The 72,089-nt window shown below is 39.6% G+C and overlaps 2 protein-coding genes across 5 annotated transcripts; one reads left to right on the top strand and one right to left on the bottom strand.

Annotated features, from left to right (window-relative positions):
- The first annotated feature begins 29,458 nt into the window (after positions 1–29,458).
- Positions 29,459–30,286, top strand: H1-7 (H1.7 linker histone). The gene has a single exon (XM_005325102.4). The coding sequence runs from the start codon at positions 29,492–29,494 to the stop codon at positions 30,284–30,286; it is 795 nt and encodes a 264-aa protein (XP_005325159.1). The 5' UTR covers positions 29,459–29,491.
- Positions 30,287–32,997: 2,711 nt separating this feature from the next.
- Positions 32,998–47,439, bottom strand: Znf641 (zinc finger protein 641). Of its 4 annotated transcripts, XR_013422942.1 has the most exons (9): positions 47,296–47,439; positions 44,438–44,646; positions 43,819–43,910; positions 42,574–42,703; positions 41,833–41,946; positions 40,223–41,000; positions 38,758–38,844; positions 34,039–36,253; positions 32,998–33,748 (listed from the first exon to the last, which is right to left on the bottom strand). XR_013422942.1 is itself a non-coding variant. In XM_078014776.1 (6 exons), exons 2-6 carry the CDS (start codon positions 44,619–44,621, stop codon positions 40,246–40,248), a joined length of 1,275 nt encoding a protein of 424 aa, XP_077870902.1. In that variant the 5' UTR covers positions 44,622–44,646; positions 47,296–47,439; the 3' UTR covers positions 38,716–40,245. The 4 variants fall into 4 exon arrangements, 1 of the variants encoding a protein (XP_077870902.1); XR_013422940.1 differs by having other exon boundaries at positions 38,758–41,000; XR_013422941.1 differs by lacking the exons at positions 32,998–33,748; positions 34,039–36,253 and adding an exon at positions 37,353–38,501 and having other exon boundaries at positions 38,758–41,000.
- Between the last annotated feature and the right edge of the window lie 24,650 nt (positions 47,440–72,089).

Here is a 72,089-nt window from a genome sequence, read left to right as displayed (position 1 = left end):
GAAGGCCCTCTCTACTCTCACCCTAAATCTTCTCTTTGCAGTCATTTCTGGATTGGTCAGGAGAGGTTGGTCTCTGACTTTAGGACATACCTCTTAACATACACTTCTCTGATCTGTCCTAATTACCTATGGCCAGGTTAAATCCCCTTGTGGCAAAAAAAGACTTTCATCTCATTGCACCTTCCATCACAGAATGTTTTCAATAACAAAAAGTGGAAAACAATCTAGTCATTCAACAAGAGACAAACTGTTAAGTGAAAAATGAAACACCTGTAAGATAGCATTTTATGCAATCATTGATCTATTTATGATGTTTATACCATGGGTACATATTTTCCTGTGATTTTAAGTGAAAAATTCTACATATCATATGAAAAAGCTATGTAAAAATCACATTTAGGTCAATAGTACAATGAAATTGATGGAAGTGAATATTTTCTAATTGTTATTCTTCTTTATACTTTTCTGTAGTTTCAGTTGCATTTATGAATATTATAATTAGTAGAATAAATTAATTGTATTGGAGACATTCAGCACAGATTAATTCTTCTTTTTTTGGTTTTTAAAATTTTTAAAAATTAATCATACATGACAGTGAACGCATTTGGGCGCATTGTACATGAAGGGAGCACAGCTTCTCATTCCTCTGGCTGTACACGATGCAGAGTCACACTGGTCGTGCAAGCATCCGTGTACCTAGGGTAACAACGTCCATCCAACACAGATTACTTCTGACAACACTAAATAAAAATGGCTGATCAATGTATTCATTTCCTAGGGTCACAGTAACAAATTACTGTGGATAGTGTAAAACAACAGAGATTTATTTTCTCAACAGTTCTTGAGACTGAAAGTTCCAAGTCAAGGTGTTGGCAGGATTGGTTCCTTCTAGCACCTCCGAGGGAGAATATCTTTCATGCTTCTCTTATTCTGGAGGCTGCCAGGCGTTATGATTTAGATCTGGAATATCTCCTCAAAATCTCATGTACTCAGAGGTAGCGATTTGGGGAAGTGATTAAATCATGAGGGCTCTGATTTCATCTGTAAATCTATCTACCGACAGCTAAATGGACAACTGGGAGGTAGGACCTGCCTGGAGGAAGCAGGTCACTTAGGGTGCCGGAATGGTTTGTCTTCTCCCTGTGAGGGTCTCTCCCCCGCCCACCTCCTTGAACTCCCTCCCTCCCCTTCCTGGCTGCCACACCATGCTCTTCTGCCATGATGTTTCTGCTTCTGCCTCGGAGTCAGCCATCCATGGAATGAACTTCTAATATCATGAGTAAAAATATTTCCTCCTCCAAGTTGTTCTTTCTTGTCAGATGTTTTGATCATAGAAACAAGACACTCTGGCAACCCTTGATGTTCCTTGGCTTGTCGACACGTTTCTCCTGTGTTTCCATCATCACATGAGGTGCTCGCTGTGCATCTCTTTCTTTCTGTGTTCAAATTTCCAACTTATAAGATCCTAGTTTTGGATTAGGGCCCACCTTCATCTAAGCTTGACTATATTTGCAGAAAACCTATTTCCAAATAAGGTAACATTCACAGAGAGGTGACTGGGAGAATAATCCCTAGATATTAATTTCTTACTCTCTATTTTCCCTTTTTTCTGCAGTCAGTGTTTCCCTGGCTTGAATCCAAATGGAAGCCAGAGGGAAAGAGAGCCCACTGCTCTAGACCACACAGGTCAGCACTCAGAGTACTCAGAGGCTGGAGGATGGATTTGTGAGGGCAAAGGGAAGCTATCCAGCACACTGGGTTGTCATTTAGTGTCATGGATGTTTGCATGTTTGGCTCAGTTCCTCCCTAGTGGTTGACATGGGTCGCCTTCCATTCCTTGCTGTGGGATGCTCCACTTGGCTTCACCCATGGTAAGCACATAAGGAGAGAGAAAAAGCCAGTGAGACAGAAGAAATCTTGACTTTCTACACAGCTTCCTTTAGTTCTTTGAACATCTTTAAAACAGTTGTTTTAAAATATTTGCCTACTGGATCTTCCATAATATCTTTTTCAGAGATAATTTCTGCTGAATAATTCTTTTCCTTTGAACATGTTATACTTTCTTGCTTTTTTTTTTTGTATGCCTTGTGATTTGTTGTTATTGTTGAAAACTGAACATTTGAACCTAATAGTGTGGTAGTAACTTGGGAAATCAGATTCTCCCCCTTCCCTAAGGTTTGTTGCTATTTTGTTATTGTTATAGCCTTTGATATGTTAAGTATTGGACGTTATCTCTATGGCATGCATCAGTCTGAGGTATTAAGATCATCTCCAGGTCTTTTCGAGCCTATTTCTTCCTCTGGTAATGTGTGGTCATTCCAATTTTCTCCACATAAGCAGTTGGTTTTGAATACCATTGTCTTTAATGTCTTTTTCTAAAAGAAGAAAAAGGGAAAATAAGAGGAAAAACAAAGGATTTGCCCTTTAAATCCCTGGTTGCTTCAGCAGGGTGTAGGAGGTAAGACAATTAGCAGCCCACCTTTGTCTGCACCTCTGTGATCAGAAACAGAAATAAGCTATCAAAGCACTCATCCTCTGTATTTGAATGGCAAGATCCTTTTTGGTTTGACCCTGCAAATCTGTGCAAGCTGCTCCAGGAACACATACATGGGCACTTGTTACATGGCCAAACCTGGGGTGGGGGTGTGTAGATAGTTGCTCCTATGCAAAGAACTGAAATTGATCAAAATTTAATCACAATTTATTATTCAGCCTTTCCCTGGAAGCTTAAAACTTTCAACAGACTCCAAAGTTTCAAAAAGTTACATTAGATTGATTCTGCCAGTGCGATTGTTGTCTAGGAGAACAGACAGATTCCTGAAGTTTCCTGTTCTACCATATTCCAGAATGCTCCTTGGCCAATTGCTTTTATTGAATGGGCATTCTATATATTGCTAGTTAATAAATTAATTGACAACAAATGAGAGAAGTGAGAATTCATGGGAACAGAAGATTGTGGCTTGAACATAAACATTTAATTTTTTTCTCTTTCCTAAACCCCTTTAAAACCACAGCAAAGTAATCTTTTTTTAAAGACATAAACCTATGGAATAAAAGAATATAAAAATTGGCATCAAAAATTTTGGTAACAGGCAGAAAGCTATGCAAGGTATCTGATTTTGCAGAACTAAGAAAGACAAATCCTAAGTCAGCAGATAGGTAGGGGCATGGACTGAGAATTGACTGTGCCATACACTAGAAAATCCTCTGGCATTGGTAATGAAGGGCATGAAGTGAAGGCTAAAATAGGAAGCACTGATTGAAAGTTATCTTTAAATCATTAAATCCATTCATCCCTTTCCTTATTGCACACAGCTGTGAAACCATCTCTTACTCACCCTAGTAGAAAATTGAAAGAATTATTCTTTGGAGAGAGTAAACCAAGTGATTTAATCTCAGACACACTAGATCAACTTGAAGGTATTAATGTTATTCTGAAAAGAGAAGGATTAAATAAAACTATGCTTCCTGAATGCTAAAGCTCCCAGATCTCTTCTACTTAACTTTTAGAGTGTTGGAAGCTGGGTCTTCAGCCTCCAGGTAGAAGAACACAAGAATCATACATAAGTAGCCCAAGAAGAAAGACCTAATTACATGTACATCAGAGTTTTCCAGTTAAAGTAACAACCAGATTAATGAATTAAAAACTCAAAGCTAACAACTACTACCAAAGCATTCAGAATTTTAATCTATATTTTAATCTTCCATTCTAAATACAGACAACCAAGTATTAGGGAAATGAAGAAATCTTTTAATATGAAAGATAAAGATTAAGCCAAACTAATGGAGGGGGGAGAAATTTGGAGAAAACCCAATATGCAGAGAGAAGAAAACCAAGCCTCAAAATTAAAACTCACTGAGAGATGAACTACATCCATCAACCCAATATGGAATGCATAAAAATTTAAATAATATTCATAAAAAACAAAAAGTAGCTCTTAGAATTAAGCATGATAACAGAAATGAAAATCTCAATAGAAGAGCTAGGAAATAAAGTTAAAAATAGGTCAACCACTAAAGAGACTATCTCATATGGTAGAAAGCTATTGTCATAATAATTTAAAAATTTTATTAGGACTGAAGGCCATGAATATCCAGGTGGAAAAGTCCCATTAAAAGCTCAATTTAATAAACAAAATAGAAATGCAGTAAAATTCTCCATTGTAAAATTACAGTACACTAACACAAAGAGAAAATTCTATAGGTTTCCGGATAGATAAATAGAGGTACCCCAAAGTAGACAGGGATAATAAGCAATGTAAAAAGAATATGAAATCACAAATGGTTTTGTACTTCTCAAAAGCAATTTAGAGGATTTAGAAAGCATTGCATAAATGCCAAAAAATGTTATTTCCAACCTAAAATACTATAGCACATCAAGTTAACAACCTAGTGTGAAGGAGAATTTTTAGACATCCAAGTTTCCACAGACATATATTTCCCATGTACTTTTTCTCAGAAGAGACTAAGATATAGTATACGCCAAAAAGGGGGAGTGAGAAAAGATGAAAATATGGGATGCAGAAAAGAGTAGATCCAACAAGAGACAGAAGTGAAAGAAATACCCAATGAGAGAGATCCTAGGATGAGAACTGTGCTCCAGGCCAGAGCAGTGCATCTCAAATGTGATACATAGTAAGGCTGTAATCCTCATTCTTGCATATTCCACTAATATAGAAGAAGAAGTGGGGTCCAAGAAATGGACTTTCAAATCTAGAGAAAGCCAAAGGGAATATCTAGGATGGAAGCAAAAGGAAGCCCTAGGATCACAGTCTTGCAGCAGGATCAAGAAGTAACAGGATAGAATGAATGTCTCTAGGAAGAGCCCCACTCTCTACACACACACTGGAATTGGTAGATTAGTTGACGAAAGTGACCTTGGGAAAAACTATAGTGAGAAGTTATTGAAAAAATATGTGAAGAAATAGCAATTAGCTAAAAAAAAGACATGTAAAATTATGAAAAGGCAAAACTATTATTGATTGTAGGATTTTTGGAAAAATGTCATCATGGTAACTTATAATAATCTGGTATTAAAATTCAGACAGACAACAATAATGTGAACAAAGCATATTAATTTAACCAAAAAGTCTATTTTGACTCTTTAGGGAATAAGGAAAAAAGAAAGAGAACAAAAGTATACCAGAACTAAATCTTCTCCTTCATTCCCAGGACCATAGCAGAAAGTCAAAACAATGTCGATAATAAATGAGTGAACCAGATATTTAGAAATTTGTAGATAGGGACATGGGGGCATATAAAAGCCAGAAGGAATGACCAGAAAGGGAATTAAAAGGTGTTGCCTTTAGGGAAGAGAATGTGGAGAGGTGAGGCAGACAGGCATTATATATACAATAAATATTTTAATACTATTTGCTTTTTTATACATAGTGTGTGTACATTACATTAATCAAAATCAAAAGCAATATTTAACACCCTTGGCTTCCAAGAGAGGCCATAATACCTGATGGTGTTTTATATCTAAATTGAACACTGACCTTGAACATCCCCTTGCATACCCACAGTTTATACCACCATCCTGCTCATTTCCCAAAACGTGCAATGAAATCTCATGCACTTAGAATGGGAGTGGGAAACAACAGCCCTTAAGGTAAATCAGACCATTACCTGTTTTTGTATAACCTATAAAGTAAGAATACTTTTTGATATATTTTTGTTTGAAAAAGATCACAAGAATGATGATATTTAAGATATAAAAGCATGTGAAATTTATATTTCATTGTTTCAGTTCATTTGCTTATATTTCATCTATAGATGCAATAGTGGGAGATCTGAGTAGTTGTGACATCGACCATGTGGCCAGGAAAGAAAAGAATATCTGCTGCCAGGCATGGTGGCATATGCTGTAATCCCATCAGCTTGGGAGGCTGGGGCAGGAGGATCATGAGGTCAATGGCAGCCTCAGCAATGGCGAGGCACTAAGCAACTCAGTGAGACCCTGTCTCTAAATAAAATACAAAAAATGGCTGGAGATGTGGCTCAGTGGTGGAGTGCCCCTGGGTTCAATCCCCAGTACCAAAAAAAATAATAATAATAAAAAATAAAAAAAAGAAAATCTGCTATCTGGTCCTTTACAGAAAAGTCTTGTTAACTTGTGACTTAGAAGCTGAGTGTGATAGGATGGGTTTATGTAGGACCATTATTTCTTCTTTTAGAACCCTTCTGAAATTCTATTTAAAAAATGCATGCACCTGTATGTCACCACATGCAATGAATCAGGTTCACTCCGTGTGAATTGGGCTGGCAACTAAAAACCACACAAATACAGAAAATACCTTTTCTTGGGTGCAGTAATGGCTCCTCAGCCTCTGCTCCCAAAGGGGAGGCAAGAGAAAGGCAAGAGAGGCAGGAGAGAGAGAGAGAGAGAGAGAGAGAGAGAGAGAGAGAGAGAGAGAGAGAATGAATATGCCCCAACCCTGGTTTTTATTGGGGAAATAAAATATCTGTTGGATAGAATATTTCATCCAAATAAGGCAAAGGGGTAATATTACAGGAGAACAAGGGGTCCAGCTTCAGGGGGTCGCTTGGTGATGTTTTGTGGCCAGCAGATTGACTGACATCTTGGAAAGCCACACCCATCTCAGGTGCTATGTGGGATCAAAGGCAGAGTGAGAGAAAATGCACACATAGATTGCACAGCCCAATTAGGCAGCAAGGTCAGTTCAGTTTCCTCACACATTCAAATGCACATAGCTCAGGCACACAGCCCATGGCTGGCTCACCACACCTATATGGAAACACACACTCCAAACTATCAGGAAACCACCTCCCATAGCCTTTTCATCAAAGATTTTGTCAAATTTCATCATGGAAATTCCATGGCAGTCCCCATTTTCCATACTTGTGATTTCCAAATCAAGAACTTACAGCCTTTATTTTCTCAGTAGGATCAAGAAAAATTAAAACTCAGAACCTGACTGTAAGAAAATGCCATCTGGGGACGCCCATCTTCTCATTACTGTCAGCAGGAAGAGGGACACTAGGAAGGTGGAAGATGCAGAAAAGATGAAAGTTCAGAAATTAGTAATGCCCTGATTTTCTTCATTACTAGAGACTATCTCCTCTGAGGCAGTACTACCAGCAACTCCAGGAAAATGGAAGCCAAAAATTTTTTTTGTCACTAACTTGAAATCCAGATCTATTTTCCATGAAATTGGTTCTATAAAGAATTTGCTTTTGAGTTCTTTATATATCCTAGAGATTAGTACTCTATCTGTGCGTGTGATAAAGATTTGCACCCAAAATGTTGGCTCTCTATTCACCTCATTGATTGTTTCTTTTGCTGAGAAGAGGCTTTTTAGTTTAAATCCATCTCATGTATTGATTCTTGATTTTAACTCTTGCACTATAGGATTTTTATTAAGGAAGTCAGGGCCTAATCCGACATGATGCAGGTTTGGGCCTACTTTTTCTTCTAATAGGTACAGAGTCTCTGGTTTAATTCCTAAGTCCTTGATCCACCTTGAGTTGAGTTCTATGCATGGTGAGAGATAGGGGTTTAATTTCATTTTGTTGCATATGGATTTCCAGTTTTCCCAGCACCATTTGTTGAAAAGGCTATCTTTTCTCCAATATTTGTTTTTGGTGCTTTTGTCTAATATAAGATAGCTGTAGTTATGCAGGTTTGTCTCTGTGTCCTCTATTCTATACCATTGGTCTACAAAATCTTAACACCAAAAAAAAAAAAAAACCCAAATAACCCAATCAATAAATGAGCCAAGGAATGAACAGACACTTCTCAGAAAGTAATATACAATCAATCAACAAATAAATGAAAAAATGTTCAACATCTCTAGCAATTAGAGAAATGCAAATCAAAACTATTCTAAGATTTCATCTCATGTCAGTCAGAATGACAGCTATTAAGAATACAAACAAAAATAAGTGTCGGCAAGGATGTGGGGGGAAAGGCACACTCATGCATTGCTGGTGGGACTGCAAATAGGTGCAGCCAATATGGAAAGCAGTATGGAGATTCCTTGAAAAACTTGGAATAGAACCACCATTTGACCCAGCTATCCCACTCCTGGGTTTATACCCAAAGGACTTAAAAACAGCATACTACAGGAACACAGCCACATCAATGTTTATGGCAGCACAATTCACAATAGCTAAATCATGGATCCAACCTAGATACCCTTCAGCAGATGAATGGATAAAGAAAATGTGGTATATATACATAACGGAATCTTATTCAGCATTAAAAGAGAATGGCTTTTGCAATTAAATGGATGGGGTTGAAGAATATCATGCTAAGTGAAGTTAGCCAGTCCCAAAAAACCAAATGCCAAATGTTTTGTCTGATATAAGGAGGCTGATTCATAATGGGTTGGATGGGGGAGCATGGGAGGACTAGACAAACTCTAGACAGGGCAAAGGGGAGAGAGGGGAATGGTGGTGGCAAAGGGATAGGAAAGATGGTGGAATGAGATGGACATCATTACCCTGTTATAGTTAAAGCTTCGTCCCAGGGTTTCATAAACTGACTTCCAGACCACTCACGTATAATTGAATCAAGCCTTTATTGAAGCACACCAGTGACGACTGACCAGAACATAAAGCTGTTCCCCTGATCAGCCCTGAACAATTGCAAGGGCACTCCTTATAAGCCTAAAAACTGCAAAAGGGATGTTCGGGGTCTAGCCAATGCAAGCAAGCCAGGTTACAGAAGCAGGACAGTGCAGTCAAGTGGCGGGAAGCCTAACCAATCACAGCCCAATCACCCAAGTTACAGAAACAGAGCCCCTGTTACCCTAGTTACAGAAACAATGCCCCATTAGGTAGTTCCGTGTTCTTAAAGGTTTTTATAGCAAAAGGAAAAGAACATTTTGCCCTGGTCATGACCCTTCTATTTGGCATGGTTGTTTTACAGGATGAAGTCATAAAACAAAATGGAGTCACATTTGCTTCTACTATCACAACCCTAAGTACATGTATGAAGACACTAATGATGTGACTCTACTTTGTGTACAACCAGAGATATGAAAAATTGTCCTCTGTAAAAATTTAAAACAAAAATAAGATGTAAAGGAGATTAAGGAAAAATAAAAAAAAAGAAAAAGAAAAATTGTCCTCTATATGTATAATATGAATTGTAATGCATTCTGCTGTCATATATAACAAATTAGATTTTTTAAAAAGCTGGGGGGAAAAGAATTTGCTTTTGAAGACTTATCTTGCTAGGACTTGAGGACACTAGGACTTAAGTGTGGCTGCAATCTGAACTTGCATCTCATAAAGTGGGATTTAAAAGTTTTGGATAGATGCAGAGGAATAAAGAGGTAAACTGTTCTTTGCTTTGTTAGTCTACTTCAGGCTTACCCTATAGAAATATTGCCCCTTACTTACTTGGCCTTCCTTGTTCCTGGAATCTGGGATACATATAATAAAACTCCTTTTTTTTTAAAGGCAATTCAGGTTATATTTCAGTTTCCTCTAATGTGGACTCAGCTCCACCAAGAATGTCCTGGTTCTGGGCTGGGCACAGTGGTGTATACCTGTAATCCCATGACTCAGGAAGCCAAGGCAGGAGGATAGCAAGTTCAAAGCCAACCTCAGCAATTTAGTGAGGCCCTAAGCAACTTAGTGAGACACAGTCTCAAAATAAAATATAAAAATGGGTTGAGGATGTGGTTCAATGGTTAAGTGTCCCTTGGTTCAATTGCTGGTGCCAAAACCAAAATTTCTGGGTTGAGACTTGAACACCATTCCTTATTGTAGCATTCAGGATTAAGGCTGCTTGTTAAAATGGGTTAATTTTTTTTTACAGATTTGAGAAAAGGAGGAGAAAGAGAAGAGTCCTGTTTTCAGGAGTTGTTAGAAATATTAAAGAAAGGTCCAAAACATTCTAGACTAAAGCCAGAGCTAGGATCCACTGAGATGGGGTACAGAGATTTAGTTGAAGCGATTTCCAATCTCGTTCAACCTTGCTGATTCTATTTCCAGCCCTGGCTTCTATTTAGTTTCATCCACTCCAGACATGACCTTGACTGTGCTGCAATAGTTTATACGTTTAAGCAAAGAGGCAGATCAATATTGGAAGGTATGGAGCTTTAGGAAAGAATCACTAACCTATTTTCTCAAAGCTCAGAGGCATAAAGGAAGTATCAGTCTTCAGAGGACAAAGAAGATAAGACTAGCCCAATCATAAATCCTTTTCTTACTGCTGTTTTATTTTCTGGCAGAAAATTAGCAAAATGGCTTACCAGTATTCCACACACTGAATTTCTATGTACTTATATTTATGAGAAACAAAGACAAAGAGCTCCTTTTCCTTCTTTCTGACTCTGCCCTTCTAAGACTGTCTCCTTCCTTGCTGTTTTGAATATTGTTTGTCCCCTCCAAAACTCCTATTTAAATTTATTCCCCATTATGAGATGTTCAGTTCACAAAGCTTGCTGTTTTATGACATTTAAGAGATGATTATGGGGCTCTGTCCTCATGAGTGGGTTGGTCCATTGATGCAATTAGTGTATTAATGGGATGTTATGGTTTGGATGTGAGGTATCCCTCAAAAGCTTCTGTGTAAATGCAGGCATACACAGAGGTGAAATGACAAGATTATGCGAGCTATAACCTAACTAGTCCATCCTAGCTTAAATGGGCTGATTGGGTGGTAACTATCGTCAGGTAGGGTTTGACTGGAGAAGCTGAGACACTGGGGGGTGTGCCCTGGAAGGATTCATCTTCCCTGATGTCCCTTCCCTCTCTCTGCTTCCTGAGAGGCTTACCATGTCCTGAGAAGCTTTCCTTCTGCCATGATTTGCTGCCTCACCTGAGACCCAGAGCAATGGTCAGCCCATCATAGCCTAAATCTCTGAAACCATGCACCAGAATAAACTTTCTCTCCTCTAATTTGCTCTTCTTGGGTGTTTTTGTCACAGTGACTCAAAGCAGACTAACATCTAGAGAGTGGGTCTGCTATAAAAGGCAGCTTGACTCTATCTCTTGTGCTGTCTCTCACTAGATGATGCCTTGGGACTCTGCCAGAAAGCAGGCCATGATCACATGTGGTCCCCTGATCTTGGACCAGAACCAGGAGCCAAAATAAGCCTCTTCTCTCTATTACTTACCCAGTCTGGAGTATCATGTTACTAGCCATAGAAAACGAACCAAGACACTCCCTAACCATCTGAGTGTCCCATATCACCGTCTTTGTGAGCTTCCAGAACTGTTTCTCCAAGTTTTCTCTTCTGCCATGCCACAAATTCCTCTTTACTCTTTGAATGCTGCTGCTAAGCTGAAGATTAGATATCCCTAGGCAGAACACTAAAAATTTGCTCCTGTAACTCTAGGATATATTCCTTGATGTAGTCCTGGCTTCAATTCCTTAAAGCATAGCTTCCAGAATAGAATCAGAACTAATTCAAAAAGCAGCATAAAATATTTAGGGTCAAAAGACTTTCCTCACTTAGGCTGAACTCCTGATTCCAAGAGGTATGTTTCTGAGTTTCACCAGTAGGTTCTCTTTCTGGCTCCCATTTCTGGCCCTGAAAGCATTATATAGCTCAGATTACAACTGCAGTCAAGGATGAAGCCAATTTCTAAGAAAAGAGATACAGATTTTCAGAAGTACAGCCTTGATCATACAGGAGCTCTGGAGAAATTAAACACCAACCCAGTCTACATGTCAGTTTCTAAATTTCTATTATATATCCTTAATGATCATTCTCTCAGGGAAAAATATCTTTCCCATAATTTCTTCTAAAAGCTTCTATTTGTATTTCTTACTCTTCTAGTTCATCAAGTACAATTCAAGGACATTTGGAGAACTGAAAGAAACCAACTTCAAAAGCCTTGAAGCCAATGCCCTTCCTTATGCCTTCTGGTAAAAAAGAAATTTACTTGTGTTTTACCATAGTCTTGAGGTAAATGCTAGTATCTTCATTTAATACAAGAATACTTATAGAAGTAATTTGATTACGTTAGATTTAATAATAATCTAGGACTTGAACCAGTCTTTTCTAAGGCCAAAGTCTTTGCTCTTCCATCTCCCCTGCTGTTGGAATTGCTCAATTAGGAATTCCATTTCTAATGGATGCAGGAAGAGAAGAATGAAACCTTCTACCTCCATCATTCCAGAGGCTAATTTAGATCTGACAGTAAACACTGGAAGAAGGAGGAGGGGAGGTGAAATTTGATGGATACAAGTCTTGGGCTGGATTGTAGGATACAGTTGAATATGTCCACTTCACTGATGTATCCATTCGTGGGTCCCAGGCTCCATCTTATTGGAGAATCAGTTATTCATCCCTTCCTGAGGCTCATAGGAAGGGTAAGCTGTCTGCATGGCCAAGCTACCAATGGATTCCTGAGGGAAAGACGACTTCAATTTGTCTAGGTTGAAAAGCCAAATTCTGGCATCATGTTTCCCTGGCACTACCTCCCAACATTTATTTACCCTCAGAGGTGTAAGAAGCTGATATCCATGCTTCTTTCACTGGCCTGGAGGTAAACCATGGGAGGGAGAGCCATACAACTAGTTTCATTGCTGTTGCTGTGTAGTTGAGAAGGAACCTGTATCTCTCAATTATTTCTTTTATTAAATGAGGGAGCTGGCCAAGATATACTATGATGAGTCAAGCAATGAGTAAGTACAGACTCATAGAAACTCTGAGCCACAGCATATATTCCTCTCTCTCAAATATCAGTGTTACTGCAGTTTGAGACCAAACACTTGACTGAAGGTTCCAACAAATCGGGTTCGGTCACTCATCCCTCACTGTTGAGAGCCATAGCCAAAGGGCCCCAGCGTTTCCAGCTGCCAGCAAACTTCCAGCTGCCAGCTGATGATTGGCTCACAGCACCCGAGCAAACTTCTAGCTGCCAACTGATTGGCTCCTCTGCGGTGGTGATGCTCATTGGGCTGTTTCCCAGCCCTTTCAGACCAGGGAGCTGTTCATTGGGGGACTTTTTTTGGCTCCGCCCATGCAACCCAGCCAATGGGCCTCAAGAGCAGGAGGAGTGGGGGGGGAGGTAGAGAGGCTTGTGGGAAGCCGTGGTGGCAGTTGGGCTCTGAGGGTTTTCCTGAAGAGCTGTGTGGTGAGGTGTGTGTGTGTTTTCTAAAAATAAAGTTTGTTTCTTTTGACAAGTGGCTCCTGAATTGTGCCCAGCCAGACTGCGGCACCCCACACCAACCCCTAATAAACAGAAAAATTAATAGTAAAAAGCAAGAAAGGAATTTTAATTGATAGAGCTATATTGGGAAGAAAAATAGGATCAAGTATCTCAGTCCTGATGTGGGAGTACCAACATGAGCTTTAGGTTTAAATAGAGAAAGAACTGGGGCAGGAGGTGAGAGGTATCAATAATTAAATATTCTTGGATAAACTGAAGTCTGATTCTCATTTCTGATTCTATGAGGTGGCTCTGGAGAACTCCTTATCACTTCAGGGGCATCCATTTGTTGCTTGGATATCTATCTATCAGACCTGTGATTCCTGGCAGTGGGTAATTCAGTTTCTCGTGAGATGATTCTTTCTATTTTGGGTTGTAGGAAGGGAAGTCTCATGCTGTGGTGACCCATCTGCAAGGCTTTGCTACTCCTGGAAGGTATAAGGCCAATTCTGGAAATTTCCAGGTGCCATTTCTGTGATCTGGAATAGGAAGGACATTGTAAAAGATGGCAGTTAACATCCCTGCAAATATTGGAAATACCTTAACCTATTATCTTGATGTCTTCAGTCTTGAAGGAAGATGAGATAGGTTAGGTAAACTTAGGGCTAATAAACCTTGTATTACCAGTTTTTAGAGAAACACTCATTAAATTATTAACATGTTTGTGTGCAAGGTTAGCAAGAATCCCACCAAAGGTTTAGGGGAAAGAGGACAGATACAAAATGAAAGCAGAGATGTCAAAACTTTATCCTTCTCTTAGCTACCCATCAGGAATCAGCAGACCCAAATAAAGAGCCACCGCTTTTAGCAAAAGCAGCATCTAATTCTCTGTTATACCAGTACCACAGTGGAGGATCACTTTACTCCCAGAGCCTTTTTTTTTTACTATATTAAATTCAACAAACACCGTACACCTATTGGCTTTTTTGTGTCAAGGACTATACTGAGCCATTCCAAATATTTGGGCTTTCCAGTTGGCGCTCTTGGGGAAAGAAACAAACAAACTGAGAGTGGAAAACCAGCCAGATTCTGAAACCCTCCGCAGTTTCAAGGACAGAGAATGAAGGAAAGAGTAGGGTCAGTTCTTCAGGACAGAGAATTTTAGGAAGCAACCGAATTCTACCTAAGATTGTAGCTTCTCACTCATTTCTGGTCTATATCTCATTAATAAAGTGCACAATAGCTTTTTCCCTGAGAGGGAATGGTGGCCATACCATTTATAGGCGGAGGTGCCTCTCAGGCTCCAGAACCCAGGAGGCCTTGAAACTACATTTCCCAGAAGGCATGGCTCAGCGTCTGTCCTCAAAACGCCCTTCCGAGAATTGTGCGCCTCCTTTGGGGGTTAGCGCGAGTCACGCCAGTCTGGGTCTTAGGATCCAACACACCCACCCTGGTTTTAATGTGCGGTGAAGGGTTGATCAACGAAATAGAAACTTTCTGCTTTACCCTCGGGCCTCTCGGTGTTCCTCCAGCACCTCTTGCAGTAGCCCTGGCCCTGCGTGGTCCCTGTGGACCGGTTCGATTGCCTGCGTCCTCTCAGCCTTAGGGCAAGAAGGGGTCCAAGTCAGGAAAGGGGCTTTGGCGAAAAGTATGGAAATTAATCGGAAAGTTTTCTTAATTTGAAGTATCTGGGGAGAAAATTGCTAGAGGGCGTGAGGCGAGCGGGGGAGTTTTTTTAGCGGATGGTAGGGCACAGGTGCGGTTGAGGACCTGGAAAGCCTGCCCCGTTGCCATGGCAACCATCCGAGGACTAAATCTCGGTGTAGTCAATACCCTAGGACACAGAGGCACGATAATAAAATAAAAGGCTGCCTTGCTCTCAGACTGTGTGTTGTGTTGTGTTCTATGGGAACAAAATGAAAGGACGCTCTTGAGAAGACAGATGAGAGAGCCAAGGAAAGCCGCCCAGAGAAAGTGATGGGATTAAGTCCAGAAGTGTCCTAGATTTGAAGGGAAAACTTCAATACTTGTTAACTGCATACAGAATCAAAGGCCGTGTAGATTGAAGAGATAAACATTAAAAAATTCAAAGAAAATGTACAAAAATGTTATGATCTAAGGTGGGAAAACAAGTCACTTTGAAACTAAGAAGTTATGAACAACATTGATATCATGACCTTTGGAAACTTACCCCAAACAAAAGATACCATAAATCAGTTTCAAAGACAAAAACACAAGGAGAAAATATCTGTATCATGCGTGAGAGCTAAGTGTTAACATCTAAATATCTAAAGATACCAGGAAACACCAGCTAAAGATATCAGGAAACACTCCTGTAGGCAGGGTTAAGGTCTGTTGCTTTTTGCAACAAGAATCTACTGGAGCTAAACTATAATTGGCAAAACAGCAACAGGTCCTCATGTTAACTGGGAAAGGGGATGTTTGGTCATTTTTGTCATTTGTCCAGTGTTCCTCTCTATGCTCAGATATGATTTCAGAGTGTTTATCATGTAGTTTTGCAATAATTCCAAACATTAGCTTCTTATATGATGTTTTTGTTTTAGAGCATATTCCACTATCCCTTTAAGATTATGACATATTATCATATTTCATATGTGGGAACTTGGAATGGATTCTCCTTTCCCTTAGGAACATTATATCAAAGCTTTTCAGAGTCCCTATAGGTAAGTTTCTGTCTTCAACTACTGTACTTCAAAATATGTATAAATTCAAGTTTGATTGCCACTTTGAGAACTTAGGTTGCACCAGGCTACACTCCTCTGCTGCTTCTCTGAAGACCCAATATAGGCTGTGAAAGTCTGCAATCTGTCAGCAGCATTGCAGAAAGCCAGGAGCTCAAACTGAAACAGGTTGATACCATATTAGTCTTGAAGCTTTGAAATCTCACCTGCCAACACCAGCCTCCATGCTCTACCGCCAGGGGACCTCATGTTATGTCATGGATCTTGGCCATACTGGTCAAATAGCTTCTCCCAAGAATGACTTGTATACAAATATGCCTCAAACTTTAATTAAACTTTACTTTCACAGAGGCCTGATTCCATACTTACTGAGCAATTTGGCTTCAATAATTTTCGGAACTCCCTTGCTCTATGGCTAATGTACTTTGTCAACTGATTGTATTCCTAGTGAGATTTGGTCACATCATTCTCCTTCTCTTTGTGCATTGCCACTCTCTGCATGGCAATAAGCCACAGAAGTTATGAAGTTATATTTTGGTCATCTCCTTATTTCCACCACACAACAATGTTCGTATTTTTGTCTTACTTCATCACAGTCACAGAATAACCTTGTCTGATGTTGGTGATTTGTGAAATGGTTTATATAAAGTAGGACACAATTTGTCTTAGGTACTAGTTATAGGCTAGTTACCCTCTGAGCTAGTTTCATCTGTCATTTTTCTTTCTCATCAAATATATAAAGAACAACAAACAACCTGGTAAAAAATTAGGGAAGGGTAGCAACAACAATTGACAAAAAGGAAAGAAATGAATAGTTGTGTGTTAGTCCATTTATCATAATTACAATGAAATATCTAAAGCAAGGTAACTTTATAAAGAAAGGTTTAGTTAGCTCACGTTTCTGGAGGTTCATACAAATGGAAACCCCTTCTACTCAGAAATGAAAACAATAAAATTTGATTTACTAGTATTTTGTTGAGGGTTTCTGCATCTGTATGGGATGTTGGCCTGTAGTTTTCCTATTTGTTAGGTACATATATATTTACAATTGTAATATACCATTTGCAAATAGATTCTTTTAACATGACCTTTTTGTCTCTTTTTACAGCTTTTGAAATACAATCTGTTTTGTCTGACTTAAATATAACTACCTGTTTTTTTTTTTTTTTGTGGTTTCCATTTGGGTGGGACTCTTTTTTCGTCCTTTCCCTTTTATCCTACGTGTGTCTTTAAAGTTGAGATAAGTCTCTTGTAGGCAGCACATAGTTGGGTCTTCATAAAATCGATTCTATTGTTTTATGTCTTTTGACTGGAGAATTTAATCCATTTATATTCAAAGTAATTAATGATAAGTATTGACTTACTATTGCCATTTTGGTAATTGTTTTCTGGAAAATTGTAGACTTTTTTGTTTCTCTCTTCTCTTGCATCTTTCTTTGTGGCTTCTGTGGTGGTTTTATTTGAATCCTTTCTTCATTTCTTTTGTGCATCTACAAGGATTTCTGCTTTGTGATTACCATGAGGCTTACATAAAATACTTTACATTGATAACAGGGTATTGTAAGCTGATACTTGCACAAACTCTACACTTTTACCCTCCCCCCAATTTGTTTTTGTTTACATGTTTTGTGTCTTATGGTTTTGTTGCTGCGTTAGTCAGTTTTCTATTGCTATAACAAAATAACAGATGCTGTGTACTTTATTAAGATAGCCAGTCATTCTTGCATTTCTGGATATTCATGGGCATGGTGCCTGCATATGCTTAGTTCCAGTGAGGGTCTTCTGGCTACATCACAGCATGGTAGATGATATCACGATAGGAGCATGAGTGAGAGAGAGAGAGAGAGAGAGATCTCATGTTGGTATAGGTAACTAGAGAGATTCAAGCTAACTTTTTATAAAAAAGAAAATCATTGTCATGGGAACTACATGGATCTCTCAAGAACCATATTAATACCTTCTAAAGACAGCACCCCCTAGTGACCTAACCACCTTCCACTAGGCCCCACCTCTTAAATATTCCATCACTTTGGAATGAGATGGACATGATCACCCTAAGTACATGTATGAAGACACGAATGGTGTGAATATACAACCAGAGATATGAAAAAAGTGTGCTCTATGAATTGTAATGCATTCTGCTGTTATATATAACAAATTTTAAAAGTAAAAAAAAACTACAAAAGTCAACAATATAAAAATAATTAATTAAAAAAAGAAAGATTCCACCACCTTAACCTGTCATACTGGGATCCAACTTCCAGCACATGATCCTTGGAGGGATATACTCAAACTGTATCCAAACTGTAACATCCCTCAACAAATTATCCTTAGCTGTAGTTGTGTTTTAATAGTTTTGTCATTTGATCTTCAAAATAGAGAAAATTGATTTTCACACCACCATCATTAGTGTCTTAGTCAGCTTCTCTGCTGTTGTGATCAAAAGACCTGACAAGAACACTCTGAGAAGAGGAAACGTTTATTTGGCATTCATGGTTTCAGAGGTCTCAGTCCATTAGATCTCCAACTCCATAGTTCTGTGCCTAAGGTGAAGCAGAATATCACGGCAGAAGAGTATGGTGGAGAAAAGCAGCTCAGGACATGGCAATCAGGAAGCAGAAAAAGAGCTTCCCTTACTGGGAACAAAATATAAATCCCCAAAGCACACCCCCAGTTACCCATCTCTTCCAACTGCATCCTACCTGCCTACAGTTACAGCCCAGTTAATTCATATCAGTGAATAATGCACTTATTAGGTTAAGGCTCCCATAACCCAATCATTTTACCACTAAAATCTCTAGCATTGACTCACACATAAACTTTTTGGGGACACCTCATAGCTAAACCATAACAATAGTATAAGAATATTTTAAGTCTGACTATTCACTTATTTTAGCAGTGAGTTTTATATTTTAATATATTTTCATGTTGCTACTTAATGATCCTTCAAATTGAAAGGTGCTTTGGGAATTTTTATAAAGCAGGTCTAATGGTGATAAATCCCCTCAGCTTTTGTCAAAGAGTTTTTTTTAAAATCTCCCCATTATTTTTGGAAGACAGAATTGCTGGGTATAGTTATTAGTTAGCAGTTATTTTCTTGTAGCTTTTTAAACATATCATTCCATTCCCTTTTGGCCTGCAGGGTTTCTTTTGAACAATCTACAGATAGTTTCATGGTAGTCTCTTGTACCCAGCAATTTATTTTCCCTTGAAACTTTCAATATTCTTTGTCTTTTAATTTTTCATAGTTTGGTTATAATATGTCTTATTGTGTGTATCTTTAGTTGCATTCTATTAAAAATCCAATGGGTTTCTGGGCTCTGGATTTTTATTTCCTTCCCCAGACTTGGAATGTTTTCTGCTGTTTTTTTGTTTAAATATGTTTTCTGTCCTTTCTCTGTTTCTTCTTTTCTTGGTACAGTGATTATATATATATATATATATATATAAATTTGGCTTGATAGTGACTTGTAAGTCCCTTAGGCTTTCTTCACTCTTTTTCATTTTGCTTTTCAATAATTATTTCTCTTGCTTGGTGTAGTCTAATGTTGAATCTATTGAATATTTTAGTTCATTTGTTGTATTCCTCAGCTTGAAGATTTCTATTTGGCAATGTCTTATATTTTCTTGAAATTCTTACTTTGTTTATACATTGCTCTCTTTATGTCAGTGAGCATTCTTTATGAGTACCCTTTTGAATTTCCTATCAAGTAAATCACATATCTTCATTTCATTAGGCTGGCTTCTGCAGATTTGTCTTGTTCTTTTAGTTGGAACATATGCCCATTTTTCTTAAATTTCCTTGATGTTCTGTATTGGATTTTGTGCACTAAATAAAAGAACCATCTCTCCAATTGTTGGTAGCCTGGTCTTGTGTAGGAGATGTGTTTCCCCAATCAGCCCAGCTAGAGATTCTAGTTACCTACAAACTTTTTGTGTTTATGTAACCTGTTGTCTTTGTTCTTAGTGGCCTCCAAGAAATTAGAGTGTCAAATTGTGCTATTACCTTGAGAGAGGTGGGACAGAAGCCAGTCCTTTGGATTGCAGCTGGAGAGGTTGAGGTGTTAGATATGTGCACCAGTTCCTTTTTTCCATACAGAGAATCTGAGTTTATTTCCCACTCCTCCTGCTCTACACCAAGGACAGGGTCTGAGGATGGTATTTGTAGTCTTAAAGTGTTTACTTTGTACCTGGGAAGAAAGATGATGAATGTTTGCAATTTTAAAAGTTACCTTTTTGTTTTCTATGGTCTAGGATACTTAGAGTACAGGGCTCCATCAATTCCCAGACCTACATGATTCAGGAACTAATCTCAGGTGAAGGTATAAAATCTGGAATGCTCTATATATGCAGAAACTACTTCCAGGGATGGTCTGCAAATCTAGATTTATTGCTGGATCAAGCCAGAGAAGAAGGTGGGGTAGGCCCCTTCTCTTGTTAAGCAAGCAGAAGTCTCTAATTCTTCTAGCAAGGATAGACTTCTGGTCTGAAGTTTTTGCTAATGCCAGCCAGGGAGGAAGGTGCATGAAATGATAGTATTCTCTATTAGGCATGAGATATTCCCCCTCCTTCCAATGAGAGATTGTGGGATTTTAACCTCTAGAACAAGTTAAGGAAGAAGGCACAGGAAATGCTGTTCCTCCTGGCAAAGAACTCCAACCCCTTTCCATGTAGATATTGCAGGGCTGGAATTATCACTAGAGTAAGCCAGGGAAGAAGGCACAGGGCATGTGAAAGAAGTTTAGTTTTGATTTGCTACACGTGCTTCCGAATACTTGCTTGTTTGAGGCCAGAATCACAGGGAACTGTGGAAAAGCACGCAGCCAAAGGCCAAACTCTTTTCAGGGGAAAGTTGGAAGCTGGACTGATTCTGGGGGCTATAGCTATTGGGAGTGCTTCTCTTTGTGCTTTGGGCTTGAAGGAAATCTTCCAATGAATGTCCTGTTTCTGTCATTTCTTGAGGTTGGCCATTTAAGAGCCAAGGTCTCTGGCAGAGACAGTAAGAGTTGAGCTTTATATGTGTGATACAAGCTCCTTATACCTCAGAAAGAAGCTGGGTATTGGGATTTTTTTTTCTAATTATAAAGTGTTGTGTTAAAGGTGGTTTTATTAAGGAAGTGTATCTTTTGTTTTTCCTGCCCATTTTTGATGGTGGGATCATTTTTTTTTTCAGTCATCCAGTGTTAGTCTTTCAAGTGGATACTGGCTTTCTCTGGAGAGAACATATCTGTGTGTAGGTGCTGGCTTGAAGTGTTCGTGGGAGAAGAGATGGCCAGAAGCCTGCAGTTCCTCCATTGTGTTGACATCACTCTTGGTCTTGTAATTTTTAGGAAGCTATTTAATTCTTCTTTTTCTCAAGTTTCCTTATGTATAAAGTAGGTTTACTAATACCTATGAGACATCACTGGAAGGATTATTATAATAACCCATGAAATCTCCCTGAAAATATGCCCAATCAGAGCAGCAATTAAAGTCTGACTTGGGAAATACCTTATTCTCAACTAGAACAGTGCCTATCAGCAAATACTAGGCTCAATAGATATTGGTTAAGTAAATGAATGTAAAACACATAAATTTATTAAGTGTTCAAAAATTTGGTTCAGTGTTATACACTGAACCCTACAGTAGGCCTAACTTTGAGACATGTAAATCCTTCTCTACCTCTTCTTCACCATGTGGGCCTCCTTAGACTCATTTTTGGGGGTTAAAACCTAACATCTTCTTCTTTAATCACTAAATGAACCAATCATTAGAGATTCACTCTTTAGCTGGTCTTATGACATATGACAACTCTCTGTTGTGCAAAAACTGTACTGCATTTAGTCAGTAAAAGACATCATGGTTATCCAGCGGTACTGTTGGAAAATTCACTCCAATTCCTTTTCTTTTCTTTAAAGAGTAAAGGTGTATTATTAAATTATTATTAACTGATGTTGAGATATGCATTAGGTACCAAGCCCAGTGACAACCCTGCCAGGTTGATATTAGCAGCTCAGTTTTATAGAGTGACTTGTCTGAAGTTGCATAGGTAATACATAAGACATTTCTTCATCATATATTTACTATATTCCTGGCACTAGAGTAAACATTTAACACACATTATCTCATCTAATGTCACAACAACTTTAGGGGTATCGATTAGTTACACATGTCCTCCAACTTTTCATCTTTAAAGATCTTCTGAATGATAGACAGTGTTCTTGTGACCAAGCATCAGTTGAAGCCAAGGTCAAGGAACACCTATGTCTTAGTCTATTTTGTGTTACCATAACAGAACACTGAAGACTGAGTAATTTATAAAGAAAAAATATTTGGTTTTTCTGGCTCATGGTTTTAGAGGCTGGAAAGTCCAAGATCACCAGGCTGCATCTGGTGAGGCCTTCTTGCTCCACCATCACATGGCAAAAGGCAGAAAGACAAGACAGAACAAGTTAGCAACAAGGGCCAAATTCACTTTTTTTTAATAAGCCCACTCGTGTGATAACTAACCTACTCCTGCAATAATGTCACTGATCCATTTATCCACAGCCAAACAAAGAAGCAAATAAAGAGGCAATCTCAGGAAATGACTAATGTAGTCATTGAGTGGTAAGATATAATCTATTTAGAATAGAAGGAATTCCAGAAAATTAGCTATAGAGTTTCGAGGGGAGTGGTTAAGGAGAGTGTGGTTTCAAAGCACAAGGAACAGAAGAGGGAACCGGGAAAAGGTTAAAATCAAGGTCAGCTGGGATTCTCAAGGTAAATCAAGTAATCATATTAAAACTTCTACCAATAATACCAACCTTGTCACTCCCTATCCATTATACAACCTATGTGGATCTGGCTGTTAATGTTTTGCTGATAATTAAGATTTCATTTTGTTTGTAAAAAGGTATTTGTATTTAGTTCATAAAAATAACAGCCACCTGTCAAAGCACCAGTCCTTTACATAGTAGTTTCCCAAGAAGATATGAGGTCCTTGTCTCAATAATTTTTTCCATATCATCTGGCAGTGGTATTATACAAAGACACTATGTTTTTTGTGGCCTTATTATTATTTAATATTATTATTATTATAATATCTGTACATTAATCAAAAGAAGATGGTCTACTTGATCAATGGCTAGAATTGAAATTTTCTGACAGTGGGATGCCTGTATTCAGAGTTCTCACCAAGCACTTTTGGGTTGGTAAGCAACCAAAGTAGACCATCTATGGTCTGATTCAAAGAAGAGCCAATGAGAAATTTCATAAACAGTCCCTAATTAGGACCTAGTTAAAGGGTTGAAATTAGTGATGCGGTGTTCAGAATTCTCTGGGGTAGAGTCCTCTCAATCTGTGAATAATGAGACGGAAAACAACTCGTAAGAGTTCAAAGACATGAAGTGATATTACCTATCATTAGTAATCTACTAGTGTTTTAAAATCTCGGGGCAAAGGAAATCAAAGTGAAGGTCCTTGCCCATGACTAGTTTATAATAGCTTAACACAGTTTTCCTGTTTAGTGTAGCAAATGGTCATTTCAGATATATGATATGTAGTATGCTCAATTTCTTCCTTAAAAATGTGACTCATCTCTCATCTCCTCTTACTCAGGATGGTGTAAGCATTATTTTACACAGAAAAGCATTCCCAGTTACTCTGGAGGATGAAACAGGAGGATTGCAAGTTCAAGGTCAGTCAGCCTGACTGTAAAGGTCAGATCCTCTGTAAAATAAATAAATTAATTAATTTAATTAAATTTTAAAAAATTAGCATGGATTTGCTTCACTACCTAACCTCAAAATGGGTCCCACTATTAATGTTAATAATGTCAGGCAATGTTCTAATGGGCAAACAGAGTGTTATTTATCCTAAAAGTGAGAAGAAAATCAAATCTACCCATAGAGAAATGTTTAAAAATATTAAAATATACATACAATTAATAGACATTAACATTAACATACAATTAATAGACATAAAAGGGACAACAGCGTGTTTGTATAAATTGAACTTCATTTTTCTGAACTCCATTTCCACTTCTCATTCTTATTTCATTTCTGGGCGTTAGATGTGATATCAGAGGCATTAGAAATATTATCCTACAGAAAGAAGCCCTGGTTGAGCCAATTATGGTTTATGCAGCATAAGTTTCCACACCTTACATCAGCACTGAGACTACAGGAAGCTTCTGAGATTCATATCAAATAAAATTTGTTTGTTTCTTGCTGAAACATCCACTCAAGGTGGCAACCATGGTTATCTTTTGCTAATCAGTAGAAAAGACAACTTTGGCTACTTAAAAATAAAAAGCACAGTTTCTTAGTAAAGAATTCTGTACAAGGCAAAATCTTTCCAGACATGGGACACAAGGAGGGAAAATAGTATGAGTTTAGGGATGCTGATGCCTGTCTAACTCCTGTAGGCCAACTTGCTCATTTTGAGGATACCTAGGCTTGAAGAGGCAAAATGATTTGTCCAGAATCACTCCTGTAGGGAACACCCAGTTTAGCAAAGGTATTTCTTAACCATAGCATAAAACTGTTCTATGCCTCCTTATATCAAAGAAAAATGTGAAGCTGGTGGCCAGCCTGATGGTGGAGAGGTGTGTTTTTGGCCAGCTTCACTTGAGAATAAGCTCAGTCACTATCCTCAGCCAAATTTCCCTCTCTGTAAGATGAAATATTAATCCTTATTTGTTACAGTTTTGCATGTAAGAATTGCATATAAAGTAAGTCATATGCCAGACAAGTAGTTCTCAAAATGTGGACCCCCAGAATAGCAGCGGCAACAGAATCGCCTGGGAATTCCTTAAAATTCTTCAGCCTCACCCTAAACCTACTAAATCTGAAACTCCTTGGTAGGGCCAGCAATCTGTTTTGTTTTGTTTTCACAAACCTTTCAAGTACTTTTGATGCACAAAGTTTTAAGAGTTAGGTCACACTGTGGTAAAAATAAAAATTGAAATTCCCCCCCCCCCAGGACATTTATATTTACAAGCATCTTGGAATGTCTATCATTTACACATTTAAAAGGCATAAACTAGCAGTAACATTGGGAGTTCATTTTAATAAAAACCTGCTCATGGGCAGAAGCAGGAAAGAGAAAACCTAAGTGCTCAAGACCACCCTGTAGGCGAACCAAACAGAACCTGCAATAGGAATCGTCACCAGATCAGGCAGGAAAAATCTTTGCTTAGCAAATTCCCCTCAACTCCAAGAGTATCCTCAGGCATCCATTTGGCCAAGCATGTTCCAATCCCCAGCCTCTCAGAAGTAGCTCTCTGGTCTTATCTTAGTGTACGCACTTTGCCTGTTGACTATTATTTGCCTTCTTTTGTTCTGCTTCTTCCTTGGGAAAGATGTTCTATGGGGTAAGCACAGTGGTCTTTTATTATCAACTTCCTGGGTTCTGAGCAGCCACCTCCCCTCTGACTCTGGAAAAAGGGCAGATTGCTGTGTGGGCAGGGCCAGGGAACAGCTCTCATTGCCAACCTGTGCTCCCCTCCACCCTCAACACAAGGAGACTCCTGGGAGGGGAGCTTGAGATCCCCCTCCTCCTTGAGTTGTAGCTCTGCTCTAATTATTGGGTTTTGTGGCTGTTAGACCTCTGGCTTCTTGGGCATCAAGACCTACCCTGTGTTACCCTCCTGTGTGGACCTTCCCGGAGTGTGAAGGTGTGCCTCATTTCTTCTCCACCTTCTCTTAAAAAGAGACTCCCCAGTCCTATGACCCTCACTTTAATTTGGGACTCTGCTGACCTCCTGGGTGCCCCACCACCTCTCAGAAAGGCCTTCTGCCCACTTGAAGCGGAGATCTTCCTGTTGTGAGTCCTGGTTCTGGAGGTGGGAAAGGATGGGAAAGATTTGAAAGTTTCGAAAATGATTGCTTTCAGAAGAACTGGGGAAGGAGGTTTTCTGATGACAAATGATTCCAGGAATGGAAAAGGCATTTTAGGTAAAATGAACCAGAGGAAGATAGAAAAAGCCAGGGAAATACTGCTCCCTCCACATTTTCTTTGAGAAAATTTCCTTCTTTTAAGCGTTTAAAAGCTCCTACTTTTTTGTGACTAAAGGAGGAGCAATCTTTCCTTGAAGACAACTTATTTGGGGGTTCTTATCCTCCCCTCAATTTTCTATTTCTTCTTCCTTAATTTCTTCAGAGCAAATTTAAGGCCTTTGTTCCTTTAGGAATGCTCACATTTTGTTTTCTTTGCAGCACTTTGTATATTTCTTTTCCACATGCTATGCAATCCACTTATATTAATAAGTTTGAAAAATAGGACACAAATATTATTTTAAAAGAAAAATAACTGTTAAAGTTCAGGAACTGCAGACAGGGAAGAATTAGTTTACCATAATATGGCTTTTTTAAAATATACTTTTGTTTTATTTATTTATTTATTTATTTTTAAGTGGTGCTAAGGCTCCAACCTAGCACCTCACACATGCTAGGCAAAAGCTCTACCACTGAGCCACAACCCCAGCCCCTACCATAGTATATCTTAATCCATTTTCTCTTGATATAACAAAATATCCAATTCTGAATAATTTATAAAGAATGGATTTGTTTATTTTGTCTCGAAGTTCTGAACTCTGGGAAGTTCAAGAACATGGCACTGCTGAGGGGCTCATGGTGGAAAGTGAAAGAGTAAGCTGCTACATGTGAAAGAGAGAGAAAACCTGCTGTCTTGATTAATTAATTAATCCAACACTCAGGAAGAGTAAGAATTCACTCATGTGAAAAAGGCATTAATCCATTCATGAGGGTTTTGTCCCTGAGACATGAACACCTTTTAAAGTCTTCCCCCAACTCTGAATACCATTACATTAACAATCAAACTTCAACATGAGTCTTTAGGGAGCAAATCACATTCAAACCAGCACATATTCTTTTAATATTGTAGGATTCCGGGTGCCTTCTTCAACCTTATCAAACTACAGCCACTGGTGTTATTATTGACATATTAAAAGAGACTTGGTACTTGTATCTTAAGGATTTTAAAGAAAACTGGCTCATGGAGAAAGGACTCATTTAGGAAAGAAACATATGAAGATGACTATATATAAGCAACTAGTGAATTTAAAGAAAGTAGCAGTTGTATCTAAAAGCGTGTAAACTGCCAAAATAATAATTTTCAACAAAAGGCAAACTTGTAGTCTGGTCCTTGTTTTCTGGAAAATCCTATTTTAAGATTCTAAAACATTAGATGAAGAGGATTTTACCCTCTTCTAGATAATTGCAGCCTTTATATACTAAACCCCAAATCCAGGGTTTTTCTGTTAAAAAAATAACTTTAAAAAATAGTTTTCAAAAAATAAATGTAAACAGCAATTTTTATTTATTGTTTTGATGGTTGAAGGAAGCAACATATAAGAAAGTGGGAGAGAGAAATATTTCCTAATCATCCAATAAGAGAAATTGGAAAGAAGAATTTTACATAGTGAACTTTGGGTTGATTTAAGTTGGAGTTATCTGTCACCAGCCAGTCATGGACTGTGTGCATGAACTATGTGCATTTGAACGTATGAGGGGACTGGACTGATGTTACTGTCTGATTGGGCTATGCAATGTAAGTGTGCCTTTTCTCTCACTCTGCCTTTGATCCTACACAGCACCTGAGATGGGTGTGGCTTTCCAAGATGTAAGTCAATCTGCTGACCACAAGACATCACCAAGCAAGACTCCACTCTTTGAAATCCAATTCCTTGCCTTATTTGGGTGGAATTTTCTCGAATGTCTTTTCCTCAGTAAAGAGAAGGTTTTGGGTGTGCTCACTCTCTCTTGCTTCTTCCAGCACTGGAGCTGACCATTGGGGTCACTGAGCCAAGCCATCCTGCCTTAGAAACTTATGTTAGAAACTTATGTTTATGTGCCATGTGGTTTCTTCGTCATTTTCTTAGTTACTGATACAACCAGCTGCTTTGAACCCAGCTCATATTGCCAGCCTGGTCAGCTGGTGATAGTTATCATTTAAGGTACTGGACCATTGCATCTTCTATTTTAGAAGAGCAATCTGAGGGACAGAGCTGCCTAAGGTGGTGATGAGAGTGAGAGTTGAAATATGTGGGATTTTTTTCAGGTCTTGCCATCATTTTACAAAAAGAGGTCAGATCCAAAGATATAAGGAATTTATCAATGTCATTTGGCTGCTAAAGAGCTAGGATAAATATCCAAGTTTTCCACCTCCATGTCCAAGTTTTTTTTTTCTTTTTTAAAAAATATACACACAGGGCTGGGGATGTGGCTCAAGCGGTAGCGCGCTCACCTGGCATGCATGGCGCCCGGGTTCCATCCTTAGCACCACATACAAACAAAGATGCTGTGTCTGCCGAAAACTAAAAAAAATAAATAAATATTTAAAAAATATATATACATATACATACAACAAGGGAGGAGAGGGAAGAATAGAAGTTCATTGGACTAGACAAAGGGGAATAAAGTTAAAGGAGAGGATGAGAATAGGAAAGACAGTGGAATGCATCAGACAGAACTCTCCTATGTACTAGATGAATACGCCACCAGTGAAATGCCACATCATGTACAACCACAAGAACGGGATCCTGATTAGAATAAGTTATACTCCATGTATGTATGACATGTCAAAACCCAACTAATGTATATCTAAAAAATAAATAAACAATAAATAAAAATATTATGCTACATATTACCCTGAAATAACAAATTAACTTTCAGAAAAAATCTATATAAAATTGCAAAAGTTAACTGTGAAGATTATGGTAATTGAGGAGCAGTGAATCATTTGACTAAAAGAGTTTGGGAAATTTTCAGTTCAAGCTCAGCTTAGCAGAAACTTGAACAAACAACAGGGCTTCTCTGGGCAGAAAAAAGGGCAGGGGTAACCTAAGAAGAAGGATGAGAGGCAGAAAAGTATAAAGTATTGTTCATTAGACCAGTAATCTCAGTTGACTTGAAATCTGGATTATTCCATTTCAACTGAATGAGGCATCAGGCATTTAAGCTTCCCTGATGCGGGAATCAAGTGTTCATTGTAGAAAGACTACAGTGTTGTGGGGGTTTTGTTTATTTTTGTTTTTATTTTACTTCAAGCTTTTGTGCAGATTTCTTGGAAGAGTCAGCGAGCCATGATTGTAGAATTTAAATGGTGGACCTAAAAGTGTGATTTCTAGGCCAAATTGTGGATCACCACATTTATTCTTTACAGTCACTGAATTGCTTTTTTTTGGATGTGGGTAGATGGTGTTCAGTGCCTCAGAAATACAAATGGACTTCAGAAAGCAGTGGAGAGCAATAAGAATGAACCCAGAGACTATATGGGGACTGTTTAGGGGTAGACAGATGCTATTAAGATGTGGGTTGGTTTGGACCTAGAAGAAAATGGTGTCTGGTTGTGGGTGTTTTTTCGTTTGAACCCAGGGGCGCTTTACCACATCCCCAGCTCTTTTTTAAAAAATACTTTATTTAGAGAAAGGGTCTCACTAAGTTGCTGAGGGCTTCACTAAACTGCTGAAGCTGGCTTTGAACATGTGATCCTCCTGCTTCAGCCTCCCAAACCGCTGGCATTACAGGAGTGCACCTCTCTGGTAGGTCATTGTTAAAAGGCTCCTACCTGGGTGGGATGTGCCAGCCTTCTGATTAGGACCTGAAAAGCTGGGCCCGGCCTGCCTTTGTGACGTGGTCCACCCAGCCCCAGCCCGTAGGTCATGGCTTGGCAGATGTGGATCAAAGCCTGCTCAAAGCCAGCGGCCCCGCGGAGGGGCAAGCGGGGCCATGGCCGAGGCGGCCCAGCCCAGTGGAGAGTCCCAAGGCTCCGAAGTTAAAGCTCAGCAGCCCAAGGAAAGGGTCACATCTGGACCTGTGAGGCGGGGCCCGCGCTCCGTGCTCAAAGTGTCCCAGCTGCTGCTCCGGGCCATCACGTCGCACAAGGGGCTGACTCTGGCTGTTCTCAAGAAGGAGCTCGGAAACGCTGGCTACGAAGTGCGCAGGAAGATTGGCCGCCCCTCCGGAGAAGCCTCCAATTCTGAGGTTAAGGGCACGCTCCTGCGGGTCAGCGGCAGCGACGCCGCCGGCTACTTCAGGGTCTGGAAGATTCCGAAGCCCAAGAGAAAGTTGGGGCGCCCTAGGATGGAGGAGTACGGCCGTTCCCCCAGGAGGATCCCAGCCGGGTCCCGGAACCCGCGGAGGCGCCCCACGCGTCGCAAACAGGCGAGGAAAACCAAGGAAGCCTGGAGACCCAGGAGGGTCACCGCGAAAGCGAGAAGGGGGAGGCAAACGACCCAGGAGCCGGTGCGTGCCAGATCCAAGGAAGAAGCGGGGGTCAAGGTGATGGACGAGGGGAGAGGACGGACCCTGAAGGAGGACATCAGGCCTAGGTCACGAGAAGAGAAGAGGCCAAGCTCTAAGGTCAGAGTAGAGAGGCAGCAGGAATCCGAGAAACCGGGAAAACGGACCATCCAGAAGCCAACCGCGGTTAAAACCGACCGTACTTTTACCGGGCAGGGGAAGACGGGCATGAAGACCTGTAGTAAATCCGAAGGCCTTCGGGTTGTAACCGGGAATCCTTAATGTAGGGACGCCCTCATTTCCTACAGGCTCTAATGCCTTTCCCCATAGGCTCCAAGGAGAGCACCTCGCACTCTTAATGAACCTATTTACAAGACCTTCCCGCCTCTTTGTGTCTGTTTGCTCTTAGCCGCACCTGGAAGGGTGGATGTTAAGGTGAGACCTCTAGTGGGCACGTGAGATAGAGAGAAATTAGACTCTGACCTGTTGCAGGACCCAGAGAAGTCTCTTTTAGAAGGAAAGAAAAGAGGTAGAGGAAAGCCACCAGCTTAAAGGGGTTAGTTAGGAGTGCTGAGTTAATGATACACAACACTAGCAAATCCAAAATGAGTTTGGGGAAGGAGGGCATGTTGCCAGAAGTGTAGACAACCTTGATCCAAAGTGTTCTTACCTGAAAAAGTATTTTAAGACAAAATCCCTTCTGCCAAAATCGATTGCAATGAGTTTGTAGTTGTTGCCCTGAATTGATATCCTATTTGAATTTGAAAGTATGTCTTACATGTGAATCCTCAATTAAATGAGATGGTATGTGAAAGCATCCTGCATAGGGCTTGGCACAGGGCAGGGTGCTCATGGCTGAAGATTTAATATGTTTATAAGTAATTCCTGATGAGATTGTAATGTGCTATAGCCGAAAACTACACTGAATCAGTACTTAGTGAGACCAGGATTCTAGTCACAGTTCTCCCATTCAGACCTTAACTGCATTATTACATAAGCATTTGTGTGGTTTTACACCCCTCTGCAAAATGTTGGGATTGTGCTAGAATGATTTGAGGTGATTTAAAGTGTCAGTAAAATGATAAAGGGAACTTGATCATCATTATATATGCTTTGCTTGACAAAATTCAACAATAAGAGAGGTATCAAGTGGGCAAGTGCTAACTGCTAGAGAAGAAACCATTAAGATTTATAGAATGCATATCAGAAGTACAGGAGATAGGCAAGGCTAGATAGTGAATATCTAGTCCTTTTGCTTTTCATAAACTACATAGATGTTTTGAGCACTATGTACCAAGTGTGGAGCAAATGTATGATTTCTTTTAGTTCTAAGGCAGGGGTAAAGAATAGCAGGGGAGTAATTCTCATGTCATAAGCTGTGATAGGTCACAGAAGTGGTTTCTAGGGAAGTAAAACATACTGATTTAGGGGAAAGGACTAGCTGTTTCCAACTGAAGCCAAAGCAGTAGGGAAAATGAACACTCCTGAGAAGTGCTTCCTTTTTATTCTTGAAAAGAGGTGGGTGAGATATTTGAACCACCTAGAAGTTTTCCCCAGGATAATGTAGTATCTTCTATAAGGGGTGATGTGTGTTTCAAACAAAAAAGTGATGCTACTCTTAGCCCTCTCAAACCCTTGAGAATCACAGCCTTAAGCCTGTGCAAAGCCAAATAACAGCAAACTGCTTGAAATGTATCTCATCTAGAGATGTTCTGAACCTGGAAATTTCTGGATGCTCAAATTAAGGTTACTATGCACTTGACTGTCTATGAGTGGCAGAATGAAGCAAACAGAATCAGAAAATGAAGAGCCATCTGGGAAGAGGCAGTGAGAAAATCAAACATTGTCTATTGAACACAATTAGAACAAAGTTAATCAATGCCCTTATAGTAGGATGAATTGCCCCCTTTGAGTCCAGGGATGTTTTTACCTAAAGAACAAGGTGGTCTACAATTAGCTTTTCCTATTAAGATGAATGGGAGTGACACTGGAAACACCTTGTTTTCTAGATTTTCTAGGAATCATCACATTTGTCTTTGTATTATGTCTTCGTATTATTTGTATTATGGTTTCTTCATTTAAGCAGACTTCCATTCATTTAGTAGAACTTATCAATTAATGAAAATAGTTACCTTATATAGGAACAGAGCTCCCAGACCCTGATCTTATGTTGCTAACAATGGTCATTTTAGTTTATTTTTCATTGACCAACTCTAGAATGGCTATATTCCAACAAAATATGAAAAAACACCTTACCTCAATAGCAAGCTATCCAGATTATCTAGATCCTGATGAGAGCTGGGTACTCTGTGAATGAATCCCTAGAATAGCTAATTCTATTCCTAGTGTTCAGTCATGAATCCAAGATTCTGGAACCAGTGCTGAGAATACTAAAATGGATAAAACATATTCCCCACTTTTCTTTGGGCTTATATTTGAATGGAGTATTTGGATGTTTTAATTAGAGCAAATGTAATGTCCCTGACTGCAATTCTCTGTTTTCCTTTAACCTCAACTGCCTAGTGCTGTACCAAATAACTGTTGGACTTCAGAGTTGTAACAAACCTTAGATACTCTTAAGCATCAGATATTCAACGGTTGTTCAAAAACAGTTAACAGAAATATATATGCCCTTTAAAAATACCAAAAAATCCAAGTTAACTCATAAGAAAAGTGCAAATTAATAAGATAGAGTTTTTAATCATATGGACAAAAATCTGAATGTTTGAGAATAGAGTCCATTGGTGACTGGAAAAACATTCATATTCATTACTGGTGGAAGTACAAATTGTTGCAACCCCTAATGGAAGGAAATGTCTACTGCACTACAAATGCAAATGGAATTTATCTTTTATGTGTTTATACTCTTGTGGAATGACTTATGTCCAGGGTATTTAGTGCAGCATTGCATTTAAAAAAAGAACAAAAGTATAATTAGGAGATAGGTTCTCCTAATTAGCAAAGCTTCCATATAGTGAAATAACATGTAGCTCTAAAAAGGCAAGTATTCTTTATTATGATAAGCTCCTCAAGATACAATTAGTGAAAAAGAAAAAGTTCAAGACACTTGAGTATATACTAACTTTTGAGCAAAATAAAGGGAAATCTAAATATCTCTTTGTAGACGCATAAAGAAACTATGGGAGAATATGCTGGTAAACCTAAGTGGCTCTCTATCATGAGGGGAAGGTGATAGGAATTGTAGGGAATAGATTTAAATGAGATTCTTTACTATCTTTTCTGTGTTTGTTTTCAGAAACATATAAATTGTAATTTGTTAAAAATTAAGGTAGAAATTTTCTTATAATTGTCAATTATATCTTTTTCATTTATAAGATGCTTTGTTCTACTGTATGCTTTAGTTCATCTCATTTTTCTAAGATAGGTCTTAGGTGAAAAAGTGAATGTTTTAGAAAGTGTAAAGCTTAGAAAATTGACTCTTAACTGCAAATCCAGCATTATCTCAAGTTCCAGACGTTGAATGGGGCTTCACCATCCATTCATTAGCTCCACAAGCCATCTTTTTGAATGTAGATAAAGGTCAGAAGTTCAGAATTTATTTCTACATGTTGCAGAGATTTCATGGAGATGGGGAAGATATCTCAGATTTTCAACCTGTTTTATAGAACATGCAAACATCGCCATTTATCAGTGGTCTTCAAACTATAGATTTCTTCTCTTCTTCTCTGGGGAACTTCTTACATGACAAGGGCATCTGGTCATGTTCAGCCCAAACCTATATACCTAGTAAGGACAGGAATACAGAGTTAGGATATTAACATAGAAGCACTGTGTCAAGAACGGACACAAACTGACCCCCTAAACCAGAGAATTAAAAAATTGAAGAGGGAGAGGGTGTTAACACCAGGGCTTGAATGAGAGTGAGAGAGCAGGTTGCGGGGGGTAGATAGAAGGAAGTCAGGATTTCAGTAGTCCTGGTTGAGAAAACATCCCCCCCACCACCACCCAATGAAGGAACAATCACAGCTGCTGTGTTTTCTCCTTTCCCTTTTCTCAGTTCCCTTCCCTCTTACCCTTTTTAGTGATGGAAAAGATCAGGAAGTATTACTCCAAGTGGCTGGGGGGAAAGAGTGAACACCAGAAAATAAGAAAATATGTGAAGCCCCAGGCAGCAAAACAGCTTGGTAGGTGTAAGGAAAGCTGCAGAGGCATCTGAGGCTCAGCACCCACTAAGCAACAGGCTTGAAGCTCTTTACAGCCACTCCCATGGAGGAAGAGCTGTGCCTTTGGATTATGCTCATGCCCGGAAAGGAGGTCTTTGTTTGCCCGCCCCAGAGGATTGGTCAGTGAGTTAATGACCACACCCCACCCCGCCCCATCACCACAAGCCTTTCCTAGATTTCTCCCATAACCATTTCCTACCTAACCTCTCTGTACCTCAGCTGAGTGCATCTGGATGACCGTGTTCTGTCCTAACCCCATCGGTGACCGCCTCATCTGGCTCTGGAAAATACCCAGTTATTTCGAATTTACCTAAGGGGGTAAATTTGCAGTCTTCAACACAGCTACCTCAGTCTCCGCGCGGCAGCACTCCCTGTGAGCCGACCACTTGCTCAATCCCAGGGCGTGTCTCAGGTTGGGTCACCGTCAGTAACTGAGTGGGGAGCGATATTTTTGGGGACCTGACGCCAGGGAAGAGGCGGCGCGGGCCAGCCTGTTGCATCTTGAAGCTGTTTCCATAGGGCGACAGGGGCTAGTGCGGGACTCTCCTGATACCTCGCCTCTCTCACTCCCACAATGCTCCCACCAATCGCCCCCTCCCCCAGTCTTTTTTTTTGGCTCCGGAAAGAAGAGTGGGGAATGGAGGGAAAATTGGAGAGGACTAAGAGGAAATCGGTGATCCAGCCTCACCTCCTTATTCAACTGCCAGGAACCATACAGAGCATATTATAGATCCCCAAGGGTACATACTAAACTTGTAGGAAGTTCAGCCTTTGGAGACAGCTAACAGACTAGCAGGCACAGCCCTAGTTGGGCATACCCTGAACCTCCCCTGAAGAGGGAGCTGCGAGTGCAGGTGAGACTTGGCAGGAAAGCTTGGCTGAATAACTCGCTGAGGACAGGGGCAGGGTCTCCAGGTCTGGAACCACTAGAGCCTGGTGCATAGTAAGCACACAAAACGCTGCTTGTAGAATTAAGACAGTTTGATTCTCAGGAGCTATAGGAGACAAGTAGGAAGTAAAATAAACTAGCAAAAACCAGAAAGTGACTGGAAGCTACTTCAAGGGTTGAAGAGTCACTGGTCAAAGGAATAAGGGCCTCCATCTGTCAGTCCTAGACAGCGAGTTTGGGTGTGGTTTATGGCAGGAATGGGAATGTGTATGGGAGAGAAAGACTGGTAAGGTGGCAGCTCAGTTGCTCTAGATAAGAATAGGGAAAGGGAGTGGAAAGTCTGAGTGTGATCCCTGCTTAGTAGGTTTAACACTGATAGAAAATAAATTGGCAGGGACTACTTATTAGAAGGACCGTTGATGGATGAGCAGTGAGCCCATGATGAAATGAAACTAGAGAAGAGAGAAGCCTGAAGCTGGAAAGATGGGAGTTGGGGCAAACAAATACCCTTGGGAAGGTGCAGCATTGCTCAGGCAAAACAGAACAAAAATCAAACCAAAGAAAGCTGAGAAGTGAGAAGGAAGAGTGGAAGAGTGCTGCCTGTTGGGAGAAGGGAAATGGCAGACAACAAAAAGAGGGAGAGCCTGAAGCCTGCAGTTAAAGAAAGCTGAAGCTCTCTCTAACCTTCTATCTTAGAGAGCCTCATAGGTAGGTTTGCAATTGTCAATTCAGTCTGTTTTCATGGGTGTGTCTGGGAGAGGAACTGGAGCAGGTAGCAGGGCCAGGGCCTACAAGATAGAGCCTTTTCCACAGTCTGAATTGCATAGAATTTTCAAAGCAGGAGAATGCATTTTAGGTACCGTGGCTTAACTGATTACAATCTCTACGTAGTAAATAGAGTCTAGGATTGAACCTCACTTGTGTCACATCTCTTTACAGAAGTCTAGTTCCCCTGTGTGCCCTGGGAACTATCTAATGTTCCCGATGCTCTTGCCTATGAGGTACACCAAATCATGGTTAGAAATCCTTTGTGTGGCTCTTATTGGTCCCTAATCCAATTGTGAGTTTGGAAAACCTGGGTCTTTACATGCTTAGCATCACAAGTCTCACTGTCTTGTGCTTACCTTTGTGCTGAATGCTTGATTCACCTGCCTCCAGGGCTACTTGTTAGAAGGCCTAGGGAAAAGATCAGATGACTAACAATGGAGGACTGTTTACTTGACTGTCCATTTCTCAGTTTTATGTTGGATTTTCTTTCTTTGAGTTGTTTATTCCCTCTATCCTGAGGTTTCTGGACTCAAGTTACACTGTGCTCCCAGTTTGGTGGTTGATAGTTGAGTTAGGTAGTTGTCCCTTTAGTTCCTGGAATTGGTGAATAACCCCAGTTCTTCAACTGAGGTAAGCATGGGGAAGACCCTAGAACTAAAGGGAACTTAATTGAGGACTAGCCTAGTGAGGTTGACAACAGGAGTGTGAAGATGGTGAAGTACAACTGCTTGACATGGAATTTGAATCCCCTAGCTAAAACTTAGCTTATAGTCTGGAGGGCATGCTAAAAAAAACTGATTGTTGGGCTATAACCCCAGAGTTTCTGATTTAGGGATCTGAAAATTTGCAGCTGGTCTAAAGACCACATTTTAAGAACCATGGTCTGGTATACCATACAAAGAATAGAGGGAAATTTTGCCAGCTAAGGCCCTCCAAGGGATCTAAGGGAGATTTTACTTTTCTTTTATTGTTCAGCCCTACTCACCCCACCCCAACCCCATTCAATGCACCTATCTGAAAAGAGTTGGAAGAGACCTGACTTCTAACTCTCCTGGTTCTGAGTCAGGATTGACCTTGCCATGCTGTAAACAGCAAACAGTGGTTTGGTTTTATCCCCAATTATTAGCCCATTTAGCTCCCCTGAAGGCATAACATTTCTCTAACAAGGGAAAAGCATTTCTTTCCACAATTAAAGTTAGAGCTTAAAATATAAATAGCTTCAGGAAAAGCTAGCCCTTTGGGTTACATTCTCCTATGCAAGGGATCCTTTATTCCTTGGGGGTGCAAAGGGAAGGATACCTGAATTAGGGCATAGTCACCACAGATGGAAAACTGTGACAGGATCCTAAAGATACACTTCCCTGTTTTACATTTTGCCCAGAGAGAAGTCACAGACACTTTTTATTTCAAGGGAACCCGGTAGCCATGTGGCAGATGAGAATTAGGTGGAAGATGAATGTTTGAGGCTGATTCCCTGTGGGAAAAATAATTCAAATCTATTCACTCATTGAATGGCTGTTGCTTGTTTTATTTTTTGTCCAAGGGAGGTGATGTTGGACCGAGGTAGAGAAGACAATAGTACACCAGAGATGACCCAAAGGATCGCCCCTTCTGTGGAAGGCCCTTAGACTCCATGATGCCTTTCAGCTGCACCTACATTTTGGGGGCTTCACTTTCTATCCCTACAATTACTAAAACAGATAAAAGGCTGGAGGTTAACATGTAGATATTAAGATGTCTGACCTGATAGTAAGGAATACCACTTACCACAAGGGCTTAAGACCAGGTTTGTGAGGAGTTGGATTTGCTAGCATGTCAGATATTTCTTGAAAACAGAATAGAACTAAGCAATATTCTTATAGTCATTAAAGACCAGATTCTGTCCTCATACCCTGATGCTTCTAGTATCTTAGTCCTTAAAATATTTAGTGACCTTTGCCTTGTAATTCTTGACACAAATATAGAATAACCATATTGAGTCATGATAAATCCCTTTCTTTGACCACAGTTTAGGGATTCCACGGGTGGGCTCTGAATCTGCTAAATGTATATGCAAAACTATGTAAACTGTAATATGTCTATTTTTTCACAAAAGTGGGCATCTGGTTTTTACCAGATATCAAACATATCTGTGATCCAAAATAGGTTCTATTATAGAAAGCTTTATATTTGTATTAAATATTTGTATTTAAAGTATGAGAGAAAAAGAAATGGTATAGTCCAGTTTTAACACTGGAACCTAATATTTTCTTATTTTCTTGGGCATCTCCTAATACTGATTTTAAAATGCTTCTGTCCCTGAGGACCTAGGGTAAGGCCTGCTTACAGAGGGCTGGTTGGCCATTTTACTTTATTCCTAAGAACAGAAGCAAGAGAAGTGCATTCCAGGCAAAGATGGAAGGGTGCTCTCAGTAGCAAAAGAGAGATGGAGCTGAGCTACTCTTGTTTGTAGTCTTAAGAAGCCCAGTCAGCAAAATGACCCTATTTTCAATTCCACTTGAGCCCAGGACTCTGAAGAGCTGTGATTCATCCAGTTTTTCCTAAGCAAGATGGAGCAATCACTAAATTAGATTCTTGCAGCTCACTTCCTCTTGTGTTTCTGGTTAATTCCATCAACTGTGGTTAAGAAATAATTGTCTTAGGGAGAATCCAGAATCTAAGAATTAAAGAAAAAATATCACAATTTCACCCTCTTTGCTTTTCTTCCTTCCTAACTCAAACTGCTCTAACAAGATAAATTATAAGATTGGCATTAACACAATCATTAATAATGAGAAACAATGACCACCTTATCAACTAACAGATGTTAGAATATTTATACAAATCCTAGTGTGGATACCTTAGAATTCTAAGATTCACAGTATGGACACTTTTCCAGAATTGGAAGAAAAACCAGCCAGAAAGCTCATTACCCTGCATCAGCTGAAAAGTTAAGCCACAGCCTTTTCCCATAAAGTTCTGTTTCTGGGAGAATGAGATCCTCAAGGTAACTCTTCCCCCTTGATGAGGAAATCAAAGTCAAGATTAATAACAACAACTTGCAAACACTGTGATTCCTGTCCTAATTTTCCAGCACTCATAAAAGACAAGACAAAAACCCCACTCAGCACAAACCTTCTAAATGTGCCTTGCCTGAAATCAACAAGAAACAGCTCTCTGCTCTGAAGACTTCTTTCTGTCTTCTCCTGGGTAAAAACAATTTGCAACTCAGAGATTCAGACCTAGACATACAAACCCACAAATGTCTTGATCTCAGTGATACTGGGGAAAACTTTGTACACAACTTAATCCATCATTGAACCCTTTCCACTAGGGCTCCCTTTATCACGCAGATTACTTTCTATCTTGAAACAAAACAAAACAAAAATCCCCATACAATCCCCACTACCCTCATCCCCAGAACACAACCCCTAGAAAACCTAGCTTGTACAATTTGCACTTAGCATGCTCTCTTCAAGGATCCTGCACACATGTACACAGAGACACACATAAAGACACAGTCAATGGGAGAGGGGATCTGTTTGAGGGAATAGTTTTTTCTTCTGTGTGGGCCTGGATTACTTCGGGAGGTAACATCCATCTTTTAGCATTATAGCGTGATCTCTCAGCTGGAATATGTATGTGCAAGATGAAGGAAATAGGAATAGGAGGTGGAAAAGTCCTTTGTTTTTTCAGCAGGTGGCATTGAGAGGTGTAGATGTGTATATGGATGACTAAGGTAAGGGTGACAGACCCACACAGGAATAACATCTGGCCCCCTGGCTTTCACAGGGATAAAAAAGGGGACTCTGGGTGCCTGATCACAATCTCATTCCTGTTTCCTCATTACTTTCAAATTCATTGTTTACCAGAGTACATTTCATGGAGTCACCAGTTCTGTGGGATATGAAATAAAGAGGATATTGAGGTCAAGTAAGTTTAGGAAACACTGCATTAACAACAGTTTACTGCAGAAGCTTTCAGACCCTTTAATATGCAAAATAGTCTCTCTCTACATATATTCACAAATATATGTGTATATATAGAGAAAGAATATAATTAATACACAAGGGTGATACTCAAAAATATTTAACAAGTGGTATCGTACATTCTCCAACCAATGAGAATGGACCTCAGCCATAACTGCTGGTACCACTGTACCTTTGAGAATGGGCTCAGGCTGAATATCAGCCCACATTGTATGCATTGTTTCCCAAAATTTTGCCCAAAGAACCCTGTTTTCATGTGTTCTCACAGAACTGGTGAGAAATACTCTGGCCAATGCTGGAGCATCATTTCTCTAGGGACAGGGCCAGGGCTCATGATTCTGGCCATTGGGGTGCAGGATAGAGGCAGCCCTGGCAGTGACTACTGGTAGCACCGGCTGATAGACCTGACCATAACTGCAGCAGAGACAGATTTCAAAAGACAGATGTCCCTCGGTCCCAGCTACTTCGGGGACTTTGCCCCTGATGGGTCAGCAGATGCCTGTCCAGGTGATGTTTGCGGCCAAAGCTCTTCTCACACCGAGGGCACTGGAAGGGCTTCTCCCCGGTATGGGTCAGCCAGTGTCTCACTAGGTGGTGCCTTCGGCCAAAGCTCTTCCCACATTCAGTGCACACATGGCATTTTGGCACTGGTGGGGCACGCTGCCGTTTCCTAGCCCCAGGACTCTCTCCAACCTCTTGACCCTTGCAGGACTTGCCATCTGCATGCACTCTCTGGTGGCTGGCCAGATGGGAATTGCATCGGAAATTCTTGCCACACTCAGAACACCTGCTGGGCTTGTCATGTAGGTGGGTTTTCTGGTGCCTGATTAGGTGGTGTCTTCGTCCAAAGCTTTTCTCACACTTGAGGCAGCTATAGGGCCTCTCTCCAGTGTGTGTTTGCTGGTGCCTGGCAAGGTGGGAGCCCCACACAAACTGTTTCCCACATTGGGGGCATGTATGGGGTCTTAAGAGAGAATCCATCTCTGTGCCACATAGAAGATTTGAGAAGCTATCTTCCTGAAGAAAAGGTGGTCCTAGGAGCATTCCTCTGGAGCTCCTGGACATGGAATCCCAGTTCTCATCCTGCTCTGGATTCCAGAGAACAGTATCTTCAGACACACTAGATAACATTCTGGGAGGTTCTGCTTCTAGTTCAGGGGTATCCCCCTCATGTTCACTTCCATCTCCTGTGGAGAAGGAAAAAGAACAACCCCAAAAAGGGAGTCACAAGATAGTACCCTAGGACCTAAGCATGATGTATGATGCCAAACCTCACCCCAGGAGGGTTGAGAGGACATATTCTAATATATAAGATAGGGTGATAGGTGTAGAGGTTCTAAAAGCCTAGGCTTAAGGAGTAGATCAGCCAAGTTTTAATCTCAGCTATCCATTTAAATTCTTAAAGCCTTCATTTCCTCTTCTGCAAAACAGGAGTAAAACACCTCTCTCCCAAGGTTATTATATAATAGCATAATATCAGCACATAGTAAACACTTAGAAAGTGGTATATGCTATTGTCATTACTTATTAGCATTATTTATCAACTACTATTTATTACTACTAATCAACATCTTCTAACCTAAATATGGATAGAGAGAATGAAGGAATGTGTTGCAATCATCAGTGTCAGCAATACTAGAGAGACATGGAAGTCATTCCTGAAATGGATAGGAGATTCAACAACAACAACATCAATAGTAACAGTAACAAACATTTACTGTGTGCTTATTACTTTCTTGGCCTTGTTATATTGTTCTAATATGTTAACATATTTAATACTCAAAATAATTTAGATAGGAAGAAACCAAGAAGAAGTCAACTATTTTTCCAAGGTTCCATGGACATTGTCCAGAATTCAAATCCTCAAAGTTTGATGCTGGACTGTCTTATAAACTTTTCTGTTACACTGATTTGCTTTTGAAGAAAAAGATCTCCAAACCTTTAAATGAGAGTAATATACAATAATGACACCCCAAGAATGGTGAAGGCAGCGGCTGAAAATCCTTTCTAGGTCCTCACCTGTATATGTGACCCTCAGGATATCCCTCTCCTCTAAGTCCTGGGGGTCAGGGACCCATTGTTCTTCTCCTCCTTCTAGTTGAGAAAGCATGTCAAGTTTAGGAATTGGAAATCCTGCCCATGGGAAAGAAAAATAGAGATGTAAGTTAGTTCAACAGTTATCCTATATTTGTGAAAAAACCTGTTTCCTAGATGATTTCTTGGAACTCTAAGAAAAAGCAGGCCAGATTCAAGCCTCTCTCTTGACTCCTACCATTTCTGTTAAGTCCCTCTTCTTTATCCTAGGAAAACACATTTTCTTTTCCAATTTAGTCTGTTATTTTCTACTCAAATCCTTCCAGCCCAAGTTCCCTTTCTGATCATAACTTCACTTTAGTCCTACTATAACTTCAGAACTTTACTTTAGTCCTACTGCAAACTGCCCCCACTCCACCCCATTCCCAGTCATGTCCTTGGAAACTGTCTTCCCCTAGATGGTTCCCAGGATTCTGAGGACCCAGTTCCAAATGTCTCTCTCTCTGCTTTGTAAGAACCACCCAATCCCAACCAAGAAGAACCTCAAGTTCTTTACTGCACAATTCAGCATTATTAAGTATTTTTTTAAAGTGATCCCTCACTTCCATTCTCTTGGGGTTAGCCCTGAGGTTCTTTCTTTGGCAGAAGCCTAGAAAGAGTCCTGAAGCAGATGGCTTTTTCTTCTCAGGGTATGATCTTTTAGTAGGTAGGGAAGATCATGCTTACTCAGAGAGACCACTATTCCACAGTTTTCTTGCATGACATATTCTCCATAAAAGTCTGTTTGAGAGGGGTCCAGGCTCCGCCACTCTTCCTGAGAGAAGCACAGTGACACATCCTTGATGGTTACCAGGCCCTGAACAAAATATAGCATCTCGGTCAGTAGCTGTCCCTTAAGGAAAATGTGATCTCAGTATAAAAGGCTGATTTAGTAGAGAAGAGAGAGCAAGAGAATACCTAGGAAAAGAATTGCCTAGAGATCCCTGGGTAGGATATATGGTTTTGGTAAAGGGGAAGTGAGGAGAGGAATAAAGGTTAATGGTTAAGGAGTGAGTGAGGGTAATGTCACCAGAGAAGTTTCCCAAATAGGATCATGAGAAGTTGAGGTATCACAAACTCCTCACTCCCTCTGTCTTAATGTCTACTCAATCTCTTATCACTTGCTTTACTCTTTTTATTACAGAAATTCTGTACCATCTTCTCCTTCCTCCGTAATACCCCCCCTTTTTATGGCAACACAAAATGATAAAAATTAAACATTCTTGTTTCCCATCATGCTATACCTTTACCATTTCAGGCAGCACAGTATGATAGTTAGGCCCAGAATATGGAGCCAAATGACTCTTAGTTTTGTTACTTATACTAGCAGTATGACCTTATAAAAATACCTTAATTTCTCATTTAAAATGGGATGATTGATTTATTCTCAGAATCAAATGAGATCACACAAAGCACCCAGAGAAGAGCACAGATGATAAGCACTCTGGGAGTGTAGTAAAAACTACTACTATTATCTTTCCTTGGCTCCTCTATTGCTTTCTGAATCTATACCTATTTTCTTATCTAGCTTTGACCCTCTTTACATATTTCTTTTCTTCTTTTCCCTAAGTGCTTCATTATCTACCCAATCCTGTCTATATTCTTCCAAGCTTTACTTAGGTCTTCTCTTCCTAATATTTCCATATTTATTAATTGAATAAAGCTAATTAACTATTCTTAAAAATTCCCCTGTGGATAATAACATACCCATCCATTTAAAAACCCTATCTTTAAGAAATCACCTCTCCTTGTTGTGCCTCCATTTAATTTTCCAAGGGTATAATGTGCCCCTTGGAAAAGGATAGACTCTGTTCAGTTATAATATTAACATACAATTAGTATTCATCTGAACTAAAAAAATCAATGGGATAATATTAAAACTATAAAACTGTTTGATGAGACCTTGAGAGAGGCCAACTTTATACATCCCACCTGTGATCCAGCTGCAAGAAGGGCAGCTGCCATCTCCCAATCTCCAGTGCTCCCCTCTTGAGGAATTGCAGGAACCCAGGGAGTAGATTGAGCTGGTAAGGGGAGAGAGGAACCATTAGAGATGAATTATCCCTCATTTTCCAATAAGTACTTCATTTTAGAGGAGCATAATGGTCTCATCTTCTCTAATATCTATGACCATTGATAAAATTAAAATGCATAAACATAGATGAAGAATCCTTCACTCAAAATGTTCTGTAAGGGCATTAGATAGCTTTTGAATTTGTATTATTTGAATGAAATTTTCATTTAGTGAAGTATTATATTACTTGGTGTGTTCTCTAATGGAAATCAGTGTTGCACTTTCTTCATCTCCCACATTCAATACCACCAATTACATACTTGCATGTGGAAGGAATAATTGTGCAAGCGACAGGAAAAGCCTAATCACATGGTTGAAGAATTCATGAGTCCTGAAAGCAGGGCAAGGAAGAAAGGACTGGTGCTGGTACTGGGTATGCTGTTTAGTCCATGATAATTTGGGGATTTTAAACTCTACTCTTTGAACAGAAATTAGGAGACTACACATTGGGTTTCCCACACTGCTGTGGGCTCTCACCCTTCTCCTGAAATGACTGTGGCTCCTCTTCAAGATCACAGCATAGGTTCTCCAGTGGCCCTGGTGCTGTTCTCCATGGCCCCTCTTCCTGGCTTCCCCTTTCCATCTGGGGCTCTGTTCCATCCAGCTGTACATTCATTGACTCCCATCCTGTCCCCAGGGCTGCTGTCTGTTCTGAAAGCATTTTTGCTCCAAGCCCAACTTGTGACCTGGAACAGATCAATATTAGCTATGCCTAAGGAAGTTGTGGGGAACAGCTCCAGGGATTAATGATGAGACTGGATAAAAGGAGCTTAATGGAAGATGAACGTCAAAACTTGATGTGTTCCAATCAACTGAGTCTGAGCTGAGCATCTTGGAGGAACTAAGAAACTGGCAGGTACTGAATAGCAAAGTCACTAACTGTTATTTGGGGGCCTCATGGAAATACCAAAATATCTCTGAAGCCTGAAAGAAGAATATATTTAAAAAGAACAATCCCAGAAATTCATAAGTTATTCATTTTATTTCAACAACTGAAAGTATAGGAGAGTAGGCAATTTGGAAACATGCAGGAAGGAATGTACACAGATCTGTTCTCAACAAAGATGAACGCAATCACACATAAAATTTTCTGCCATAAGTCACATTCTCATCAATTATTTCAGAATGACATCATTACTTCACATAGAAGTCCCAAACAAGTGGTGTATGTGCATTGTGAGTTCACACATCTTTTTTGAGGCTTAACCAAACAGCACCTTACTAAGACACATGATATGTTACTCTCATGTAGTAAATAAGGTAGAAAGACCAATAACTTGGAAAGCAGGTTTAAGATTCCAAAACTACCCTACTAGGTAAGAGAAATTGTTGATCAATAAGAGGCTGAAGTTTAATCAGAAAGGGTAAAAAATAACAGTAAGTTTGTTGAGGCATAGAAAAAGAGGAAGCAGTGCTTCTACAATGATCTTAGGGTGAATTAATAGCCCTGTGATTTGAGACACAGGGACAAACCTGTTTGTTTGGAAGGCACCAGTCATATCTTATTAGAAAAATAAATTCAATTTTAAAAAAGGGTATGAAGAAGCCAGTATGTATTCAATGGAACAAATTAAAGTACAGAAAAGGATAGGAAACAGTCATTGGAAAAGGCAGAACCTAGTTTTCTCTTTTTTGGAGAAGGCTGATGAATGGAGCTACTAATGCATAAAAAGAGAGGTGTTTTCTATCCCTATATGAATGGAACAGAAGAAGTGGGTTTTGATTACAAAAGAATATTTAGGTTAGATTTTTTTCTTAATTAACAATCTTGTGCACAAGACCAGGTTGTGTACTCTTCCATTCCTTAATCATCTTAAGAACAGGACAGGCTCTATTTGGGAAATAGTCTATTAGAAGACTTCACTTTAAGCCTTTCTGTTCTTGTGTTTCCTTTCTGCTTGGTAACATATTTTTGTGATACTTATTCAGTATAGAAGTAGTAAGAGGCAGAGAAAGACTTCCAAGAACAGATCAGAACCTTGGTAGATATTCTGGCTCATGCATAGCCATTCAATAACATTTGCAAGAACCAGAAGGCCAGGTTAGGTATCAACAGATGTCAAGTCATTTTTCTTTTTTCATTTTTTGCCTATTTGTCTTTAACAAAAGAGGTAGGTGGGAACCTTAAATTCAATGCAAAGGAAGAACAGATTCCCCTTTCATCTCAGAGGTCCAAAGATGGCTCGGGGCTGCATGGGAACAGAATCCTGGACAGATTCCCAGTTTAGGAGGTTTCCTTTTCAGAAACTTCCCATAAGGAAAATTCCCAATAAAGAGAAACTTCCATTTTAGTTTTCTTGTATGAATTCCTGTCCCTGTCTTTTCTTCGCTTTCATCAAAGTACCAGTTTTCCCTCTTCACTCTAAGCCTTCCTGTTCTTGTGCTCCTTCAGCAAATCCTCCTCCTAGGGTTCTGCTTCTAGCTAAATATCTGGACACCTGTCTCAAATCCTTTCCTCCTCTCCTCCAGAAGAAAAGTCTCTTGATGAGAAGCTTCTTTCTGCAGAGTATACTGGACCAATTATGAGTCTCTTGATATCACTGACAGAAAACCTATGGAAGAGCTGGCAAAAATCTCAGCAAAGGAAGGGGTGGGTACCTGTCCCTAGCTTACATTTCCTAAGATGTTCAAGGCAGAACCAGCACCTGGGCTGTGAAGGGGCAGCCTTAACTTGGTTTCTCCTGGTTCCAGATAATCCCATGCCTATTGGAGTCTGAGTTCTGGGGCTTTAATTTTCCCTTTTCCTGATATAGCTGGATGACAAGGTATCTGTAGAAAGAAGTTTTTGCACCCACTGCTGTTGTACAGAAAAAGGGCCATGTTATCAAAAAGAGTGGCCCAAGGGCACTGGGACGAGTTGCGCCTGTGACTGTCAAGAAAACCTTGGCCCCTGCAACGGGTGGGGCATGGGCGGGATGGGAGCCTGTTCGGGAGTAAGGTTGCTTCTTTCCTCCTTCTTGTCACACTGCCCCTGGAGAGGGTCAGATTTCAGAGAATCCGAGCAAGGCAGAATCGGAGCGGGGGAAAGTGAGGTCAGAAAACAGGTTTCCTCTGAGCAGGGGCTTGAGCAAGTGAAGAGAAAGGGTGCCTTGGGGTAACCGGTAGGCGAGTGACAGCGACAGGAGCCTGCAGGGGCCTGACAGCGACGATGGGAACTGCGAGACGGGGCGAGGGGCGGGCACAGAATGTCAGCGGTGTCCCTCGGGAAAGACAGCGACCGGGAGGCCGCATCGTTCCTCCTCCCCGCCCCCATGGGTGACCGTGCCCCCCGGCCCCCGGGGAAGCCAGGCGACCCTCCCTCCAGCCGCGGCGCCCTCCGTCCCGGCCCCACTCACCCCGGGTCGGCTTGGCCCGCAGCCCGGTGCCTCCCTCCCGGGCGCCGCCTGCCCCTCCCCTCCGCCCTCTGCTAGCGTTTTCGGAGCCGGCGGCCGGCCCAGCCAGCGACAGGCGGCGACAGCGGCCCGGCGGGCGCGGGCGGGGCGGGCACAGGAAATCCCCGCCCGCTTCCGGGGCTCGGCGGCGGCGGCGGCGGCGGCGCGGGGGGCGGGGCCGCGGCTCCCGAGACCCGAACGGGCCGAGCCGGGACCTCGGCGTCCGCGGCCCGGGGTGGGGGTGGGGGTGCCGCCGGCCCCGGTGTCTGGCCCGCGGGGCGCGGGATCCGTGCCTGGGTGGCCGCCGGCCCGCGCGGTTCCGCCACGGACCATCTTCGGTCCTGGCCACTGAGCTTCCCACGGGGTTCTCGGCACCTGGCTCCATTGATTACCTTGAATTTATAACCTCCCGTTACGGGCTGGAGCCGGCGCTGTGAGAGCCATTCCTCAAGCCCCGTCTAGAATTTGACAAGAAACCTACAGCCTCTAGGTGTCCAGACCGTGAGGGGTGAATGCTGGAGAGGGCCCTGGAGAGTCATTAGTTCTCAGTGAGGGGTGGGCAGTTCCTTCAGGTGGACTTCACCACGATGGTGCACTCTGAAGCAGGCCCATGGCTGCATTGTCCCCCTAGCCACATGTGGCATCTGAGCTCTGGAAATGTGGCTCGTCTGGATGGAGATGTACTGTAAGGTTAACATGCACACCAAAGGCGACTTGATTTTAAAACAAGAAAAAAAGAGCTCACAAAGTGATATTTCACCTACTTTTAACTTTTTAAATGTGACAACTGAAAAGTTTCTTTTTAATTTTTTTTTCAGAAAAAAAAAATCCAGGCAGCCCTTTGAATTATGTCATTATAATGTGGCCACTAAACGTTTCTAAATGACAAATGTGACTTGTACTAAATCTCTTAGATAGTGTTAACTTGAACTATTTAGATGGCTTGATAGGAAAAGATGAGAAAGGCCTGAAAAACAGAATATGATACATTACTGTTAGAATCTGTTTGCAACCAGTAAGTCACATTCACGTTCATTATTTCATTAGTTATTATTTCATTATCACAATAGTTTTGTTGTTATGGGCTGATTTGAAAATTAGCCCAGACTTATCCCATTTTGTTCAGACACCTCATCCTGTGTGAAATTTCCCCCCTTCCCCATGAGCCCACTCTCATAGAACTTGCATAGTCTGTGGGACTAATGCAAGGTTGTTTTTCTGATAATGTAATTTCTGAGAGTATGACCATATGATTCTTTTTTTGTAACTTTTCCACCTTATGAAATGTATCTTTTGATTATAATCGCCTCTCCTGCCACCCTTCTTTGTGGTTTTAGTCCTTGTAAGCTTGTTCCTATCCCTGGGTTGTGATGGGGGTTAAAGAACTGCTTGGTCTCTGCACTCTTGACCCCGGGGAATAAGTCCTTTGTCTTTGCTTCAAAAAGCCCCAGAGTTTTATTTTGGGATTTTGGAAATAGCATCTTAACACTGTAAAATTTTACATCCTATTTAAAATAAGTAACTCACTAAGGTCATGTATGACAATCATTCCTTTAATACATATTTATTTTCTGCCATATGCCAGATGTTGTAAGAAAATGAGGCAAATCAAAGAAAGGATTCAGTCTGTGGAAGCACATGCCACCAAATGTTTGCAATAAAATAAAATAGATGTTAAAACAGAGCAGTATACTCCACACTAAGAGTATATGGGTAATGGGTGAGGAGTTAGTAGGATGATGGACAGTACAAAGATAGATAATATATGGCAAAGAAAAGTGATAATATATGGGAGGGAGGTCAGGAAAGGTCTCAGAAATCACAGAGGAGTGGGGAGGGCTCTATAATGAGAAAGAGGAGAAAGTGCTAGACATTTAGTTGAGAAAAGAAACAGAGCATATTCTAGGAGCAGATCATGAGATGTGTGGGGGTAATAGTAGAGCCAGAATTTGTATTCCAGGTCCTAGAACTAAGTCCAGAGGTTCTTTTCAATTATGCTACTACTGGTGATAGATATAAGATGTGTAATCAGGGTAGGCTAACAATGCTGTATCAGTTGCTTAACTCCATAAAGGCTTGTATTATATAAGTCACAGTGTGTTGCTGGTTGGTTGGGGCCAGTAGGTGGAGGATCTTTTCTTGCATTCACAAAAGGATCCAGCTCCTTTCATCTAGTGGCTCCACATCCCCATGGCCTTAGAATAATACCATCTGTGGGCTTCAGATAAGGGAAGAGAGTGTAGCTGAACCAATGGCAGTATTAATGACACACATAATTTCACCACTTTCTCTTAATCAGAATTCATGTGTCTGGTCATATGGCGCCACCTATCTGTAGGGTAGTTGGGAAGTAAAATGTGTGTGCCTAGTAGAAAAGGAAATGGGGTTTGATGAACACTTCGGCATTGCCTCTGTCACACAATTTTATATTGAACATAACCCAACACTTAAATTGACTTTACCTGAAAAGAATATTTGGAAAGAGCTGGTAAAGATTATTTTAGCCCAGATTTTCCTCTCCTCTTTGGGAAACTAACTAGTGTAAGATAGTATCTTAAACTAGAAAAACAAAATAAAACAGGAGGCAAATAGGCTTTGGCCTGATGAAGAGTTAGTGGGTCATTAATATTTAATAAATATCTACTTTATGCAAGATAATTGTGTTAAACATCACAGGGAATAAATGTAAAATATCCTTATATTTTGCTTTGGTGTGTTGTCTTCTTAACCATCAAGCAACATACTCTGTGAAGCATAGATATTATTTCTGCATATATTCAGGAGCATTAAGTGAGCAAGGAGGCAAAATAGAAAATTGAGCCCTGGTCTGACTTCTAATCTAGTACATCTGTTGCAGAGTGTTACCTTACCTTTCACAGTAACTTCTTTGTATAGAAGTCCACATCCCTATGCAATATTGCATAGCGGGGTGATTAAACATGCAAATAAAAGCAGGCTAATGATTCTATCTTTTGCAGATTTTCTGGTGGAAGAGTTTCAGGGTCAGCTTTGAAGGTGAAATGTAGGAAAGCTATCCTACATAACATCAGAAAGCAGAAATAGACATGCTTTGGCATGAAGAATTCACAGATGTGGAGTATTAGTCTAGAATAGGGAAGAAATGAAATGCAGTAGATAAAGTAGCATATGAAGGTTTTTTTCTTTTCCTTGTTAGGTGAGAAGAGCCTCTAGTTTTGTATTTATAAGGAAGTAATTTACTTGATAGTATTAATCATATCATTACAAGGAAACTTGGTGGTTCTGGGCTGCCCTGTTGATGAAGTTCTGCTTACAACAAAATGGAATGAGTTGGGCCCACAGCTGAATTCTAATATGTGGAATATAGGCTTTCTTTGGACAATAACAGTATTCTTTCTGGACATCAGAGAGAGGTCTCAGACCTCCAGGGTTCCAAGTTCTCTATTAGACTTCTAAATATCTTAAGAGACAGCCTTTTATATATCAGGCTTGGTTCCATTGTTTCTAAACTCTTGTTCTTCGGTGGTTTAGATAAGAAAGCACAAGGCAGGTGTTTGCCTATTTAGTTATCAAAGTTCTTTTATTTGGCAGTTGATTGTAATGAATTATAGTCTAGCTTATAAACTTTGTCAGTTCAGCCATAATGAAACCAGGCCCCCGATAGCTAGTTAGAACCTAACCATCATTTATGATGCTGCTTTTTCTCCAAAGTTTTGAAGCTTCTCATCAAAGATGAATTTTCTACCAACAGGGTAGTAAAAACAGTTGCTTCCTCTATGATCACAATTATGAAGGAGAAAGGGAAGGCTGAGGTAAGTCTTGGGTTAGGACTCCTGATGAGGAAGGGTAAGAGCTCTCTCCAGTCATTAGCATATAATTATAGTTGATATTTGTAAGATACTTTACACTTCACAGAATGCTTTTGTGTACATGTGATCATCATAACTCAGCAAGATAAATTATTTTTATGCCTAATTTACTGTCAAAAAACTGATGGCTGAGATATTTAAAATTCTAGACCCCCCACATTTTATTTCTGTAATTCTAGGCAGGTTTACCTATAAAAATTTCAGTTTCCTGTACAGTGAATGTCATTATACCTAGATCTTAGAGTAGAAGTGCAGGATAAAAGAGATGATGAAAATGGTTAATACATAGGAAAAATTCAACAAGTGATAAGACCTAGGAATTAAAGTTGGATAATGGGTGAGGAGTTAGTAGGATGATGAACAGTACAAAGATAGAATGAAAAGATAAAATTTATTTCTGAGTCCCAGAAGATTGATCGGAATAGAGTTAGCTGGAGGGGTGGAGGATAGAGGGGTATGCTTAAATTGGAGATATGGAGGGGTAGCATTTGTTGATAATAATTAAGTACAGAGTATGACTATGAGAGTAAGTGGCTGAGGTGGTAGGCAAGATCATTCAAGACAGGAGAAAATCCAGAAACTAAAAAGCTAGGGTGCTATAGTGTCCTTCAAAAGTTCATGGAATGGATAATCCCCAAATGTATATATTAATGGTATTTAGGGGTGAGGCCTTTGGGAGATAATCAGAATTAGATGAGCTCATGAAAATAAAGTCCCCATGATTGCAATAGTAGCTTTATAAGGAGAGGAATAGCAACCTAAACTAGCATGTTTGCTCTGTCTCACCATGTGATACCCCTGCCATATTATTTTGCATCAAGAACACCTTTACCAGATGCTGAGCAGGTGCCAGTGCCAGGCTCTTGGACTTGCCATCTTTCGGGACCTTGAGCTGGATAAATTTGTAGTCTTTATAAATTACCCAGTCTAGGGTATTTCATTAAAACAACAGAAAAATGGACTAAGATGGGAATTTGGTACCAAGAATGGAATTGTGCTAGAAAAAGATTGTATTGTTGTGAACAGAATGCTAAGAGAAATTCCAGTGAGGACTCAAAATAGACTAGGGGAATATCTGAATTGTATTAGAGATAAGTTGTTACCTGAGTCCTAGACCAGAGACCTGACTCTGGAGATCCCAATGGTAGGTGGCATACAGACATGAGCAGTGGGAACATGAGGTTGGGGGATAGTTCTGTGGGTTGGGTCTACTGTACTTACCTCTCCCCCCCAAAACATGCTTTGTTTTCAAAATGCAATCTGTGTGAGGCCATGCTAGTACTGCCCGAATGTAGGATATACATTCCCACAGAAACAATCTGGTTTTTACAGGAGAAATCAGGACCAAAGGGCTCCTCACAGCAGATAAGAAGAACGCAAGTTATCCTGAAAGGGTGCAGGGGTGAGGCGCTTTTGAGATCTTTATACAGATCAGATTCCAGGACTGAGAAGACAGGACAATTAAAAGCAAAGCCCCCAAGCCATAAAATCTGTAAGAATAAGTTCAAATTAGAACTGGTCAGCACAGACTGGGGTGACTCAGAGTTGCCTTGGGTCTTTAAGGTGTCATTATAATAGCAAAATCTCTCCTCCATGGGGTAAGACCATGAGCAGTGGGGACTTGACAACAATCCTGCTGCAAGTCACCAGTCAAGAGGTAGACCTGGGTGGAACTCTCTGGAAACTTTCCTGGTATCCCCAATAAACTTTAGGGCAGGAGGATTGTGCCATCCCTCTCCTCTCTGAGAGGACCCTCTCTTTCTCTTGAGTGTCCTCTTTCTTTCTTTTCTACCCCTCCTAGTAAAATCAAGCCTGCTACTCTGAGTGACTTGTCTGAAATCTTTCAGGCAGGTCCCAAGAGCCAGTGACTGAGGATATCCATGATCACTTCAGTTCTGTAGATCCTCTTGCTCTGCAACACCAACAAATCTTGTCCAGCTATTTACCATCAAAACCAAAAGGAAAAGTAATGGCGAAAAGCAGGGTGGGCGGGGGGGAGCTTTAACCAATGAAGTATATTGGGAAGGCAAGTGAGAATAAGTATCTCAGCTCAGTCTTCAGGGTACTGACATGAACTTTAGCTTTTAAACAGAGGAATAATTTGGGGCTTGGGGCAAGAGATATGCGTAATTAAATCTTCCTGGTCAAACAGTGGTCTGGTTGATCATTATCTTGGTTTTGATTCTACTAGTCAGCTCCCCAGAAATCCTTATCACTTGGGAGGGCAATTTCCACTTGTTGTTTGGGATATTATCTATCAGACCTGTAGTCCTAGAAGAGGCCAATTCAGTTCTCATGAGATGATGGCTCCTGATTTTTGTTTTTGTTTTGGAGGGGGGCAGTCTCATTTTAGGGTGATCTGTCTACAAGGTTTTATGTTCCTGGAAGTATAGGGCAATGACTGAAGACATCCAAGAGCCACCCCAGGGGTCTGAAATAGGATGCTGTAAAAGCGAGCAGTTGTATGTCCCTTCAAATCTTGAAAATACCTTAGTTACTCTTATCTTGGTGTCCTCAGTCTTGAAGGTGAACAAGATAGGTTAGGTAAACGTAAGGCTAGTAACCCTTGTATTAGCATGCGTACATGCGGGGCTGAGCAGGAATCTGACCCAAAGTTTAAAGTAAGGAAGGAGGCAAATATAAAATGAAGGCAGAGATGTCAGGTCTTTATCCTACTTTTAGTTACCTATTGGGCATCTGCAAGCACAATTGAATAGTGAATGCTTTTAATAAAAGCAGCTTCTAATTCTCTGTTATATACCTAAATGGTTTTAACCAGAATGTTGATGAAAATGACCATAAAGGCCAATGTGACAAGGTCTCAAGTGGAACAGAGGAAGAAAGCGTTGGAAACTAGAATAAAAACAATCTTTGTTACAAAGTGACAAAGAACTTGGCTGCATGTGTTCATGACCTAGTACTGTATGAAATGCAGAACTCAAGAGAGATGAACTAGGATATCTGACAAAAGAAATTTTTAAGCAGCAAAGAATTCAGGATGCTGCATGGCTTATTTTAAAAGTGTACAGTGAAATGAGAGATCAGAGGGATCACTCACAGACAGAATTTATAATTAAAAGGGAAGTAGGGCAGAAAGAGTTGGAAAATTCTCAACCTGGCTATGTGGTAGACAATGAGAGAGTATTTTCAGGAGAGGAAATCAAGGATGTAGCTGAGCAACCAATTGCTAAAGAGATTAGTATGGATAGAAAGGATCGTTAAGAAAATGGGAGAAAGAATCTGAAGGCATTCAGATTGTGAAGGCTGTACCTTCCATCACAGATCCAGGAGCTCTAGGAGGGCAGAATGGCTTGAGGGGATTGACCTCCATGGGCTTACTACCCAAGACCACTCCAAGTCTCTGTTTCTCACCTTTCCTCCTCACTCTAGCTGTGGCTCAAGTGTGACTCAACCTGCTACTCTGGAGGATACAAACCATGAACCTTGGTGGCATCTATGTGATATTAATTCTGCAAGCACACAGAATTAGCTGTAGGGGGTGTGGCTTCCTCTTACCTGGATTTCAAAGGCTAACATGAATGGTCTGGGAACCTAGGCAGAGACATAAATTTTAAGTTTATACCTTACTTAGTCTTAGGCATCTTGTTGTTGCAACAGAAAACAGACTTTTTTTGCTCATGACTTCTTTTCTAAGGAACCAGGAATAGTGTTCAAAATATTTAACTACCAGTTCTAGCATGGGCATGGATTCATCAAACAGATGTAGCCTGTAGCACTGGTGTAGGGGTCCTGGAGACAACATGTTGTACAAGGCAATTCCCTTTGGTTTGGGTTTCTGAATGTGGAGTTAATCCTAATAGAAAGACTAGAGCATTGGGGAATGACACTTAAGTGTCATGAAGCTATGAAAGTATTTCAGTATTTTAGCAAGTAATGAAATTGTACTTGTGCATATTTATATGCTATAGATGAATTGTCCACATGAATGTTGAAGTCACCAGGAATGATAATGGGGTTATGGAGAGTGGGATAGTAAGCCAGTTGATGGAATCTCTAGTGAAAGGAGAATGATCAGGAATATGGTAGGTGACAATAACAAGGAGGGGTAATGTGTGAAATGGTTTGAATGGCATGTACTTCAACGTAGCTAAACATTTAGGAAGAAGGAGAGAAATGGTACTTAATGTGGCAATAAGAAGCAAAGTGAACATGTTCTCTACTTCTAACCTTAAGTGGTATAAAGCAGTAGCTTTATTCACCGCCCCCAACTCACACATCATGTTTTTTGTTTTGTTTTGTTGTTTTGTGGTACTAGGGATTGAATCCAGGGCTTCATGCATGGTGGGCAAGTGCTTTACCCCTTGGCTATGCCCAAGCTCTTAATTATGATTTTTAAAGTCTGTGTTCATGGTACAAAAGTAAGTTTTTCTCCAATACTTATTCCACAATCACTTAATTCTTTTTTTTTAGTACTTTCTTCCATTTGATTTGTATAACTTTCAGAGATAGTTTACCAGAACAGTCACATACAATTATATAATACTTTTACACAAATGATAACATAGACTACACTCCATTTTGAAATTTTTCTTTTTTTACTTATCTATCTCAAAGATAATTCCATATTATTATTATAAAATTGCACAATTTATTCATTTATTTGTAGTGCTAGGGACAAAACTCAGGACCTCGAAATTTACCACTGAGCTACAACACCAGCCCAGCTAGAGTTGCCTGATTTTAAAAGGATGTCTATTAGTCTATTATACGGAAGTATTATAACTTCTTAATTTTTTTTCTTTAGAGATGGCTGTATCCAACATTCCAGCATTTCTGCATTCAACAAATACCTATGGAACGTCTATTATGGACCAGGAGTTCTTGTAGGTGCTTAGGAAGACATTAGCAAAAGAATAGAGCTTCTGCTTGCATAGAAAAATGTAACAATCATTTTTGAACATGGCTTCTTTTCTAAACTTTCAAGAATATGTCAGATAAATTCCTAAAGAATAAATATACTTGATCACAGCGTGTGTGTGTGTGTGTGTGTGTGTGTGTGTGTGTGTGTGTGTTGGGATTGAACCCAGGGTCTCACACTTACTAAACACACACTCTATCACCATATTACACAACCCCAGATCCATTTATTTATTTATTCATTGGTACCATGGATAGAACTCAGGGGCACTTGATCACTGAGCCATATCCCCAGCCCTATTTTGTATTTTTTTTATAGACAGGGCCTCATTGAGTTGCCTAATGCCTCACTTTTGCTGCAAGGCTAGCTTTGAACTCACAATCCTCCTGCCTCAGCCTCCGGAGCCTCTGGAATTACAGGCATGTGCCACGAGGCCAGCCAGATCCTTTTTTAATGCTTAATTTTTATTTATTTATTATTTGTTTATTTATTGCAGTGCTAGGGATTGAATTTAGATCCTCATCTATGGTGGGCAAGAGTTCTACTACTGAGCTATTATCCCACCCCAAACACAGCATTTTTGATGGAGGTTGCCAGATTTTTTTTTATAGAAACTCCTCTTTATGGTTTGAATGTGTCCTCCAAAAGTTCATGCATTAGATAATCCCCAAATTCAAATATTAATTGTGTTTAGGGGTGAGGCCCTTGGGAGGGACGGTAATGAAAGCTGTGATATGAATTAGAAGGTCATCATCTTTTTACAGCAGGGATAATATTCAGTTAGCATTCATGCCAGATGAGAAATCCAGTGTTCATTTTTATCTGTTTGAAACCAAATTTGATTGGCCTGTACTTATGCCCTGAGTCCTGTACTCATGCCCTAAGTCCAGGTTGGAAAAATGATGGTTTAAACTGTTAGTAGAGGAAAGATCATGATGTCCAGGATATATGTGAAGATAGAGCCAATGGAATTTGCTTATGTATTGAATATTACTAGGAAAAAAGGGAAAAAGAGGAAATCAAAGATTATTCTTAGGTTTTAGATTGTTATGGTGCAGTTAACTTAAATCATGAGTTCAATTTGGAAATGTTGAGCTTAAGATACCAATTAGACATCCAAGTAGTGTCAGCTCATTAAACCTATAGGTTTGGAGAGATCCTGGCTAGGGATATAAATTTAGGATTAATGGGAACAGAGGCAATATTTAATGTCAAGGATTGGATAGGATAACCAGTAAAAGGAGGTAAATAGAGTAGAGAAGAAGTACTGGGAAAATTTAGGTAGAATTGGCTAATGGTATTAGGTGAGTGTTTCTCAGATGAAAGAGTTCAAGTGAAGTTATAGCTCTTGGGGATTTAAGTTTATAGATGGTAGTTTTAAGACCCTTCATAATTTCCTTCCTATCCCTAATAAGTAGGGGAACTCATTTGGAGATCATGTTTCAGACCCTCTTTACATAGTTTTACTCTAGTTGCAAAACTGCTGTTGATTTAAAAACTTAGAAGATGGAAAGATCTCCCATGTTCTGGGAAAAGCAGAATTAATTTTGCCAAAATGGTCATACTACCAAAAGCATTATACAGATTTAATGGAATATTAATGTTCAGTCATGAAATTCATTTGGAAAAATAAGAGGCCCAGAGTAGCCAAAGCAATCCTCAGCAAGAAAATTAAAGCAAGAGGCATCCCAATACCAGACCTTAAACTATACTACAGAGCTATAGTAACAAAAATGGTATGATATTGGTGCCAAAACAGAAATGTAGACCAATGGTACAGAATAGAGGACACAAAGACAAACCCACATAAATACAGTTATCTCATATTAGACAAAGGCACCATAAACATACATTGGAGAAAAGATAGCCTCTTCAACAAATGGTGCTGGCAAAACTGAAAATTCATATGTAATAAAATTAAATTAGACTCTACCACTCATCCTGCACAAAACTCAATTCAAAGTGGATCAAGGACCTAGGTATTAAACCAGAGACCCTTTCTTACTAGGAGAAAATGTAGGCCCAATCTACATCATGTTGGCTTAAGAAATGAATTTCTCAATAAGACTTCTAAAGTGCAAGAAGTAAAATCAAGAATCAATAAATGGGATTGTATCAAAACAGAAAGCTTCTTCTCAGCAAAAGAACAATCAAGAACATGAAGAAAGAGCCTACAAAATGGAAGAAAAAATCTTTTCCACCTGCACCTCAGATAGAGCATTAATCTCCAGGATATATAAAGAACTCAAAAAACTAACACACACACACACACACACACACACACACACACACACACACACACACAAAGCCCAATCAATAAATGGGCAAAGGAACTGAAGAGACACTTCACAGAAGAGGAAATATAAATGGTCAACAAATATATGAAAAAAATATTCAATATCACTAGCAATTAGAGAAATACAAATTAAAATTACACTGAGATTTCATCTTACTCTAGTCAGAATGATAATTATCAAGAATACAAGAAATAATAAATGTTGACAAGGATGTGGAATAAAAGATACACTCATAATTGCTGGTAGGACTGCAAATTGGTGCCACCCTTCTGGAAAGTATTATGGAGATTCCTCAGAAAACTTGGAATGGAACCACCATTTGTCCCAGTTATCCTACTCCTCAGCATATACCCAAAGGACTTAAAATTAGCATACTAGAGTGACACAGCCACATCAGTGTTCATAGCAGCTCAATTCACAATAGCTAAGCTATGGAACCAACTTTGGTGCCCTTTGATAGATTAATGGATAAAGAAAATGTGGCACACACACACAATGTAGTATTACTCAGCCATAAAGAAGAATGAAATTATAACATTTGCTGGTAAATGGATGGAACTGGAGACTATCATGCTAAGTTAAATAAGCAAATCTCAAAAAAAAAAAACCCAAAGGCTGAATATTTTTTCTGATATGAGGAAATTGACTCACAATGGTGGGGGTAGGGTGTGGAGGTTCACTGGATTATACAGGGGGTAGTGAGGGGAAGGTAGGCAGGATGGGAATGGGAAAGACAGTAGATTGAGTGAGATATAACTTTCCTGTGTTTGTATATGAATACATGACCAGTGTAACTTCACATCTTGCACAACCGCAAGAATGGGAAGTTATACTCAATATATGTATGATATGTCAAAATACATTCTACTGTCATACATAACTAAAAAAGAATAAAAAATAGAATAAAAAACTACTATTGAAAAACCATCCCGAAAGTTTATTTGGCTCTTGACATTATTTTACCTTTGTGTATGTTTTCTTGGCTCATCATTCAATTCTGTGTGTGGCCCTGCCTCCCTGAACTGAACAAGGGTCCTGTGCATATGGGCATTGCAAATCAAGATGATCCAATACTTATATCCGAGGGGCAGGAAGGAGAACAGGAACTTGATAAGGGGTTGCATTTTGAGTGTAAGCCCTGCTTTCATCAGCAGAATTCACACATCTAGGCTATGTGTGGAGTAGCCTGCCAGGGCTCTTACTGCATGTGGCTCTGCAGTAGGTGGTAGGCAAGCAGGAGAGCTTTGGCAGTAATTTCCTTAGTCTCCTAAGTGATGGGAGATTGAGTATGAATTGGTCTTTGGATCAGTCTCTCAGAGATGCAGATAATGAAAGGAGTGGTTGTAAGATTCAGACAAAAATACTGTTCACAGTTTCTATGTCTTTGTATCCCAGCCCTTAACTATAATTAAATAAGGCCACTTTAGGAAATTTATCTTAGGAACACAAAAAAGAGGACAAAGGCACAAGGATGTTCTTATTAATTCTTCCATTATTTAAAAATCCATCAAGTTCTGTGAATTCCGCCTTCTAACTATCTCTTAAATTTCAGCCACTTGAGGGAGAACCAGGTGCTCCACATGAGGTTCATGACTGACTACCCTTTATACTAGAATCCTCTTTTTCTTTGACAAAAATTAGATGACTTGTTAATTCTCTTTGTCCCAGAGGTAATTTCTATTTGACATATAAACACTACCCATATTTTAGAATACTTCAAAATAAAGTATGCTTTTTCCAGAAAATAAATTTTTATACTCACATCTTTAAAAATTAAAAATCTTTACTTCTCTTTCTCATCCACTTTCATTCGCCCATTTATTTTATAAAATTTATCATGTATTTAAAATTGAAAGTTCATAATACTAATACAAGACAAATGAACAATGTTTTTTGTTTCAATTTTTTAAAAATAATTTTTTAGTTTTAGATGGACATAATTCCTTTATTTATTTGTTTATTTTTATGTGGTGCTGGGGATAGAACCCAGTACCTCATGCATGCTAGGTAAATGCTCTACCACTCAGCCACAAACCAGCCATGTTGTTTCAACTTTTAATAAATTTGAATTTTAAAAATTTAATTTATTTATTTTAAATATAAATTTTAAATTTAACTTAAAAAGCGCCATATAAAAAGAAAATCTTACCATTGTTTAGGCTTGAGGGTAGAAACACAATGGTGTTGTTAAGTGTTTCATTAAAGGGATCATTTTGGTCAGTTCTCACTCTAGATCATGAGCTTATTATCACCCCCCCCCAGGAATCTCTTTTAATCAGAAATTAATTTATTTAATTGAATGTATAAATATCACTCTTGGACAAAAGAGGCCAACACATAGTTCCAGCACACAAAAGAGCAATGGAATTACTCAAACAGTATATATGTCAAGAGAGCTATGAGCAGTAGGCTCAGGAGGAGTCTGGCCAACTGGGACTGGCAGATGCTGAGTATATTAATTGACTTGGTATCCTCTGGGTTGAATGAAAACATTGTTTTGATACTGCAGAGACATTCATCACCATGGGTCACAAGGAGGTCTCTATTCTACTCATCAAGCAGCCTGTCCCATCTCAGTCACCAGGATGTCTTTGCTTGCATACCTGAAAAGTTTTTCCTGTGAGTGGGTTAGGGAGGGTTCTTGCCAATCTTTATCTTTGCTTTCTAGCAACCAAGAAGTCAGCTCCAACCAGGTTTATCAATTTTTTATGTGCCCCCCCAGGTTAAGTGGATGAAGCATTCTTCTTCCATCAGTAACCAGTTCACACTTTGAAGTGCATTTCAGACTCTCATGTTTCCTTCTTTTATTTATTTTTCAACCATGAGAACTCTACACTTTCAAAACTTTTAAGTCAGACAAACAGGCTTGTACTCTGTCTGCTTAAACTACTCCATCTCAGGACCTATTTCTCAATTTTCACTTTATTTTCTTGCCAGAAACAATAAAATAAGCAATCTCACATTTGAACCTTCTGTTACCCAGATCCAGGAATTTATTTTCAAGTGGTAATTTTCTTAGATGATTGAGTTAGCCGTTAATGTACTTCCAACCCTATTTTTTTTCTCATTGTCTTCAGACCAAATACAACTCCAATCTCCCATGGGAGGCACATTTACTGCTTCAGCATTTTATGCAGGGCTGCCTCACTCTGGTTCTTGAGGCCATAGATGAGGGGGCCCAGCAGGAGAGTGGTCACCCTGCACTATGAGGAGATCACTTGCTACAATATGGATACTCAGAGAAGGCTCATGAATCAAAAAATGGCTGTTCCACAGTACAAAATCACCTCAGCCAGGTGGAAGGAACAGAGAATGTTTTGCCTTGATCTTTGGAAAAAATGGATGCCCGGAATGGCAGAGATGGTTCTAGAGTAAGAAAAGAGATTCAGGATAATCACAAATCCTAGAAATACACATGATCCAGAAGAAGGGCCTATTGACAGTAGCATCAGAGCAGGGCAAGAGAAAAGGAAAGAAAAAGATGAGGAATGGAAAGCAGTTCACAGCAGGAAAGAGAGAGAAACTCATAGCAGAAGGCAGGGATGACATTGGGGAAACTGAAATATAAGTCATAAGTGAAGAGATTGTTTTGGCAAAGGGTACAGGGAACCCATTGTCCATACTGCAATCCCCATCCTGGCACAGAGAGGACTATTCATAACCACCTGTAGAGTAGAGGGTAAGATGGGAGCATAGCAGTCATGACCATGGCAGAGAGTAAGCAGGTCTCAGTGCTTCCAGAGACACTGAGAAAGAAGCTCTGGGTCACACAGCCCCACATAGAGATTTTTTTTCCTTAGAGTTAATAAATTCAGCAACAGTGGGCCTGGTGACTCAAGAAAGATGGGGATCTAGAAATGAAAGGTGACCCAGGAACAAGTACATGGGTGTTTCAAGGTGAGAATCAGTCCTGAACACCAGGGTCATCATCAAGTTCCCCATTCACATCAAGGAGTAAATCACCAGGAGCAGCACAAAGAGCACAGTCTAAATCTGGTGATTTCTGTGCTATTTATGAGGACAGATTCAGTAGTGATGGTGAGATTTTCCATGATTAGAGATACTTACTCAGAAAAGAAATATAACTTAGATGAGTCATTTCAGATGAATAGGACTGCTTCTCCTATGAAAAATGTCACTTTCCTCTTAAGGTATAAATGAGCCAGGCGTTTTCATCTGGGTCACTTACCACCTCCATCATAACTTCATCTCTGGAGGAATGCAGCATTCCAAAGTCCCTCTTCCCTGATTGCTTCCTTAATACCCATTTTTTTCAGCAAATATTCAATAAACATCCAAGTGTTGGGCTCTGTACCAAGCACTGATGATACAAAGTTGAATGAGACATGATTCCCAAAAGACTTAGAATTTCACAGGAGCAGAACGAAATGTAAAGAAACAAAATAAAGGCTAGAATAACCTAAAGCACTGGATATAGCGGTGGCACAGATGTGAACGGGTTATGTGAACTGGTCTCTAGATGACCTGGTAAACCTTCAGAAAAGAGGTAAAGCTTAATCTTGTTTTGACTGATATTTATCCCATTATGTAGACAATGTGGAAGACAGTGCAAATGGTGTGATTTTACATAAGGGGGCATGAAATAATTGTTCTCCAAGAAACTTTATCAGTTTGGTGTGGATGGATGTGGAGTGACACAAGAAGGCATGCAAGGCCAAGTATAGGGGTAACGTAATGAGAATGGTAGTTTAGCAACATTTTCCTTGGGTATGTAAAAGATGAGCTAGAAACAATGGAGCATCTAGTGAAGGCAGTGAGTTCATTCATTCGGTAAATATTAATTGACCTATTAACTGCTTCAGCATTTTATGCAGGGCTGCCTCACTTCTGGTTATGTAAACCAAGTTCTAAACTCTGAATCCACACCACTGAAACAGCAGACTAAAATCTTTGTCCTGACAGAGTTTATATTCAAGTTGAAAAAAAAAAACAAACTAAGTAATAGGAATAAAGAATAACTATGATGTATTAGGAGGTGCTATGAGCTATTTAAAATACAGATTAGGGAAAGGGAGATTGTTAATGTGGAGGTAGAGGAGGGCAATGAGGTTTGCAATTTAAAATAGAGTGGTCAGGAAAGGACTGAGATGGTATCACTTGAACAAAGATTTGAAGGAGATGAGGTCACAATCCATGAGAACATCCGATCTGTGTGAGGAGAATTCAGGGATTGTAGCAAAACCCTGGCCAGAGACAGTGATGAGCCGACACAGGTTTAGATGTGAGGGCCAACCAGAGGAGACAGGTTTGAAAAATGTATTTGAATTGAATTTTAAAGGATGTCATCACCAATTAGGTATTTAAATTGACAGGGACGTGAATAAAAAAAAATGATCCTCAGTTTTCTGTCTTTGGTGAGGACAAGACGGTAAACTCAGATTTGTATTCATCATGTTTGTGAGCCTATGGATAGGGAGGGGATATCCAGGAGGCACTGGGAGGTAGACACTTGAAGTTCAGGAGAGATATTTGGGATGAATATATGAGTTAGAGAATCATTAAGAAGCTTACCCAGAGAAAGCCCACTTGTAAGAGAAGATGCTCTAGGATAGAGTTCTATGTGTCAGAAAAGTTCAGTGGAAAAGAGGACAGGAGACCCACAGAGGATCCCCACATGCATTCATCATGTCAAACACACACCAAGACTCTCTGATCTGAAGGGTGCATTGGAGGTCTTGGAGTCCAAGGCCCTCTGTTGACAGGTGAAGAGATTGACGCCCAAAGGGGGGAGTGGCCAGCGACTCCCCTTACCAGCTCCATCACTCTCTAACCCACCCACCAATCTGTTCCCCTTTTCTGCCTATGCTGTCTCATCTCAAGGGCTTCTTGGGGAAGGATTTATCATCTATCCTAACACTGTGATTTCTGAGTATGTCAGAGAAGACTTCACAGTCTCACTTGACCTGTCTCCCTCCCCTATGGTCAACCGCTGTCTTATTGCCTTGCTTTGTCTTCACAGTACTTACCAGCACCTGGCATTTTATGATATATTCATAATCAATTACACTTTGTGTGTAGGCACAAAGATTTGCTTCGATCATTGCTATATCCCTTGCACTTAGAAAAGTGCCTAGAATGTAGCAAGGTCTGGTGTATATTTGTTGGGTGACTAAATGACTGACTGAATGAATTTGCTCCATGTCTGTCTATGTTTTTAGTAAGATTCATAAGGGCAGGGACTATGTCAGTAGTTTTCATCATTTTATCTTTAGAGCTTAGTACAATGCCTGAAATTTAGAAGGTACTTAGTAAAAGTTTATATAGTCAATGAATAAAAACATCACAAAACTAAGTTTTGCAGCTTTCTATTCTACTTTAATGCACCACATACAGGCAATTATAAAAATATTTTTGATTATTAAGTAAAAAAATGAATGAATGCACAATCTATAGGCAATCCCATTAATCAGACACTAGGCAGTCCTGGTAGTAACACATGTGCTGAAGACCTGTTCCAAGGAGGGGGCCATTTGGGGGTTTTGGTGCTCTTTTGAATGGATGGTTGATAAACTACATAAAGAATCAGAGGACCTTGACATGGTTCTTAGCTCTGCTACTGATCAGGCTATCTGACTTTGGCCAAGGAAGCAAATCTGAATTTGAATCTTCGTTTTCTCTTCTGAGTTCTCTCCCAGGGTTTACATGACATTAGCTTCAAAGTTTTGGGTCACTTAGTTCACCCCAGAGAGGATCTTTACATAATTGGAAAAAAGTAGGGATAGTAACATATTCTTAATGGAGTAAAACTGATTGCAGAACATAATTTATTAGTGTATTAACTCTGTATTTCTGATAAGAACTAAATTAGCTCATGGTTGATTCTTTTGAGTTTAGTCTAAACATGCTGCTAGGTAAACAGTGGTTTCTCCCATTCTGACTTGTCTCCTCAATGTTTTCATGTCTCCCTCTTTCAATATATTTCCACAGAATTTACCCTTTGGGAATCTGTCATCCAGCACTGAATGACTCCGGAAGACTAATTAGTGACCCCTTTGCTAATAGGTCCTAGATAATTTATACTTGCTGAAATTCCTGAGGCAAAACTAAAATTGTTGCATGAATAAATTGAAATCCCATGTATGTACTATCAGCATAATGAAAAATTTCCACTCTACTTTTATCAAAGACTCACAGACTAAAACCAGATGATGATGTTGTTCTGCACTTATTTATATGGAAATGAACTATTTTAAATTTAATATCCAGTGCTAGCAAGATTAGCTCTTATATGGTTTTTGTAGGATTTTTATCTTGGTACAAAACTCTTGGCAATAGGAAATTTATTTTTTTTTAAATTTTATTTTATGGTTCTTCTTAGTTATACATGAAAGTAAAACCCATTTTGATAAAATTATACAAGCATAGGATATATCTTATTCTAATTAGAACCCCATTCTTGTGGTTGGGCATGATGATGGGGTTCACTTAGGTAATTTCTTATGTGTACATAGGAAAATTATGTTAGATTTAGTCTTTTGACTTTCCTATTCCTATCTTTCTTCTTTCCTTTCATTCCCCTTTGTCTAATCTACTGAACTTCTCTTCTTCCCCTCCTCACTTTATTGAGGTTTAGCTTCCACGTATCAGTGAAAGCATTCGACCTTTGGTTTTGGAGGATTGGCTTATCTCCTTTAGCATGATATTCTTTTGATCCATCCATTTACTGGAAAATGTCATAAAATCATTCTACTTTATGGCTAAATAATATTCCACAGTGTATATACATCACAATTTCTTTATTCATTCATTGGTTAATAGGCATCTAGGTTAGTTCCATAGCTTAGCTATTGTGAATTGTGCGGCTATAAACATTGATGTGGCTATGTCACTGCAGTATACTGATTTAAAATCTTTTGGATATATGCCAAAAAGTAGGATAACTGGGTCAAATGGTGGTTCCATTTCTAGTTTTTGCTTTCCAGAGGGGTTGCACCAATTTGCAGTTCTACCAGCAATGTCTGAGTGCTCTCTTTTCCCTACATCCATGACAACATTTGTTGTTACTTGTATTCTTGATAAAACAATAAAAAATTTAAAAATCTCTTTTAGAAATTTATCCTAAACAAATGATTCAAAATAAGAGAAAAAATCTATATGTGAAAAATGTATATTCAGAATTATTTCAAGAAAGTATCATTAAAAAAACCAAAAAGTCTAGTAACTGGAGAATAACTTCTATACTTTAGTAGACACACATTAATAATATTTTATAATGATTAAAATGATAATTATAAGGAGAGACAGAAACATAAAACATTCTCACTGTACTATCTAGTAAATATATATATATATATAAAACACAATTAGTTTAAGTTGATAAAATTATATAAAAATGTACTCACAATAGGGACCTATATAAGTAAAATAAAAAATAAACAGCTGAGTTGTTAAGAGTGGTAACACAGTGGAGAGATTTTTAATTTTATGTTTGTTAAAAGTCTGGTTTTTATATTTTCAATAAAAATACCTTTCTGGAGGAAGCAATATAAAATTCACATCCTGCTTTTATTTATTTATTTATTTATTTATTTATTTATTTATTTATTTATTTATTTATTTAATTTATTTATTTTTTGCTTCAAACTCAGCAACTAAATAAGCCCAATCCCCCCCACACACACACAAAAAGAATCTGAATCTCTTTCTTTAACTCTTCTGCTTCTGCCCTGTATGCTCACTGATAAAGTTGAACTTGATCTGAAGAAGCCCTTTATTCAAGAAGGAGGCTTACTTGCTCAGTTGGAGACTAGAAATGGCTCAAGCATTTCACTTTTCTAATCGTTACTCTGCCTTTTGTCTGCTTCCTGTCTAGAAGCTGTCCTAAATCTGTGGTCTAAGGAATTTGTCTGGAGGAAGAGAGAACTAGGAAAGTTGGAGGCTGGGAAATCTCAGCTTTGAAAGATCCGTGAAAGAGACGGCAAAAGGGATGCTTTTGAAGAGAAGAGAGTGTCTTGAAGTGAGGCATGCTGTGTTCCTGTGGCGTGGGAAGAAAGGTGTATCAAAGACATCCTTCTCCTTCATCTCTTGCTCTAGTTGGAGGTTTTGTGGACTCCCTGAGTAAATCTTTGTAGACAACTAGCATTTGGGCTTTTAGATAAAGAAAACTTTTTTTAAATCTTGTTTCATGACAAGAATGTGAATAGAATTTATAAATTTGACTTTATCTCTGCAACATTCTAAATAGTTGCATAACTAGGCTGTGCTTTCTACAGATTTGGGATTGCTTAAAGATGGAACCTTGAACTAAAAGACCCCTCAAATTAATTTCAGCCTCAGGGCTTGGCATTTAGTTAGGAAATTACCCACCAGAGAAAAATGAGAATACTCCCAACTCACTGTCACCCATAATTCAAGATTGTTCACCCTAAACTCCAGCTGTAGCTGCCCTTTTTATTCAATCCCAAAGGAACCTTAGCCTTGTATCTAGAATCTGATAAATGAAGGAAAAAGACAAATTATGCTGATTGATAAAGTGTCAAACTGTCCCAACTTCCTAAAATATCCCAGTTTGTCAAGACCTACTCTTGTAAATTTGGCAAGCTGCTTCCTGCTTCCTCCTGTTTTTGTTTTGTTTTGGTGCTGGGGATCAAACCCAGGGCCTCATGCATGCTAAGCCCGTAGCATTCTCCCTTGAGCTACACCCTAGCCCTCAGCTTCTGCTTTCTGAGCTGTTCTCTCTGCTGTGAAACAGAAGGATGCACAAATGTGGGGCAGTTGCCTGTTACAGTCCCTCACATCCGGCACTTGGGAAAGAACTAAGGAGATCTCTGGACACCTGAGTTTCGTCTGCTGCCTCCCTTAAAGAGAAAACGATTTAGGATACTTCAAGAATTCAGTTAGGTCTCAGGAAAAGCTGTTTTCTTTCTTAAACAATGGAAAACTGTATGGTTAATGCAGTTCATCAACAGTCAGCTTGTGTTTAGTTTTGGATGAAGCCTAAAATGTTGCCCTGTCTGGGCTCTACTTTGAGTCAGTACCTGTTGAAAGGCTTTGGCTATCTTCTTCTTCTTTTCAAAAATTTTTTAGTTTTAGATGAACATAGTATCTTTATTTATTCATTTATCTTTATGTGACGCTGAGGATTGAACCCAGTACCTCACGTGTGTGATGCAAGCTCTCTGCCACTGAGCCCCAGCCCCAGCCCCTGGCTATCTTCTTTTTCTTCTTCATCCTTTACCTCTTTTGATTCTGAGGAGCATCTGGTCGGTTTGTAGGGTTTCATTATTTTTTTCCTAGTCTTTTCCTACTTGGGAAATGTTCCAGGCTGGCCCATGGGAGAAGAGGGAATAATGAGGGCCTTACATAGCTGGGAATTAATCCCCAGGAATTAGCAGTGGAAGTTGTTCTCTGGGTTGTAGGGATGGGCGTCGACTCCTGCTACTGCTGTGATCCAGGGAAAGAGGAGGCTTGCAAACCCTTCTACTAGCCAGAAATGAGTCTTAGGATTGACAGGGTCTGATCCTCATTACACACCTGCTCACACTCTTACTCTCTCACATCTCTCCCATACATCCGAACAGACAAGCCTTAACACGAGAATCGCAGGACCCTGTGGAACATAGAGGATTAAATGGACAATTTATTTTCATCTCCAACCTAATACAAAAGCCTGTACAGCCTCTCCCATCAGTGTTCCTCCAGTCTCTAAATGTCTTCAACTCTTTTCTAGCGGCTGTTGTGATTTAAAGTTTGTTTGTCCCCATGCTACCTAAAATCCTGATGTTTTATTACCTTGGTGACCATTTCCATGGACACCAAAACAGCTTTAATATTTCTCATCTTAAAGGCAAAAAAAAAAAGAACTCCACTTGATTCCATATCCTCTAAACTCACTGCTTTACTTTCCCAATCTTCTTTATACTAACACTTCTCAATACAGTTATCTGTGGTTGCTCTTTCTACTTTTTTACCTTCCAGTTTCTCCTCAATTACTCTAGCAAGATGAAATATCTCTCATCAATGTTTTCAGCCACTTCCAGATCCAACAGTACAAAATCCAATGGTAACTTTTTGGTTTCTTTTTACTTAACACAGCTGACCTCCCTAGTCTCCTTGAAGCACTTTTTTTTTTTTTGGCTTTTGTGATATAGAAATTTCTGACATTCCTCCTTATTCAGTGACTATTGCTGTTTCCCTTGCTGGGTCGTCTTTAGCTTGAACCAGAAGGGTTGGAGTGTTCTAAAGTTCATTGCCAAGACCTCCACTGCAATTTCCTTAGATGTTCTATGCCATCTTACAGCTCCAAATCCTCCATCTACTCCAAATATTAGCCTTGGTCATTTCTACGGCTTTAAAATAATATATATTAGTGGACATTGTATTTCAATGTTTAAAAAGCACCAAAGAAGTTTTGTCAAAATGTAACAAAGCAGTCAAATAAACAGGAAACAACCCTCAGTTTCCACTCTCCTAATGTGCATTTCCAATCATCCTGATTTCAGTCAATGATGTATTATCATCTATTCAGTTGCTTATGAAAACCTAAGACTTAGGCTTGAACTTTCTCTTTTTCAGTCTATATCTAATGCAGCAGCAAGAACTTTAACTATACTTCCAAAATATATCCCACATTTCTCTACTCTTTTCCTTTTCTGAGCAACCTTACAAAAAATACCATCATATTTCACCAGGGGTCCTGCAATAGCTCCTAAGTTTTATCCCAATTCTCTTCATATCCTTCTGTGATTACTTCTCCGTAGAATGGCAAGTTAATTTTATTATTATTATTATTATTATTATTATTATTATTATTATTATTATTATGTACCAGGGATTTGACCCAGGGGCTCTTTACAACAAACTGAGTCATGTCCCCAGCCCTTTTTATGATTTTGTATTTGGTTTTTGAGACAAGATCTTACTAAGTTGCATAGGACCTCGCTAGATTGCTGAGGCTGACTTTGAACTCATAATTTTCCTGCTTTAGCCTTTGGGCTAAGTCACTGGGTTTATGGCATGCACCACTGGGCCCAGCCAGCAAGTTAATATGTCAAGACTCTCACATGTCACTGAGAATCAGATACAGAGCCCTTACACCACCCTTACACCATGATCTGAAGGTTATTGCAGGATCTTGTCCTTAATGACTTTTTCCACCCATCTCTTATTGAATTTCAGCTCTTTCTGTCCCTAGTTAATTAATGTTCCTTCTGTCCTAGACCTCTGTGCTACTCCTTCCTTTAACCACAATGTCCTTCCTTCTAAAAATGCTGGAGCTATTGATTTTAGTTCAAATGACAACTATCTGGAAAGATCATCTATGACCACTCAACCTAAATTAAAGGTCAGACAGTATTTACCACATCACCCTATTTTAATTCTCAGCATAGAACTGACTGATTGCTATTTGCTATTTAATTATTCAGTTATTGATTGATTGATTGATGGTCTTACCTTCCTAGGTTGTGAGCTCTGTAAGAGCAGGGACCTCCCCAGTATGCAGAACAAAGCCTGATTAGTATGAACTTGAGATAGATTCCACACTATCAAAGAGAAAGGGGTGAATTCTGAATGTCATTTTAAACCATATGGGTACTAGCAAGCATTTACATGAGAACTCTGATCTCTCACCTGAGATAACTTCTGGAAATGTAGCTGCAGAGGGAATCAAGGCAAGAAGTCCTTCATCTCAGGTCCGTCTGCATGAGTCAGCAGTGAATAGAGAGAAGGCTCCATAGGTGGTTTCAGGAACAGCACAAATAACACTTTCCTTCTCCTCCTAGCCTCTAAATGTGAACTTCCGCCTACCAGTAAATTTAGACTGTGAATAGATTTCCAACCTCATACTAACCTCTCCAAACTGAAAAATAAAAAAATATTGCTAGGTTATTTTCTCACAAACTGTGCCAAGCCCTAATGTCACACAGTTCAGAGACTCGACATCTATAAATAAAACAGGAGACTTTTTAAAAACTAATTTTTATTAGAACATTATATTTATACATAGTATCTGGGTTCCTTTTGACATAATTATACATATAAGGAATTCAATTTCAATCCCCATTTCCCCTTCTCTTTCCTGTCCTCCTCCCTCCCCCTTTTCTCTCTACTCCATTGATCTTCCTTTCACTCCTGTATTTACTTATTTTTGATTGGTACTTTCTATATATACATAAAAAAGATTCCATTTGATACATTAATATATGTATGTGACAGGATTATGCAAGATTCATTCCACATTTCTTTCCCCTCTCATTCTCCTACTTCTATCTACTCCATTGATCTTCCCAATATCTTTATGATATTGATCCCCTCCCCTATTGTTTTCCTTCCCTTATTTTGCTCTATCTTCCACATATGAAGGAAAACATTCAACCCTTAATTTTATGAGTCTGGTTTATTTCATCAACATGATTTTCTCTGTTTCCATCCACTTACCAGTAAATGCATTATTTCATTCTTCTTTATGGCTGAGTAAAAGGTATACATACCACATTTTCTTGATTCATCATTTTACTGATGGGCATCTGGGTGGATTATATAATTTGGCTATTGTAAATTGTGCTTCTATAACCATTGTAGTGGTCATATTATTATTGTATACCCATTTAATTCTTTTGTATAAATAGCAAACAGTGGGATAGCTGGATCATATGATGGTTCCATTTCTAGTTTTTTGAGGAATCTTCATATTGATTTCCAAAGTAGTCCCACCAACAATATATGAGTATACATTTTCCCCACAACCTCATCAGCATTTATTATTATTCACAT

This window comes from Ictidomys tridecemlineatus, chromosome 6 (genome assembly GCF_052094955.1).
Source record: "Ictidomys tridecemlineatus isolate mIctTri1 chromosome 6, mIctTri1.hap1, whole genome shotgun sequence".
Lineage (NCBI taxonomy): Eukaryota > Metazoa > Chordata > Mammalia > Rodentia > Sciuridae > Ictidomys > Ictidomys tridecemlineatus.
Note: the sequence above shows the minus strand (reverse complement) of the source record. Positions and strands in the feature narration are given on the sequence as shown.

Excerpts from the sequence above, each read along its gene's own strand:
- H1-7 (XM_005325102.4), top strand. The coding sequence starts at position 29,492 with ATGGCCGAGGCGGCCCAGCCCAGTGGAGAGTCCCAAGGCTCCGAAGTT.
- Znf641 (XM_078014776.1), bottom strand. The coding sequence starts at position 44,621 with ATGCTTTCAGAACAGACAGCAGCCCTGGGGACAGGATGGGAGTCAATG. Across the intron at positions 41,947-42,573 it reads TGGAATAGTGGTCTCTCTGA|GATTTCCAATTCCTAAACTT; the intron begins GTAAGCATGATC and ends TCCCATGGGCAG. Across the intron at positions 41,001-41,832 it reads CCTGAGGGTCACATATACAG|GAGATGGAAGTGAACATGAG; the intron begins GTGAGGACCTAG and ends CCTTCTCCACAG.